Source organism: Arachis hypogaea, chromosome 13, assembly GCF_003086295.3.
Source record: "Arachis hypogaea cultivar Tifrunner chromosome 13, arahy.Tifrunner.gnm2.J5K5, whole genome shotgun sequence".
NCBI classification, from domain to species: Eukaryota; Viridiplantae; Streptophyta; class Magnoliopsida; order Fabales; family Fabaceae; genus Arachis; species Arachis hypogaea.
In genome coordinates this window covers 87,280,822-87,352,910 of record NC_092048.1, presented here as the reverse complement: position 1 = coordinate 87,352,910, position 72,089 = coordinate 87,280,822, and the positions used below count along the sequence as shown (strand labels likewise).

Sequence of the window (72,089 nt, the reverse complement as noted above, 5' to 3'; positions counted from 1 at the left end):
TTGTAAGGTTCTAAAACTGTATACGAACATAAGGCTTCTAATGTCTTCTTCGGATCATGATGAAGGTGAAATAAAGAGATTTGCTAATTGGATACTTGATGTTGTCATGTTCAAAAAAGTTTTTAATAATATTTAGATAAAAAAATTAGTATTTTCATTTTAGTAACATGTTATGATTTATAATTTTGTATGAATATTTGTCATAAATTTAACTAATTTATCTATAACTATACTTTTAGACTTAAAATGAAATGTGTAACATAGAGCACAACATCATATGGCAATTGTTTATCTAATGATGTTATTAAAATATTATATTGTCGATAAACTTTTGTTAGGTTTTTTGGTATAAAGTTTAGTACAAAATTGATATGTGACGAGTGGATAAATGTCAATATAGAATTTCTCAAAATAGAATATGTTCGTTGCAAGTATAGCCTAGACCAACAAACAATCCTCTCAATCAAAGTTTAGTATTTTCAATTCAAAACATATAAACCGAGAGTCTTTCAACCTCGGGTCGTTCTCCATAGGATGCAATTGGAAATGTCACGCTTTTGGTTGTTAAGAGGACAAAAGGGGTTTTGCAATCAAAGAACAAAATATTAAAAGAACCAAGAAATAAAAGAACTAAGCAATGAGCGAAATTGTGAATTAATGCAAGTAAAGGGAAAACAAGATCAAAATTAGTGAAAATGCTATAAATGCAAAAAGAGCCTTTACTTGGGAATGAGAATCCAAAGAATCATATCATCGCCATAACCACAACTATGGTAATTATGATGAGTCAATCTCGCCTAGTCAACCCCAACCATCGAGGAGTAAGTCAAGCAAGCATACCTTAATCCATAAGTCCTAGCTAACTTACCAAACTAGTTGATAAAAAGCTAGCGTCAATGGAAACAAGAGTTAACTAACTACCCAAGAATTACCACTAAATGTCGGACATTATGACTCTAGTATCCTAGGAACTCAAACCACAAGATAAGGTGGGAAAATCTACTCAAATTCTAAAGTTGGCATTTTCACAAACACCTTGTGTGCATAAAAGTAAAACATGGAAAATTGCAAAGAAAAATAACAAAATATAACCAACTATCAACAATACCAATAATAAACATCCAAACAAACATAAAGAAAGCATGAAACATTAAATTCATCAATCAAAACTTCAAGAAACTCAAAATTGCAATTATAAACAAAGTAACTTGAACCATAAGAAAATAAAGGCAAAAGCAATGTAATTAAAGAGAAGATCAAGAGTACTTACAATAAAAGAAGCAAAAATTCAAGGAAAAGCTTGCTATAAAATGCTACGATGAAAATAAAAATTAAACCCTAAGAGAGCATTTTCTACTCTACTCCTACTCCTACTCCTAAAGCATTTTCTACCTAATCTACCCTAAAAAGCTTCTTTTTTGATATGTGTTGAATCCCCCTTATATAGCACTCCAAAATTAGCATCCAAGCCTTCCAAAATGGGCAAAAAGCCCTCAAAAAATGCACAGCATGTGTTTCATTAATGAAATCACGTGCAGGAACCTGTGCGAATGCACAGGTGTGTGCGTCCGCACACTTGGCTGTTTTGGCTCCTGTGCGTATGCACGGGTACTTGTGCGCACGCACACATAGAAATTTCCTCTTGTGCGCACGCACACTTGGCTGATGCGGTCTTGTGCGTACGCACGCTTGCTTGTGCGCACGCACACCTTACTGTGTGTGCTTTTCCTTGTTTTCTTCATGTGTTCTCCCTTCTACATGCTTTCTTCCACTTTTGCTTAGCCAATCTTGCCAAAATGACCTGAAATCACTCACAAAATATATCACGGTATCAAATAGCATAACAGTGGAATTAAATTACTCGATTTAATCACAAAAATGCATGTTTTCACATTTAAGTCCAAATTAGGGATCAAACACAAAAGTATGCTACTTTGGTGCTTAAGTGTGAGTTCATGTGCTAGAATCCATCCAAATTGAGTCAAAATATACCATCAAATATAGACTCATTAATTTCTCCATACTTAAATAATAGCATGTCCTCATGCTAAACCAACAAGGAAAACAATCAAGAGAGGTAATCAACTTATTAAATGCAACTACCTATATGCATGCAAGTATATTATATACTATCTGTATATATTTATCTATGTATCATATTGGTTTGGTAAAAACAGACAATAAAATTCCAAGCAAGAGTAATAACATATAGGGATAAGCAAAGAATTAATTCAATGCAATCAAAATCTAGAGAATCGATTTAACTCATCAAAAAGAAGCAACTTGCAAGAATACATGATAAGAGAGGTGGAAACATAGAATTGAGCGATCGAACCCTCACTAGGTGTGTATATACACTCTAATCACTCGGTGTCTAAGGGTCAATTCACTCAGGTATCCTCTAATCATGTTTTCAAGGATTTGCTTTTCATCTAACAATCGACAAGTAATTGATGCATGAATGCAAGTATCATGACGTCTTTAGAAGGTTGTAACGGGGTTAGGGTCAAGGTGGGATAGATATGGCTAAGTGGACTAAAGAATTGGATCTTTGATTAGCTCAAGTATCTCACTCAACCTTTCTCAATCCAATGACAAGAATATGCAACCTAACCTTCCTATTCTCACTTTTTATACACATTCATGTATGCTCTTTCATTTACATCACATATGCATTCCTTATTCATTTTTTTTCTTTTCTTTGGGACAACCTTTGTCCCCTCTTATTATTTTTTTTCCTATGAGAAATGCATATGGTTAAAGCAAATTGACACATGAATGTGCACCCATTTTTCCAAATTTTCAATGAAGTATCCCAAAACAACATTTTCATTCACTATCAATATTTTCCAAAATTTCTCCCACATTTGAATGATACACATTCCTCAACCTAAGCTAATCAAGGATACAATCCAAGGTAAATTCATGGTTTTTCGCTTAAGGTTGTAATGTGGTGATATTACAATCAATGGGGTCAATAAGGCTCAAAGGAGTTAACAATGATAGATGCAAAGGGTAGTCTATATGGGTGAGTGAGTTATGCAAAGATGGCCTTAATCATGCTAAATGCAATTTAAAACATCAAACATTGGAAATAAAGAATCAAGCAAAACCAATATTACAATTATAGAAGGAGCATAGCACACAATGAACAAAAATAGTGGTTAGAATGTGTAACCACTCATTAAAGCTCAAAACTCACAAGGTATTTTGTTCTATCTCTCTTCTATGTTCCATAAAAATCATTCAAGCAAGTTTGAAAATAATTTTCTCGATCAATTCAATAGAATGTCCTTGAACAAAATTCTTGGAAATCTTTGTTGTTTTTCACCAAAACTTATTTCCATATGTATGTATGTATGTTGTGATAGATGTAATTTTTCAAAAATTTCCTAGCTCTTTTCCTATTTTTCAATAATGCAAAAATTAACATGAACAATTTGGACAAAATTGAACTAGATGCTATGCTATTCACAATATCCAATCACAACTTCTATCTATAAAATATATACCATGCAAACAAAGCAAAATACCAAATGCAATAACTAGAAATAAACTCTATATATATACCAAAAGAAAAATGCAATGCAACAGTTAAAAGCACTCTAAATATCTACAAGAAACATAATAAAAAGAAACAAAAATAAGGTGCAAAGTGTTCGGGAAAGAGAATTTACGCCCCCAAAATGACGAATCATCCCCCACACTTAAGCATTGCACGGTCCTCCGTGCACGAACATAATCCGGGGAGAATGTCTCTCAAGAGCTCCACCTTCAGTTGGTGGATGCGGGGGCTTGGGTTGTGGGAAAATCGCCAAGTCTAATGTATGCTCGGCATCTCCATTCTCGGTGTCCTCCTCCTCTCCCGGCTCCTTGCCTTGACGTCTCATCCTCAAAAAGAATAGAGAAAGTACAATTAGAATCATAGAGCAAGTAACACAAAAGGGTAAAGGAGGGAGCAAATAAGCATCTAATTGAGGAAGTTTGCATAGTGGTGTAGAATACACACAACGGCCGGTTAAAGTGGCATCTACACAGTCAAAAAGTAAGAATGAATTCCTCAACTAAATGGCCTAAGATGCAAGCAATGAATGAGCATCAACTAAGCACATGCAAACTTAGGCGATTTCAACAATAGTGAATTGAATGTTGGATTATTGGATATTAAAGTTGTACAAGTGAAAGCATAAGATTAAGAGCAACAACAAACAATAACCAATTCAACGATGAAGAGAAACTACCTATTCATCCTTAAGAATAAGGCAATAATCACATGGGAAGCTGCTTGCTACAAAAAGTGACAAGTCTTGATAAGAATCAAGTCGAGTCAACTCAGACAAATGCAAAGCAATAACAAGGAGCAAATACCTTGTGATGTGATTATATTGACTTAAAGATCATGATGAACAAGCAATTCAATTCAATTCACTAGATTCAATATGTACTTGTTAAAAAAATTTTGCACCAAATAAGAGACAAAAAGTCAATTTCTAAATCAATTTGGTGCTTAGTAACTCAAGACAATGATCAAGTACATGATTGAAATTCCAATCAAAAACAACATCATAATCATTCAAAAGTACACAATTCTTGATTAGAATGCCAAACAAGAATATGGTCTAACACATATGGTAGCTACAACACATGCATTAAACAAAAAGTTCATTCAGGCATTTAAACAAACACATGGTATGCGGTGCACATATTCAACAAATTCGAGCCAAAATTCAAGCATGAACAACCCTTAAGTCAAAATTGGAACACTTGCAATGCTGCAAACAAACAAATGATTAAGCCAACTTAAACTAAATAACCAAAGTTAAATAAAAAAAACCAAGAATTAAGCAAACAACTAAACATAACAAAGAAGATTAAAACAAGAAAATTGAAGAGATGAAGAATAGGAAATAAAAAGATAGGTAACAATGGTACTTGTGATAGCCACTGCGAGGCTCACGGCGACGGAGTTTCGCCAGAGAAGAGAAGATAGAAAGAAGAAAAAGAAGAAAGAAAGAAGAAGAAAAGAGAAGAGAGAGAGAGAGAGACGATGGTGGTGGTGGCTCCGGTGGTGGTCGGCGGTCGTCCCGCGACGTGGTGATCGCCGGTCGTCCCGCGACGTGGTGGTCGCCGGAAGAAGGGGGTGGTTGGCTTGGGGGAGGTGGTAGAAGAAGAGAGAAGGAAAGAAGAGAGGGGTGAGGTGTGGCGCAACAAGGCACTCTTCCTCATTATTGCCCAGACCGCGACCCGTGCGTACGCACAGAGACGTGTGCGTACGCACACCAGCAAAAATTTGGAGGTGTTCACGCGCACAAGGCGTGCGAGCGCTGCTGGCAGAGAGGGTCTCAAGACGTGTGCGTGCGCACACAGCTGTGCGCACGCACAGAACTCTCTCTCTTTTTTTGAGAAAAGTGACCATGTGTGCGTACGCACAAGGAGGTGTGCGCACGCACAGAATGAAAATGTGGTAGGGTGCACGTGCACAGGGGGTGCAAGCGTTGCGAACAGAGCGTGTGAAAACAAGTGTGTGTACGCACACTGCTGTGCGCCTGCACAGGTGGTGAAAAACAGGGAAAGTGTGCGTACGAACGATGCTGTGCGCACGCACAGAACTCTGTTTCTGCAGCATTTTTAAAGCCTCTAAGGTACCAACCATGATATCAATCAAGGTTTTTTCAAGCCCAAAACACATCATTCATCAAAAACACATGATCATACATAAAATTCAACTAAATTCAACTTAGAATGCAATCAAACTAAGCTAATTGAAGAGACAAAATTAAATAAATAAAACTAAAAGAAAGAAGGGTTGAAATGATATTACCATGGTAGGGTATCTCCCACCTAGCACTTTGGTTTTAAGTCCTCAAGTTGGACTTTTGGTTGGAGCTCACATCAAGGCGGCTTGTGCTTCTATCTATCCTTGAGTTGCCAACCATGCTTGCTTTTCACAAATCCTCCGGAATCCCACACAAAGTACATCAAGCTCTCAAGCAACCTCAAGAAAACGATTGGGATCTGATAAAGAGAATTTGTCGTTGATCTAGATTTTCACAAAATAGAATTTCGTCATTGAAAGTATAGTCTAGACCAACAATTAATTCCCAAATCAAATGTTAAATTCAATTCAAACCAAATATATTAACCGAGAGTATTTAGCTCCCGGGTCGTTCTTCCTTAGGAGTTGCAGTGAAATATACAATCATTGGCTATGAGAGAGAGAGCATGGGGGGATTTGGAATGAAAGCAAGAGAGCAAGCAACAAATATAAATAGCAAGGAATTGAAACAAGCATGCAAGGAATTGAAAAGAAAGCAATTAAAAGACTCTTGGCAAGAAGAAGGTAATCTAGGATTCCTATCCTAGTTATGCACCACAAACATAGCAATTGTGTGGAATCAATACAAACTAGTCAATCCTCCTTGAGAATTAGTCAAAGGGTGTAATTGATCTCAATTTATAAGTCCTAGTCAACTTACTAATTACTTAGTGAAAGACTAGCATCAATGGAAACCAAACGAATTAACTATTCTCACACAATGCAGAATGGACATCCACAACTCAATTCCACCCAAACACCCAATTTCTCAACCAAGAGTGTGAAAACTAAACATGTAAGAAATTAAACATCAAAGCAATAAAAGTTAAAGCAATTAAATGCAAGGAAAAGAAATTGCAAGAAAGTAACTTAACATGCAAGAAGGTAAATGAAAGCAAGTAAAAGTTAAAGCAATAAAACTTCAAAAGCAAGAAACCTCTTGGCAAGTAATTGAGGACTAAGGCTACCTATCATAGCCATTGATCACAAACACATGATGATTATAAAGAGTAAATCCTACTTAGTCAACCTTACATCGAAGATAAGTCAAATAGGCATAGTTAATTTCAATCCCTAAGTCCTATGTCAACACTAAGGGGTCACATAGAGTCAAGGGAAACTAAATCAACTAACTACTCTAATATATCAAACAAGAATAGACATCAATGACTCAAGGAACACCAAAGTCAACAATTTCATGCCATGAGTAGAGAAAAACTAAGTAAAAACTAAGCCAAACATTTTATCAGACACTTGGTGTGCATGAAAATCATAACAACAACTAAGAAAAGCAATAAATGAACATAAACATAAAGTGCATTAATTGAAAGTAAAGAAATACAAGAGCGTTCATAAAATAAAAAATGACTGATAAACCACTATTTTATGGTTTATCTTGTGCTCAATTGAGTGAATTTTATCAACTCTTTACCCACTTATTCATACTATTTGCATGGTTTTACATTTGCCTTCCTAATTATGTGCTATGATTGAAAATATGCTTCTTCGGCCTTTAAATTGCTAATTATTAAATTCTCTCTTATTACCATTAGATGTCTTGATATGTGTGTTAAGTGATTTCAGAGATTACAGGGCAGGAATGGCTCAGAGGATGGAAAGGAAGCATGCAAAAGTGAAAGGAATACAATAAGTTGGACAAATTGCTAAGCTGTCCAGCCTGACCTCTTCGCACTCAAACAGCTATAACTTTAGCTACAGAAGTCCAAACGACGCGGTTCCAGTTGCATTGGAAAGCTAATGTCCGGGACTTCGATTTAATATATAATATGCCATAGTTGCCCTGATGCTAGGTGATGCAAACGCGTGCTCCACGCGGATGCGTCGCAGTGACGAAAAATCAGCGTGTTTGAATTCGCAACCAGCGAATTCTGGGCTATTTCTGACCCAGTTTGCGGCCCAGAAAACACATATTAGAGGCTATAAAGTGGGAGAATTCATCCATTCATGAGGAAGCTCACAATTTACAATTTTAGGAGTAGATGTAGTTTTTAGAGAGAGAGGTTCTCTCCTCTCTCTTAGGATTAGGATTTAGGATTTCTCTTAGTTTTAGGAGTACTTCTCAATCCTAGGTTCAATGTTCTTTTTATTTCTTTTCTCAATTTAATTTATGAACTCTTTATGTTTATATTGATTTTCTATTATTAATGCAATTCGAGGTATTTTCAGATTCAATTTCTCTTTGCTTTATTTATATGAATGCTTTTAATTTAATTTAGATTTTCCCCTTTTGGCTTTGGTTGAGTCATTGGAGACACTTGAGTTATCAAACTCATTGTTGATTGAAAATTGGAATTCTTCAAGAATTAATTCGGGTTCCAATAACTCTAACTTTTCCCAAGGAAAGACTAGGACTTGAGGAATCAGAATTAATTCATCCACTTAACTTACCTTCATAGTTAGAGGTTAACAAAGTGGGGGAAAAATCCAATTCTCATTACAATTGATAAGGATAACCAGGATAGAATTTTCAGTTTTCATACCTTGCCAAGAGTCTATTTTATAGTTATTTATTTTATTCTTATTGTTCAACATACTGCTTCCTTACTTTCAAAACCCCCAATTTACAAACTCATAACCAATAATAAGAACATACTTCCCTGGAGTTCCTTGAGAAGACGACCCGAGGTTTGAATACTTCGGTTATCAATTTATTTAGGGGTTTGTTACTTGTGACAACCAAAACGTTTGTACGAAGGGATTTCTATTGGTTTAGAGACTATATCTACAATGCGACTGTTTTTATAAAATTCTTTACTGGAAAAAATCCTAACGTCAATGACATAAAAGAGAAATTAAGAAGAAGAACTAAGAGAAGTAAGACAATAAAGTAAAGAAACATAAATGAAACTACATTAAAATAATAATTAAAGACATAAATTAAAGAGAAATTAACTAAACCTAACCTAATTCTAGAGAGAGGGGGAGCTTCTCTCTCTAGAAACTAAGAGAAAAGCATGTAAAAGCTAAACCTAATTGCCCCTCCCCCTTGTTTCCACTTGAATTGGGGTTGAAATAGCTTCATAAATGAGTTGGATTGGGTTTTGGAGGCCCAGAATTCGCTCCCAGCGATTTGCAATTAATGAGCTGACGTAATTCGGGTCACGCGTACGCGTGGGTCACGCGTATGTGTCCCTGCGCAAAAATCCATCCACGCATATGCGTGCGTCACGCGTACGCGTCACTCACAAATCCTCGTTGTGCGTACGCATGCACACTTGTGTGTACGCACGCGTGCTGAAACTTCCAAACTCCATTTCTTCATGGTTTCTTCCCTCTTTTTCTCACTTCTTCAACCCATACTTGCCTTGGAAACCTGAAATCACTTAACAAACACATCAAGGTATCATATGGAATTAAAGTGGATAAAATTTAGCAATTATAAGACCTAAAAAGCATGTTGTCACTTTCAAGCACAATTTAGGAAGAAATCATGAAACTGTGCTATTTCAATGGATAAGTGTATGAAAAGTTGATGAAATCCACCCAAGTAGAGCAAATAAATACCATGAAATATGGATTCATCACATCCCCACACTTAAACAATAGCATGTCCTCATGCTATACTCAAGAAAGAAACAAGGGGTTTTACATTTATTCAAAGCAAGTAAACTACCTACATGCAATCTATCTACATGAATGCAACTACTTAGTCAAAATAAATTAATTTCCAAGAAAGCATATATGAACATTAGGGCTAAAGCAATCTCAACCAAGTCAAATCTATAATTGATTAGAGTTATTGAAAAGCATAAACAACTTGCAAGATAAGCAATTAAGCATTGGTGAAAACATTTAATTGAGCAATTGAACCCTCACCGGATGTGTATCCACTCTAATCACTCAAGTGTATAGGGTCAATCCACTCATTTCTCTTCTAATCATGCTTTCTAAGATTTGTCTTTGATGAGAGAACTTTTGCGTGGTCTAGAAATTCGCAAATAGATCTTCGTTGCAAGTATAGTTTCTAAACCAACAAAAGTCCTTTCATACAAACATTTTGGTTGTCACAAGTAACAAACCTCTTTAAAATTTATAACCGAAGTATTCAAACCTCGGGTCGTCTTCTCAAGGAATTGCAGGGAGGTATGTTCTTATTATTGGTTATGAGTTTTGTAAATTGGGGGTTTTTGAAATAAGAAGCAAGTGATTTAAATGACAAGAAAAATAAATTAATAATAATAAAATCTCTTGGCAAGGTATTAGAACTGGAAATCCTGTCCTTGTTATCCTTATCAGATGTAATGAGAATTGGATTTTTCTCCCACTTTGTTAACCTCTAACTATGAAGGTAAGTTAAGTGGATGAATTAATTTGAATCCTCAAGTCCTAGTCTTTCCTTGGAAAAGGCTAGAGTTATTGGAACTCGAATTAATTCTTGAAAAATTCCAATTTTCAGTCAACACCTTGAGTTTGATAACTCAAGCGTCACTAATTATTTAACCAAAGCCAAAAGGGAAAATTCTAAATTAAACTGAAGACATTAAAAATAGAATAAAGCAATCATAGATCTGAAACACATCAAACTACGTTTAAACATAAATTCAAATCTAACATGGAAAGGTTTATAAGCTAAATTGAAAAGATAAATATCAATTAAAGTAATAAAATAAAAGTAGAAAAATAAATTAACAGAACATTGAACCTGTGATGAAGAAGAAATAATCCTAAATCCTAAAACTAAATCCTAAAACTACATCTAAATTAAAAATTATGAATTATGAGCTGATGATTATGAATGAATGGATTCTCCCACTTTATAGCCTTTAATCTGTATTTTCTGAGCCGCAAACTGGGTCAAAAACAGCCCAGAAATCGCTGGAGAAGAAATCTGCCACGCTGATTTTTGGCACTGCGACGCGTCCGCGTGGAGCGCATGTTTGCGTCGCCTAGCTTCAGAGCAACTATGGCATATTATATATCAAATCGAAGCTCCGAACATTAGCTTTCCAATGCAACTAAAATCGCATCATTTGGACCTCTATAGCTAAAGTTATAGCCATTTGAGTGCGAAGAGGTCAGGCTGAGAGCTTTGCAGTTCTTTCAACTTCTTGTATTCCTTCCATTTTTGCATGCTTCCTTTCCATCCTCTAAGCCATTCCTGCCCTATAAACTCTGAAATCATTTAACACACATATCAAGGCATCTAATGGTAATAAGAGAGGATTAATATTAGCAAATATAAGGCCAAAGAAACATGTTCTCAATCATAGCACAAAATCAGGAAGGAAAATGTAAAACATGCAAATAGTATGAATAAATGAGTAAAGAGTTGATAAAAACCACTCAATTGAGCACAAGATAAACCATAAAATAGGGGTTTATCAGTCTTTCATCTAACAATCAACACTTATTCAATGTATGCATACAAGTATCATGACGACTTTTCCATGGTTGTAATGGGGTTAGGGTAATGGTAGGGTTGTATGTGGTCAAGTGAGCTTGATATTTGCATCTTTGGTTAGCCTAAGCTCTCACCGAACCTACATAACAATCTATACAACTCAAAGCAAACCTAACTACCCATTTCTCACGTTTCTTACACACTCATGCATTTTCTCTTTAATTACAACTCATATTCATTTTTATTTCTCAAACTTTGGGGCATTTTGTCCCCTTTCTTTCTCTTCTCTTTTTTTTTTCAAACTAAAAATATATATACAAAAGTGACAATGCATATGGTTTAAGTATTTGATGCATGAGTATGTACCCAATTTCCAATATTTTCAACAAAGTACAAAGATCCACTTTTACCTCAACCAAAGTTTCCAAACTTCCCCACACTTAGATGATACACTCTCACTAGCTTAAGCTAATCAAAGATTCAAATAAAGGACATTTATTGTTTTTCACTTTAAGGCTAGTAATGTGCTAACTTTAAGAACAAAAGGGGATTGAAATAGGCTCAAAGTTGGTTAACAAAGGGAGATAAAAGGGTAGGCTATTTGGAACAAGTGAGCTTAATGAAAAGATGGCCTCAATCATGTAAATATATATATACATCAAAAAATGGACATAAAGAATCAAACAAATCAAAGATTGCAATCATAAAAAGAGAATAACACACACAAGGATAAAAATAGTGGTTATATGATATAACCACACAATGAGGCTCAAAACTCACAAGGTTGTGTGTTCATAACTCAAAAACATGTTCCACAATATATTTCAAGCAAGTTTCAATCAAAGGTACCAACTCAAATCAATTAGGATATGAATGCCCTATCAAGAATGTTTTTCTTGGAAAATTTTCATTAAATTAACTAAACTTATTATATGTATGCAAAGAAACGCAATAAACTAAGAGACATGCAATTAAAGCTCTAAAATATGTACAAACTAGGAGAAATACAACCAAGTATTCAAAAAGAATGTGTAAGTGTTAGGATTAGAGTATGTCACCCAAGATTGCCGATCGGAGACGACCTCCCCACACTTAAGGATTTGCACCGTCCGCAGTGCAACTAAAGGTGAGCAACGGGGGTATGGTGACTTTGGATTGCCACCTTCAGCTGGTGTATCAATCGGCTGCTGCATGCTCGTCCTCCTGCTTTTCTTGTCACTTATGGTGACTCATCCATGAAAAATAGAAAAAAAAAAAGATGGAAAGACAAGTAAATACAAGAACAAGGAAGCATGGAGTGTTAGAATGAGGTGATAAGCACTAGAATGAGTGAGTGAAGTAGTTTGTGACATGAAAAACAAGTGTGTGAATTCTAATTTGTGCACAATTTAGAACACACACACACACACTAGCATGGATAACTAGGTCACAAGTATACAAAATAGCATGCACTTAACTCATCCTAGTGTGCTTGAAATACTTTAAAGAAACTTGTATGCTAAGATAAACAAACAAGTAATAAAGAAGCATGAAAGTGTTCAAGCAAGAATCAAAGAATTGTGAATTAGGTAATGAAGCAACACCTAATTAACATGAAGTAGAAAACATGACAAGCATAGTCCATAAAGCTTAAAAAGCTCAAAAAGTGTCATTAAGTAAGCTCATGATCCAATTTCACAATTCTCAATGTTAATGCATCAAATAGTGACTTCAATAAGAATCAGTTATAAACAAGCATCACCTAACAAAAAATGCATCAACTAAGAATAAATTGCCTATCTAAAGATAATGAAATCAAATTACATAGTGATCAAACATGCAATTTAGAAGTCCAGAGAAGTTCATGGAGGCAATGTTATAAGTGGTTGGTGTATGCAAAATTAAACATGAAGAACTCAACACCAAGCAACAATTTACAACCTCAATAAATAGTAACAAAAATAATATTCAGCAGCAATATCTCAACACAATCAATAAATCAACTCAATTATCCAACACTTAGCATCAAGATAGAAAATTAAACTAACTAAGCTAAATAACTAACTACTTACTACCTAAATAACTAACTAAAGGAGAGTGTCGTGGATGACGAAGTATAGTGATGAGTGGTCGTTCAAGAGGGGAAAGAAAAGAGGAGAAGAGAAAAGAAGAGAGGAAGTTGAGAGAAGAGAAGAAAAGAAGTATATGGAGTGAAAACAGGGGTGTGTGTACGCACAAAGGGCTGTGCACATGCACAGGGTGTAACACATACGCGTCAGGGGCGCGCGCGCGTGGTGTGGCGAAAGGAGGAGATCGACGCGTACTGATGAGCGGATAATTTATACGCTTTTTGGCATTATTTTTACTTAGTTTTTAGTATGATTTAGTTGGTTTTTAGTATATTTTTATTAGTTTTTAATTAAAAATCACATTTCTGGACTTTACTATGAGTTTGTGTATTTTTCTGTGATTTCAGGTATTTTCTGGCTAAAATTGAGGGAGCTGAGCAAAAATCTGATTCAGGCTGAAAAAGGACTGCTGATGTTGTGGGATTCTGACCTCCCTGCACTCAAAGTGAATTTTCTGGAGCTACAGAACTCCAAATGGCGCGCTCTCAATTGCGTTGGAAAGTAGACATCCAGGGCTTTCCAGCAATATATAATAGTCCATACTTTGCTCAAGGATAGACGATGTAAACTGGTATTCAACGCCAGTTCCATGTTGCAGTCTGGCGTCCAGCGCCAGAAACAAGTTACAAGTTGGAGTTCAATGCCAGAAACAGGTTACAACCTGGCGTTGAACGCCCAAAACAGCCCAGGCACGTGAGAAGCTTAAGTCTCAGCCCCAGCACACACCAAGTGGGCCCCAGAAGTGGATTTCTGTGCTATCTATCATAGTTTACTCATTTTCTGTAAACCTAGGTTACTAGATTAGTATTTAAACAACTTTTAGAGATTTATTTTGTATCTCATGACATTTTAGATCTGAACTTTGTACTCTTTGATGGCATGAGTCTCTAAACTCCATTGTTGGGGGTGAGGAGCTCTGCAGCGTCTTGATGAATTAATGCAATTATCTCTGTTTTCCATTCAAACACGCTTGTTCCTATCTAAGATGTTCATTCGCGCTTCACTATGAAGAAGGTGATGATCCGTGACACTCATCACCTTCCTCAATCCATGAACGTGTGCCTGACAACCACCTCCGTTCTACATCAGATTGAATGAGTATCTCTTAGATTTCTTAATCAGAATCTTCGTGGTATAAGCTAGAATTGATGGCGGCATTCATGAGAATCCAGAAAGTCTAAACCTTGTCTGTGGTATTCCGAGTAGGATTCAAGGATTGAATGGCTGTGACGAGCTTCAAACTCGCGATTGTTGGGTGTAGTGACAGACACAAAAGAATCAAGGGATTCTATTCCGACATGATCGAGAACCAACAGATGATTAGCCGTGCTGTGACAGAGCATTTGGACCATTTTCACTGAGAGGACGGGAAGTAGCCATTGTCAACGGTGATACCTTACATACAGGTTGCCATGGAAGGAGCCTTGCGTGTGTGAAGAGGAGTACAAGAGAAAAATTGAAATAAAGAAGACAAAGCATCTCCAAAACCCCAACAGATTCTCCATTATTGAGTAACAAGTATTTGTTTTATGCCCTTTGACTTTTTACAATTAAAACTAAGAATTATTATTGATATTATATCCTGACTAAGAAGTACAAGATAACCATAGCTTGCTTCAAACCAACAATCTCCGTGGGATTCGACCCTTACTCACGTAAGGTATTACTTGGACGACCCAGTGCACTTGCTGGTTAGTGGTACGAGTTGTGAAACATGTGATTCACAATTCGTGTACCAAGTTTTTGGCGCCGTTGCCGGGGATTGTTCGTGTTTGGACAACTGACGGTTTATTTTGTTGCTTAGATTAGGAAAAATTTTTCTTTTTGGTTTAGAGTCTCTTATTATTGTTTTTGGTTAAAATTATAGAATCCTTATTTTCTCTTTCAAAAAAAAAAATTTTTTTCGAAAATTATTTTTTTTATTGAATTTTTCTTGTTTGATCTTTAGTTTTTCTTGTTTTGTGATTTTTCTTGTTTTTCTTGTGCCTTTTCAAAACATTAGTTTTCAAAAAAAAATATTTTTTCATTCTTAGTTATTTAAAAAAATATATATACTTCTTCAAAACAAGTGTTACATTCATAACTCAGTTGGCTAGAGCGTTAGTCTGTGTTCTTGGTAATTGGGTTAGAATCTTTTATATTCTTTTCAAAATCTTCTTTTTCATAAATAATTTTTCTATTAAATCTTGTGCCAAACTTTAAGTTTGGTGTTTTCTTGTTGATTTTTTTTTGTTTTTCGAAAATTTTAGTTTGGTTTTCTAAAAATTTTAAGTTTGGTGTTCTTTCTTCATGTTCTTGTGTTCTTGTGAATCTTCAAAGTGTTCTTGAGTTTTCCTTGTGTCTTGATCTTAAAATTTTTAAGTTTGGTGTTCCTTGGTGTTTTCCCTCCAAAATTTTCGAAAACAAGGAGCATTAGATCTAAAAATTTTAAATCTTGTGCTATCTTATTATTTTTCTCTCTCTTCTTTAAATTCAAAAATATCTTTTCTCTCTATTTTAAAGCAAATTTTCGAAATTTACCTTTAAAATTCAGATTTTTATTTCAAAATTTAAAACCTTTTTCAAAAATCATCATCCTTTTCAAAACTTCCTAACCACTTTCTCTCTCCTCATTTTTTTCGAAAATCTTCACCCATTTTTATTTATTTTATTTTAATTTATTTTATTTTCGAAATAAATAAATAAATAAATAAATAAATAAATAAAAATAATTTCTTTTTTTATTATTACATCATCTCCCTTTCTCCATCATGGATCTAAGTGGAAATGAACAGTCCAGAAGGACTCTGGGGTCATATGCTAACCCCTCTACTGCTTCATATGGGAGTAGTATCTGCATACCCTCCATTGGAGTCAGTAGCTTTGAGTTGAATCCTCAGCTCATTATCATGGTGCAGCAAAGCTGCCAGTATTCCGGTCTTCCACAGGAAGAACCTACAGAGTTTCTGGCACAGTTTTTACAAATTACTGACACAGTACATGATAAAGAAGTAGATCAGGATGTCTACAGATTATTACTGTTTCTATTTGCTGTAAAAGACCAAGCCAAGAGGTGGTTAAATAACCAACCTAAGGCTAGCATAAGGACATGGAAACAGCTGACAGAAAAATTTCTGAATCAATACTTTCCTCCAAAACGGATGACACAGCTAAGGCTGGACATCCAAGGCTTTAAACAAGGAGATAATGAATCTCTTTATGATGCCTGGGAGAGATACAGAGAGATGCTACAAAAATTCCCCTCTGAAATGTTTTCAGAGTGGGTTCAGTTAGACATCTTCTATTATGGGCTTACAGAAAGAGCTCAGATCTCTCTAGATTACTCAGCTGGTGGATCTATCCACATGAGAAAAACAATTGAAGAAGCTCAAGAGCTCATTGATACAGTTGCCAGAAATCAGCATCTGTACCTAAGCAGTGACCCTTCCATGAAAGAAGAGGTTAAAACAATAACTGCTGAACTCAGTCCTATAGAACAAGCTACTGAATTCAATCAGCAATTGGATTTTCTAACAAAATAGTTAGCTGAATTCAAGGAGAGACTACAAGAGACAAGGATGGCTAATATAAATATGGAAGAACAATTAAAGCAAACAAAGCAGCAGCTGTCAAAACAAATAACAGAAGAATGCCAAGCAGTTCAATTAAGAAGTGGAAAAACATTAAATACCCCACCTCAAGGCAGCAGGAAGCCAAGAAATGAGCAAACTACCCAAATTCCATCTGAGGACAGTAAGAGCCCAGGGAAAAATAATTCTGACACTAAAACGCCAGAAATTGGGTGGAAGGCTGGCGCTGAACGCCCAAACCATGCTCAGGACTGGCGTTCAACGCCAAAAACAAGCAAGGAACTGGCGTTGAACGCCCAAAGGAAGCACAGTTCTGGCGTTCAGACGCCAGGAACAGATGAGGAGTTGGCGTCTAACGCCACTCCAGCTTCCAACCCTGGCTTTCAAATGCTAGTGAGGGATCAGACACCTGCAAGTGCTAATAATAAATCCCTCAAGAAGGCTTCTCAACCTACCTCTGTAGGAAATAAACCTGCAGCAACTAAGGTTGAGGAATACAAAGCCAAGATGCCTTGTCCTCAAAACTCCGCAAAGAGGAGAAGGATAAGCAATTTGCCCGCTTTGCAGACTATCTCAGGTCTCTTGAAATAAAGATTCCGTTTGCAGAGGCACTTGAGCAAATACCCTCTTATGTCAAGTTCATGAAAGATATCTTGAGTCTTAAGAAGGATTGGAGAGAAACTGAAAGGGTTCTCCTCACTGAAGAATGCAGTGCAGTCATTCTGAAAAGCTTCCCAGAAAAGCTTAAAGATCCCGGGAGCTTTATGATACCATGCATATTAGAGGGTAACTGCACCAAGACAGCTCTATGTGATCTTGGGACAAGCATCAACCTAATCCCTGCATCCACTATCAGAAAGCTTGGCTTGACTGAAGAGGTCAAACCAACCCAGATCTGTCTTCAACTTGCTGATGGCTCCATTAAATATCCATCAGGCATAATTGAGGACATGAATGTCAAGGTTGGGCCATTTGCCTTCCCTACTGACTTTGTAGTGCTGGAAATGGAGGAGCACAAGAGTACAACTCTCATTCTAGGAAGACCATTCCTAGCAACTGGACGAACCCTCATTGACGTCCAAAAAGGGGAGATAACCCTGAGAGTCAATGAGGATGAGTTTAAGTTGAATGTTGTCAAAGCTATGCAACATCCAGACACATCAGACGACTGCCTGGGCGTTGATATTATTGACTCCCTGGTGGAAGAGGTCCATATGACTGAGAGTCTTGAATCAGAGCTAGAGGACATTTTTAAAGATGTTCAGCCTGATCTGGAGGAACCAGAGGAAATAAAAGAACCTCTGAAACTCCTCAGGAAGAGGAGAAACCTCATAAACCCAAGCTCAAACCACTACCACCATCCCTGAAATATGCATTTCTGGGAGAAGGTAACACTTTTCCTGTAATCATGAGATCTGCTTTAGGGCCACAGGAAGAGAAAGCACTAATTCAGGTGCTAAGGACACACAAGACAGCTCTTGGGTGGTCCATAAGTGATCTTAAGGGCATTAGCCCAGCTAGATGCATGCACAAGATCCTATTGGAGGATGATGCTAAGCCAGTGGTTCAACGACAGAGGCGGCTAAATCCCGCCATGAAGGAGGTGGTGCAGAAAGAGGTCACTAAGTTACTAGAGGCTGGGATTATCTATCCTATTTCTGATAGCCCCTGGGTGAGCCTTGTCCATGTTGTCCCTAAGAAGGGAGGAATGATAGTGGTTCATAATGAAAAGAATGAACTGGTTCCTACAAGAACAGTTACAGGGTGGCGTATGTGTATTGACTATAGAAGGCTCAATACAGCCACCAGGAAGGATCATTTTCCTTTACCATTCATAGACCAGATGCTAGAGAGACTAGCAGGTCATGAATATTACTGCTTTTTGGATGGCTATTCCGGTTACAACCAAATTGCAGTAGATCCTCAGGACCAAGAGAAAACAGCATTCACATGTCCTTCTGAAGTGTTTGCCTACAGAAGGATGCCTTTTGGTCTGTGTAATGCACCTGCAACCTTTCAGAGGTGCATGCTCTCTATCTTCTCTGATATGGTAGAGAAGTTTCTGGAAGTCTTCATGGATGACTTTTCAGTATTTGGAGACTCATTCAGCTCCTGCCTTAACCATTTAGCACTTGTTCTGAAAAGATGCCAAGAGACCAACCTAGTTTTAAACTGGGAAAAATGTCACTTTATGGTGACTGAAGGGATTGTCCTTGGGCATAAAATTTCAAACAAGGGAATAGAGGTGGATCAAGCTAAAGTTGAAGTAATTGAAAAATTACCACCACCTGCCAATGTTAAGGCAATCAGAAGCTTTCTGGGGCATGCAGGATTCTATAGGAGGTTTATAAAGGATTTTTCAAAAATTGCAAAACCTCTGAGCAATCTGCTAGCTGCTGACACGTCATTTGTGTTTGACACAAAGTGTCTGCAGGCGTTTGAGACCCTGAAAGCTAAGCTGGTCACAGCACCAGTTATTTCTGCACCAGACTGGACATTACCATTCGAATTAATGTGTGATGCCAGTGACCATACCATTGGTGCAGTATTGGGACAGAGGCATAACAAGCTTCTGCATGTCATTTATTATGCTAGCAGTGTTTTAAATGATGCCCAGAAAAATTACACAACCACAGAAAAAGAATTACTTGCAGTGGTTTATGCCATTGATAAGTTTAGATCCTACTTAGTAGGATCAAAAGTGATTGTGTACACTGACCATGCTGCTCTTAAATATCTACTCACAAAGCAGGATTCAAAGCCCAGGCTCATAAGATGGGTGTTGCTTCTGCAAGAGTTTGATATAGAAATAAGAGACAGAAAAGGGACAGAGAATCAAGTAGCTGATCACCTGTCCCGGATAGAACCAGTAGCAGGAGCATCCCTCCCTCCTACTGAGATCTCTGAAACCTTTCCGGATGAGCAATTGTTTGCTATTCAGGAAGCTTTGTGGTTTGAAGACATTTCAAACTATAAGACACAAGGTTCTCCTTCTGTAACCATGGAGAGGAAGCATGAAAAGCTTCTCTCACTGCAGAGTCAACCAAAGCCCCCACAATCAAACGCTAAGTTTGGTGTTGGGAGGCCACAACCAAACTCTAAGTTTGGTGTTGGGAGGTCCCAACCTTGCTCTGATTATCTGTGAGGCTCCATGAGAGCTCACTGTCAAGCTATTGACATTAAAGAAGCGCTTGTTGGGAGGCAACCCAATGTTATTTAATTATATCTATTTATTTTCCATTGCTATTTTATGTTTTCTTTAGGTTGATGATCATGTGAAGTCACAAAAACAAATGGAAAATCAAAAACAGAATGAAAAACAGCATGAAAAATAGCACACCCTGGAGGAAGATCATTCTGGCGTTTAAACGCCAGAAACAAGCATCTGTCTGGCGTTTAACGCCAGAAACAAGCATCAGTCTGGCGTTAAACGCCAGAAACAGGCTACATTTGGGCGTTTAACGCCAGAAACAGGCAGCAGTCTGGCGTTAAATGCCAGGATTGCACAGTAAGGGAATTTTTTACGCCTAATTGGAGCAGGGATGCTAAATCCTTGACCCCACAGGATCCCAACCTACCTCACCATTCAAATTCAAACCATTTTCCTCCCAAACCCACCCATTCACACACTTCCATCTCCTCCATCTTCTCCACTTCTTTCTTCTTTTGCTCGAGGACGAGCAAACCTTTTAAGTTTGGTGTGGTAAAAGCATTGCTTTTGTTTTTCCATAATTTAGTGGTAGAGCAATTGACTGCAGATCAAAGAGCTATGAGGAAAGAGCAACAAAGGCAAGGAAGAGACATAGAGGATCTCAAAAGCACCGTTGGTCCTTCAAGAAGAGGAAGACGCCACCCTCATTAAGGTGGACCCGTTCCTTAATCTCCTTGTTCTTATTTTCCTGTTTTTCGTTTACTATGCTTCATGTTTAATTATGTTTGTGTTTTTACTATATGATCACTAGTATCTAAGTGTCTATGTCTTAAAGATGTAAATGTCCTATGAATCCATCACCTTTCTTAAATGAAAATTGTTTTCTGAAAAAGAAAAAGAAGTACATGAATTTTGAATTTTAAAATATTTTAATTATTTTGATGTGGTGGCAATACTTTTCATTTTCTGAATGAATGCTTGAACAGTGCATATGTCTTTTGAATTTGTTGCTTATGAATGTTAAAATTGTTGGCTCTTGAAAGAATGATGAAAAAGGAGAAATGTTATTTGATAATCTGAAAAATTATAAAAATGATTCTTGAAGCAAGAAAAAGCAGTGAAGAACAAAGCTTGCAGAAAAAAATGCGAAAAAAAAAGAGCAAGAAAAAGAAAAAGCAAGCAGAAAAAGCCAAAAGCTCTTTAAACCAAAAGGCAAGAGCAAAAAGCCAATAGCCCTTAAAACCAAAAGGCAAGGGTAATAAAAAGGATCCAAGGCTTTGAGCATCAGTGGATAGGAGGGCCTAAAGGAATAAAATCCTGGCCTTAGCGGCTAAACCAAGCTGTCCCTAACCATGTGCTTGTGGCGTGAAGGTGTCAAGTGAAAACTTGAGACTGAGCGGTTAAAGTCGAGGTCCAAAGCAAAAAAACAGAGTGTGCTTAAGAACCCTGGACACCTCTAATTGGGGACTTTAGCAAAGCTGAGTCACAATCTGAAAAGGTTCACCCAGTTATGTGTCTGTGGCATGTATGTATCCGGTGGTAATACTGGAAAACAGAGTGCTTAAGGCCACGGCCAAGACTCATAAAGTAGCTGTGTTCAAGAATCAACATACTGAACTAGGAGAATCAATAATACTATCTGAATTCAGAGTTCCTATAGATACCAATCATTCTGAACTTCAAAGGATAAAGTGAGATGCCAAAACTGTTCAGAAGCAAAAAGCTAATAGCCCCGCTCATCTAATTAAGACTGATCTTCATAGATTTTTTGGAATTCATTGTATATTCTCTTCTTTTTATCCTACTTTATTTTTAGTTTCTTGGGGACAAGCAACAATTTAAGTTTGGTGTTGTGATGAGCGGATAATTTATACGCTTTTTGGCATTATTTTTACTTAGTTTTTAGTATGATTTAGTTGGTTTTTAGTATATTTTTATTATTTTTTAATTAAAAATCACATTTCTGGACTTTACTATGAGTTTGTGTGTTTTTCTGTGATTTCAGGTATTTTCTGGCTGAAATTGAGGGAGCTGAGCAAAAATCTGATTCAGGCTGAAAAAGGACTGCTGATGCTGTGGGATTCTGACCTCCCTTCACTCAAAGTAGATTTTCTGGAGCTACAGAACTTCAAATTGCGCGCTCTCAATTGCGTTGGAAAGTAGACATCCAGGGCTTTCCAGAAATATATAATAGTCCATACTTTGCTCAAGGATAGACGATGTAAACTGGCGTTCAACACCAGTTTCATGTTGCAGTCTGGCGTCCAGCGCCAGAAACAAGTTACAAGTTGGAGTTCAACGCCAGAAATAGGTTATAACCTGGCGTTGAACACCCAAAACAGCCCAGGCACGTGAGAAGCTTAAGTCTCAGCCCCAGCACACACCAAGTGGGCCCCAGAAGTGGATTTATGTGCTATCTATCATAGTTTACTCATTTTCTGTAAACCTAGGTTACTAGATTAGTATTTAAACAACTTTTAGAGATTTATTTTGTATCTCATGATATTTTAGATCTGAATTTTGTACTCTTTGACGGCATGAGTCTCTAAACTCCATTGTTGGGGGTGAGGAGCTCTACAGCCTCTTGATGAATTAATGCAATTATCTCTGTTTTCCATTCAAACACGCTTGTTCCTATCTAAGATGTTCATTCGCGCTTCACTATGAAGAAGGTGATGATCCGTGACACTCATCACCTTCCTCAATCCATGAACGTGTGCCTGACAACCACCTCCGTTCTACATCAGATTGAATGAGTATCTCTTAGATTTCTTAATCAGAATCTTCGTGGTATAAGCTAGAATTGATGGCGGCATTCATGAGAATCCGAAAAGTCTAAACCTTGTCTGTGGTATTCCGAGTAGTATTCAAGGATTGAATGGCTGTGACGAGCTTCAAACTCGCGATTCTTGGGCGTAGTGACAGACGCAAAAGAATAAAGGGATTCTATTCCGACATGATCGAGAACCAACAGATGATTAGCCGTGCTGTGACAGAGCATTTGGACCATTTTCACTGAGAGGATGGGAAGTAGCCATTGACAATGGTGACACCTTACATACAGCTTGCCATGGAAGGAGCCTTGCGTGTGTGAAGAGGAGTACAAGAGAAAAACTGAAATAAAGAAGACAAAGCATCTCCAAAACCCCAACAGATTCTCCATTATTGAGTAACAAGTATTTGTTTTATGCCCTTTGACTTTTTACAATTAAAACTAAGAATTATTATTGATATTATATCCTGACTAAGAAGTACAAGATAACCATAGTTTGCTTCAAAGCAACAATCTCCGTGGGATTCGACCCTTACTCACGTAAGGTATTACTTGGACGACTCAGTGCACTTGCTGGTTAGTGGTACGAGTTGTGAAACGTGTGATTCACAATTCGTGCACCACGTACGCGTAAGGAAAAAAGCAAGGTGATGCGTGCGCATGAGGGACGCGTATGCGTCGCTGAGAAAACTCAAATGGGTTGTGCGTTCGCATCATACGTTCTAACGCCCCCACCAGAGGCCATATTTTGAGGTGTGCATGGGCACAGGGCTGTGCCCACGCATAGAAGGCCGAAATTTTTTTTTCAGGAAGGATCATGTGTGCGCGTGCACACAGATTCGTGCACGTGCTCAAGAGCACAAGGGGCAGGGGTTCACACACACAGGCTGTGCCAACGCTCACACCAGAGTGGTTGCAAGTTGGCGTGCGGATGCACACGTCTGTGCGACCGCACAGAGGGTGCGAAAAAGGCATGTGTGCGTACGCACAGGTACGTGCGCATGCATAGGTCGCAGAAAATAGGGAAACACGCGCGCACAAGGTGTGCTAGCGCTGCGAACAGAAGGCATAAAGCCTTCTGTGCGTACGCACAGCTGGGTGCGTCTGCACAGAAGGTGAATTTTCGTTGTTGTGTGCGTGCGCACAAGGGTGTGCGCATGCACATGCCCTGTTTTTTCCAAAAAAAAAATTCTTCAAAATTCTAACGTACCAAGCCTTAGTTCAATCAAAACCAAACACCAAAACATGCAAGAACCTATAAATTCATTATCCAAACCAAAATTAACATACAAATCTCAAAATTAAACTAATCCTAAGCTAGAATGTCCAATGTCCTCTAGGATCCCAATTCTAACCATCAACAAAGACAACCAAAAAGCAAGCTATTTACAATATTCACATATATACAATAGCCACTGACTTTACACCATTGCAACTCCCCGGCAACGGCCCCAAATTTGAAAAAGAGAATTTATCGTTGATCTAGATTTTCACAAAATAGAATTCCGTCATTGAAAGTATAGTCTAGACCAACAATTAATTCCCAAATCAAATGTTAAATTCAATTCAAACCAAATATATTAACCGAGAGTATTTAGCTCCCGAGTCGTTCTTCCCTAGGAGTTGCAATGAAATGTACAATCATTGGCTATGAGAGAGAGCATGGGGGGATTGGGAATGAAATCAAGAGAGCAAGCAAGAAATGTAAATAGCAAGAAATTGAAACAAGCATGCAAGGAATTGAAAAGAAAGAAATTAAAGGACTCTTGGCAAGAAGAGGGTAATCTAGGATTCCTATCCTAGTTGTGGACTACAAACATAGCAATTGTGTGGAATCAATACAAACTAGTCAATCCTCCTTGAGAATTAGTCAAAGGGTGTAATTGATCTCAATCCATAAGTCCTAGTCAACTCACTAATTACTTAGTGAAAGACTAGCGTCAATGGAAACCAAACCAATTAACTATTGTCACACAATGCGGAATGGACATCCACAACTCAATTCCACCCAAACACCCAATTTCTCAACCAAGAGTGTGAAAACTAAACATGCAAGAAATTAAACATTAAAGCAATAAAAGTTAAAGCAATTAAATGTAAGGAAAAGAAATGGCAAGAAAGTAACTTAACATGCAAGAAGGTAAATGAAAGCAAGTAAAAGTTAAAGCAATAAAACTTCAAAAGCAAGAAACCTCTTAGCAAGTAATTGAGGACTAAGGCTACCTATCCTAGCCATTGACCGCAAACACATGATGATTATGAAGAGTAAATCCTACTTAGTCAACCTTACATCGAAGATAAGTCAGATAGGCATAGTTAATTTCAATCCCTAAGTCCTATGTCAACACTAAGGGGTCACATAGAGTCAAGAAAAACCAAATCAACTAACTACTCTAATATATCAAACAAGAATGGACATCAATGACTCAAGAAATACCAAAGTCAACAATTTCAAGCCAAGAGTGGAGAAAAACTATGTAAAAACTAAGCCAAGCATTTTATCAAACACTTGGTGTGCATGAAAATAAAATAATATTAAAATGCATTAAAAATAAATTCTAACTTCCACAAGCAAGAAAATCATAACAACAACTAAGAAAAGCAATAAATGAACATAAAACATAAAGTGCATTAATTGAAAGTAAAGAAATACAAGAGTGTTCATAAAATGGAAAATGACATAAAAGAGAAATTAAGAAGAAGAACTAAGAGAAGTAAGACAATAAAGTAAAGAAACATAAATGAAACTACATTAAAACAATAATTAAAGACAGAAATTAAAGAGAAATTAACTAAACCTAACCTAATTCTAGAGAGAGGGGGAGCTTCTCTCTCTAGAAACTAAGAGAAAAGCATGTAAAAGCTAAACCTAATTCCCCCCCCCCCTTGTTTCCACTTGAATTGGGGTTGAAATAGCTTCAGAAATGAGTTGGGCTGGGTTTTGGAGGCCCAGAATTTGCCCCCTGCAATTTGCAATTAATGAGCTGACATAATTCGGGTCACGCGTACGCGTGGGTCACGCATACGCGTCCCTGTGCAAAAATACATCCACGCGTACGCATGGGTCACGCGTACGAGTCGCTCGCAAATCCTCGTTGTGCGTACGCACGCACACTTGTGCGTACACATGGGTGCTGAAACTTCCAAACTCCATTTCTTCATGGTTTCTTCCCTTTTGCATGCTCTTTTTCTCACTTCTTCAACCCATACTTGCCTTGGAAATCTGAAATCACTTAACAAACACATCAAGGCATCATATGGAATTAAAGTGGATAAAATTTAGCAATTATAAGACCTAAAAAGTATGTTTTCACTTTCAAGCACAATTTAGGAAGAAATCATGAAACTATGCTATTTCAATGGATAAGTGTAGGAAAAGTTGATGAAATCCACCCAAGTGGAGCAAATAAATACCATGAAATGTGGATTCATCAGGATCCAAAATTGTTGGTTGTGGAGTTGTATGCCCGGATCCCACACTTTGGTTTCTCTATCATCCTCTTGTTGACTTTCACTTGTACCCTTGGATGAACAATCTTGGACTCCTCCTAGTTGAACCTTGTACCACTTATGATTTGAACTCCTTTGACAACCAACACGCATTTCTTCATCATTTAACACCCCAAGAAGCACCTTAAGTTGGTGATCCGTTTCTAAAAGAGCATATTGGCATGGGCCTACGAAGCTCAATGAAGTTATTGTTACCCATTCAACTTGTCCTTGGGTTGGAGTCACTCTTGTAAGCTCTTGTATGGATGCTTCCACTTCTTGGGTGATCACCTCTTCCTCACCACTCTTTTCTAGTTCTTCACTATGTCTTTCAAACTCAAAAGTGGAAGGCTCCTCAAGATCATTGAGGGGGTTGACCAAGGTGGACAAAAAATCATTGATGATGCAATCCACTTCTTAATCAAATTCCCTCAACTCTCCACTTACCTCTTCTGGTTCACTAGCTTTACCTTCCTCCTTATGAGATTCAAGCCTTGACTCCTCTTCTTCTCCTTGAGGCTCCATGTTATCCTCTTCTCTACACTCCTTCATTGCTCCTCCACATTCCTCAAGGGGAATGTCTTGATTGTTCGAGCATAGTGAGGCTAAGCGGTTCACTGCTTCGGCTATGGTAGCCATAAATTCTCCTTACTTCTTTCGGAACCCTTCTTGCTCTTGGAAGAATGCTTGAAGGTCTTGTTGTTCTTGGGGCAAGGGTTAGAAAACTTCATATTGAGGTGGAAAAGAAGATTCAAAGGTTGGGAGAAAGGTTGTATGGGCGAGTTGTGTATCATGTGGGTGAGGGTATTGAGGTGGTATATAAGGTGGTGATGGTTCATATGGTTGGTAACAAGGTGTATAGACATTTTGATTCCATGGAGGTGGAGGGTGTGGTACTTGAAAGTTTAGTGGTTGAGGGTTGTGTATGGGGTATCTCTCATATCCTTGGACTTGATATTCATATAGGGGAGGGCTTGGGGAAGGATTTAGCTTGTTGTAGCATGGGGAAGATTCCTCTTCCCTCCATTGCTTCTCCCATTCCTTGATACAATCCCAATTTGAATTCATCATACCCTACAAAACAATCTCAACCAAGCTCCAAGCAACAAAGGTGATAGCTCATAGAGAAAGTAGAAAATAAAAGCAAAAGACATAAGTAAACAAGAAAAGCAAACACCTAAATATTAACAAAAACAACCAAATAACCAAAAAGTAAGATATTTACACTATGGACATATTTACAACAACCAAAAGATAGCACTCAATTGCATCCCCGGCAACGGCGCCAAAAACTTAACGAGTGGATAAATGTCGATCTAGAATTTCTCAAAATAGAATATGTTCGTTGCAAGTATAGCCTAGACCAACAAACAATCCTCTCAATCAAAGTTTAGTATTTTCAATTCAAAACATATAAACCGAGAGTCTTTCAACCTCGGTTCGTTCTCCATAGGATGCAATTGGAAATGTCACGCTTTTGGTTGTTAAGAGGACAAAAGGGGTTTTGCAATCAAAGAACAAAATATTAAAAGAACCAAGAAATAAAAGAACTAAGCAATGAGCGAAATTGTGAATTAATGCAAGTAAAGGGAAAACAAGATCAAAACTAGTGAAAATGCTATAAATGCAAAAAAAAGCCTTTACTTGGGAATGAGAATCCAAGGAATCCTATCATCGCCATAACCACAACTATGATAATTACGATGAGTCAATCTCGCCTAGTCAACCCAACCATCGAGGAGTAAGTCAAACAAGCATAATTGACCTTAATCCATAAGTCCTAGTTAACTTACCAAACTAGTTGATAAAAAGCTAACGTCAATGGAAACAAGAGTCAACTAACTACCCAAGAATTACCACTAAATGTCGGACATTATGACTCTAGTATCCTAGGAACTCAAACCACAAGCTAAGGTGGGAAAATCTACTCAAATTCTAAAGTTGACATTTTCACAAACACCTTGTGTGCATAAAAGTAAAACATGAAAAATTGCAAGGAAAAATAACAAACTATAACCAACTATCAACAATACCAACAATAAACATCCAAACAAATATAAAGAAAGCATGAAACATTAAATTCATCAATCAAAACTTCAAGAAACTCAAAATTGTAATTATAAACAAAGTAATTTGAACCATAAGAAAATAAAGGCAAAAGCAATGTAATTAAAGAGAAGATCAAGAGTACTTACAATAAAAGAAGCAAAAATCCAAGGAAAAGCTTGCTATAAAATGCTACGATGAAAATAAAAATTAAACCCTAAGAAAGCATTTTCTACTCTACTCCTACTCCTAATGCATTTTCTACCTAATCTACCCTAAAAAGCTTCTTTTTTTATATGTGTTGAATCCCCTTATATAGCACTCCAAAATTAGCATCCAAGCCTTCCAAAATGGGCCAAAAGCCCACAGAAAATGCACAACACGCGTTTCATTAATGAAATCACGTGCAGGGACCTGTGCGGACGCACAGGTGTGTGCATCCGCACACTTGGCTATTTTGGCTCCTGTGCGTATGCACGGGTACTTGTGTGCACACATGCATAGAAATTTCCTCTTGTGCGTACGCACGCTAGCTTGTGCGCACGCACACTTGGCTGATGTGGTCTTATGCGTACGCATGCTTGCTTGTGCGCACGCACACCTTGCTATGTGTGCTTTTCCATATTTTCTTCATGTGTTCTCCCTTCTACATGCTTTCTTCCACTTTTGCTTAGCCAATCTTGCCAAAATGACCTGAAATCACTCACAAAACATATCACGGCATCGAATGACATAACAGTGGAATTAAATTACTCGATTTAAGCACAAAAATGCATGTTTTCACATTTAATTCTAAATTAGGGATCAAACACAAAAGTATGCTATTTTGGTGCTTAAGTGAGTTCATGTGCTAGAATCCATCCAAATTGAGTCAAAATATACCATCAAATATAGACTCATCAATATACTACCAATACAGTTATATATATTCTTATCTTTTTAGGTCTATTTTCTTATTGTTCAAGAATATTATAAATTTTAAACTGTTTTATTTAGATTTTATTTTAAATAAATATAAAATAACATTTAATACACTTATTATATAATAACGATGATAGTATTATACTAAAGTTAAAAAAATTATAGTTATAAAATACTATTTTTAATTTATCATGTCAAATTAAAATATAAACCCGTGCATCGCACGGATTTAACACTAGTAGCAAAATAAAAATAAAACCAATTATTAGAATAAAACTAAAAACAACTAATCAGAGGAATAAAAAACCAATTATTAGAACAAATAATTTACCTAAGAAGCATCCCAATTCTAGATGCAGAAGAATGCTACTGTGCTGACTGCAGCGCAAATGACAACAATGGCTGCGAACTCGCAGAGGACGACGAACAACAGTTTTGGTGCGTGCTGTTGCTATGCGTGGAGGACAACGGCGGCTGCTAATAAGTGGAAGAGACGACGTGCTGCTGGAAGAGATGGTGTGTGGAGTCGTGGAGGACAATGTAGAGAGAGAAGCGCTATGAGAAATGGGGAGGGAGAGAAAAGGGTCGCGCCGCCACGCTTTGATGATTCTGTCTAGCAGCATCGATAGCGAAGAAGAGGGAGGAGTTTTGGCAGTGAGATTTGGCGCTGTGGGAGGAGTTTTTGGCGCTGAGAGGTAGTGAGAGTTTAAAGGATTAGAGATTGGAGAGAGGGCTAGAAGTAGTTAGGATTTCTGATAGTCATGGGTGGGTTAAGTCATTTAGAGTGGGTCTTTTATATATATAGGGTTTTTGTAAAAAATTGGTCCGGTTCGATTCGATTAAGATTTTTAGTATCAGAATCAAAAATCAAATTAAATAAAAAAAAAAACTGCGTGCAAACTACTTTTTTTTTTTTTCAATTCGATTTTCAATTTATTTGATTATCAGTCTTTTTAGTTGGATTGATCGATTTTGTTCTATTTAAATCGGTTTTAAACACTCCTAGTACCTTGTGATAAAAGTGTATGAACCATCTACTCCCCCGACAATAAATCTTGCAATTGAATACAAACCCATAAAATAACTTTTTACCCTGTTGACAGTTACCTCATACTTCATCGATCATATGGATCTGTAAAAAAATAGTTAAATGAAATACAATCAATTTAATTAATTATTTCGGGAAAAATGTTAAGAAAAAGAAGGGGAAGATTAGATTTGTTATGACTCCTCAACATGCTTCTCAATCCCAAGTCTTAGAACTTTGGCTTTATCACATTTTTCTTGGTTCACACTGAAAACTCATTCTTCACCTTCTCCCAAAAGAAACGAGTCACTAGATTTGGCTTTTAAGTTCCGACAGAAATCTCACTTCTCATTCTCAACTTGCTGCCACCAAATCTATTTTTCTTTTTCTTTTTTCTTTTCTTTTTATGTCCGATTTCTCCCCAAAAATCAACAAGCGTGAAAGTAAAAAATGGTACACTTTCTTCTTTTTTGGTAATAAAACTTATTTAAAAAATAAACTAATACTAAAAAACACAAATTTTCAATACCAGAGAGTGAGAGACGTCCCATCCTATGTATAATTTGATTAATTTCTTATTATCAAAAAAATGAATAAGAAAATATTTTCACATGACTTTGTCTTGTTTTATTGATGAGTATATAAATAGAAGGAGAGAGATAGGATATACAAATACAAAGGTGTGAGAAGCAAAGATCTAGGAGGAATACGAAATAGCCGGCGACAACCTCGCCGGAAGGGAGTTAATTTATATTTCTTCTCCGGCGACCTTTTGGCGGAGGATGAACGGCAGCGTCCAATACCGGAGAGGCAAGAAGAGCGGCGGCAAACACAACGGAACGACTATGATGATGATGAAGGCGAAGACGAAAACGAAGGCAGAAGCGAGATTCGAACCTCGATTGCTCAGGTTCGAGGAGTTGCCGGAGTACATGAAAGATAACGAGTTCATCTTGGACCATTACCGTTCGGAATGGCCCGTCAAGGATGCATTATGGAGCATCTTCGCCTGGCATAACGAGACCTTAAACGTTTGGACGTAAGCCAATTTCATTTTTTGTGCTCTAAAAAATTCATTCAGGATACAATTAATTTGTATTTTGCTGTTGTGTAATTATTTTTTAATTGCTACTTCTTCTAATTATTACCATGTTTTCATTTTATTATGTTGGTATGGAGCAGGCATTTGGTTGGTTTTCTGATATTTGGGGCGATGACGGTCATGAGCTTGTTGCCCGTGGGAACCACTGGAACCGGCGGTCTTGGAGGCTTTACCTCAAATTTCTACAGGTATATATGTCGTCGTTGTTGAAGACAATATGGTTGAATACTTTTAATTTGGGTATATCTTTGGTGTTTTATATTAATGAAATCAGATAAGAAAAGCCTTTCCTAAAGAGAAATTCTTCTCGTACTTTTTATTTATACCAAATCATTAGCTAGACCTATAAAACAAAATGTCACGTTCTGATGTTGTATGCATCTTGTATGTGGTGGAGCCAGTAGGGCAGACGGAATGGGGTCGCTGACGACGGAGAAAGAGATCAATGGTTCTCCACACGACACAAATATGTTCCCGGTTAGTTATTTATTTACTCTACGTAATTAATTTGTTAGCATGTGGGTTTTTTTTTTATTTAGGTATGACTTAACTTGAAAACTCAGGTTAAGTCGACTTCACGTAAAGTTGATACCTGAGCCGTTGGATGCTATTAGATGAAAATTTAGTCAAATTAGTCAAATCATCTGATGGTTTTCAGGTATCAACTTCATGTGAAGTCGACTTCACCCGAATTTCCACCAACACTAATTATAACAACATTATCACCTAAATTTTAATCTATTTGTTAGAAAATAGATTTTCGTGTTAACCAAAAAACCTTCCCACAAAATAATAAACAAATAAAAGATTAAGAAAGGTAAAAAAAAGGTAAAGAAAAAATATTAGTTAATATTAGTTATGTTGTAAAATAAATAAATAAAAAAAAGAAAATAAATATAAAATAAATAAATATAAATAAAAAATTTTATATTAATATTTACTAATATTATTATCTCAATATAACTGAGATAATTTATATATATTTACTACTATTATATGTTGCAATATATATCTATAGAGAAAAAAAAATGTTTTTATATTAGTATTGTGTGTATCTTCTTTGTCTCAACCCATGCTTATTTACATACATACAAAAGTCAAATATTCAAATTTTATTAATTTTAGTCTTCCTTCATAAATTAAATTCTTACTATTAAAAAAGTGAGCTTCTATTAAATGGCCATTCATTTTTATCATAACACTCTTCTTTAGATGTTCATTTAAAATTATGTCTCATTAAAATTTTACTAAAAAAAATTTAATAGAAAAAAATTTTAGTTAAAAAAAAAAGAGTACAATATTCTTTAAGGACTGCCTCATTAAAAACCTTGTCAAGAAAAACTTAATAGGGATAAAAACCTGATTAAGGAAAAAAGAATATAACCTCCCCCTCTTGTCGACATTATTTAATATCTCGAAATCGATGCATCCCAATATGATATATCAATCTTTTAAAGGAGAATTTTTGGAAATAACTTTATAAATAAATCTGTCAAATTATCATTTGAATAGATCTGTTGGACATCAATTGTTTTTTATTTTGAAAAACATGAGTGAAGAAGAATTTGGGAGAAATGTGTTTTGTTCTATCACATTTAATGTATCCACTCTTCAGTTGAGCAATGCATGTTATATTATTTCAAATAGAATAGTTGAAGCTATTTTATAATTAATCAGTTCACACGACAGATTATATTGGATTAAACTTTTGAACAAAAAACACTCGCGACTTACTTCGTATATCGCTAGTATTTCAGCATGATTAGAGGATGTTGCTACTATCATCTATTTTGTAGACCTCCATGATATAGCTGTATCACCATATGTGAATAGGTATCCTGTTTGAAATCTTCCTTTGTATAGATCAAACATGTATCCTGCATCTGCATAGCCAAGTAATTGTGACTTAGATTCATATGAATAAAACAAACCCATATCAACTGTTCTATGAAGATATCAAAAAAATTTTCGATTCACAACAAATGATATATCAAGTCGTGTATTGTTAGCAAGATATATTAGTGTTTTGAGAGCACTGAGATATGCTATTTCAGAACCAAAGATTTTTTTTTTAGGACAAAATTGATCATTTTTCACATCCAAAGATCTTACAATCATTGGGATACTTAATGGATATGATTTATCCATATAAAATCTTTTTAAGATCTTTTTTGTGTATGTTGTTTGATGAATAAAAATCCCATTTTTTGTATGCTCAATCTACAGGTCAAAACAAAATTTAGTTTTTTCAAAATTTTTCATCTCAAACTCTTCTTTTAGAGCTTTTATAATTGTTAAAATCTATTCAAGAGTTCCAATGATGTTTAAATCATCGACATACACAACAACTATAATGAATCCATATGCAGATTTCTTTATGAAAACACATTGGCAGATATCATTATTCTTGAATCCGTTTTCGGCCAAATACTTAATAAGACGATTATAATGCATTCGTTCATATTACTTCAAATTATATAAAGATCTTAGGAATTTGACTAAGTATAACCCCTTTGAATATTCATTGGATAGTTTAAATATCTTTTTGTCCTTCAGAGATTTTCATATAGATATCACGATCTAATGATCCATATAAATAAGTTGTCACTACATCTATTAGATGCATATGTAGTTTATGGTATGCGGATAAACTGACCAAATAATGCAAAGTTATTGCATCTACTACAGGAGAATATGTTTATTCATAATCTATACTGGGCCTTTGTGAAAAAAACTTGTGCCACAAGTCGAGCTTTGTAGCGTACAACTTCATTTTTCTCATTTTGTTTTCTCACAAATACTCATCTGTATCCAACAAGTTTTACATCTTCTGGTGTACGGACTACAGGTCTAAAAACTTCACGTTTTCTTCCTTCCATAATTTTTCTTCTTACCAAAGCCATACCATTTACCTCTTCTGGGGTTATAATTTGTCACATTTGCTTCAAGAAATGGGGCGACGCCAATTGGGCGCGCTTCATGATTTCTTAAAAGCAATTCATTGTTTCGTTCAGCAACAAGAAGACAAGAAATTAGTTTAGAATATTTTTTAAATTCTTTTTCTCGATATTGTTATTGCAGCAGCACATTCAATACATGGAAGGTCAAAAAAACTTTCTCTAACATATCATTATTAGTTATCTTTTTCCCACATAATTTCATTCGTGAGATAATTGGGAACATTGCTGAATTGTATTCATTTATAAATTTAAAATCTTGTAGACGCAAGTGTGTCCACTCATATCGGATTGATAAAGGTTCTTCCACAAATAATCTACAAAATATTTTAGTGTGAGATATTCATTTTTCAATCCTTCGTCAAGTTGACCGCGAAGGAAGATTGTCATGGCTTTGGCTTTTATCCTTCTGTGATGTTTTATTTTCAACCTTAATAGTATCTCCAAAATTCATTGAATCAAGATGAATTTCGACATCTAATATCTATAATAAGTAGTTATTTTTAGATATATCAAGAGCATTAAATTCAAGATGAAAAAATTTTGACATAATAAAAATTTATTACTTGAATCTTTCTAAATTTTAATCAGAATTTCGTGATAATAACATGTTGTAAAATAAATAAAAAAAATATAAAATAAAAAATATAAATAAAAATCTCTAATATTAATATTCACTAATATTATTATCTCAATATAACTGAAATAATTTATATATATTTACTACTATTATATGTTGTAACATATATCTATAGAACAAAAAAAAAAAGTGTTTTTATATTCATATTCTGTGTATTTTTTTGTCTCCACTTATACTTTATTTTTATACGTACAAAAATCACATATTACATTCACTTCAGTCTTCCTTAATATTATTCTTAAAAAAATGAGGGACCCATTAAATAGACATCTATCTTTATCACAAGTTATAAAAAATTTATTCACAATTGTTTTCTGATAATCTGGTTCGTATCAATAATTATCCAGTCCCTCTGATTTTTGGTTTTTGATCAAATCCAATATATTTAATTTCTCTTGTCAATTGAAGTGGAGTTTAACTTTTAAAAGGCAACAAGCCAACAAGGGAATCCCAGCTTTTATTTTATTTTTAAATAATACTATACATCTAAATTTTTTTATAAATTGAATTTAATTAAATTAATCTAATATAATCAAATTAATTATAATTAATATTATTTTAATTTTTATTATTTCAACGTATAATATTATTCTTTATTTTTTAAATACAAAGAACAGGAATTCTAATATTCTCCGAACTTAGGTGCTAAGTGGGCCAGCATAGCCCATTTTCATGTGATTTCTGCTCTTATCCATGGGTCGGGTACGTGATTTTGTTAAACCCAAATTCAATTATGCTGTTTTTTTAATACACACTAATTATATAAAAATGCGTGATGATTACAAAAGAAAATGTAACGATATAGAAAATTAAATTTGATAATAATAATAATAATAATAATAATAATAATAATAATAATAATAAATAAAGCTTATGATTCTAAATAAAACAGTTTTTAATACATACAACTATATATGTATACACGACATTTACAAAATCAAATATAATGATAATAAAAGTAATGTATTAATTGATTTATTGATATTGAAGGACATTATAATTTTATCTTACAGCATAATATTCTCTAGAATAAACAAATAGAAAACATGAGTCTAATTTTAAAATAGTATTATCTAATTTAGAAATTATTATATATTGTAGGTATTAATAAAATAATTAATAAAAGTACTTGGACAGCTAATTTATTCTTGGGAATCTTTTACTGAGTATTTACATCTTATGAGTAAAATTGGGGAAGGGGCAAGGGAGGCGAAATGCTTGAAATAAACTGAAACCAATCCCAAACAATAAAGACATAAGGGGTGTGCGTATATATATATATATATATATATATATCAACAGAAAATGGCAGGGTTGTTAGGTTTGACGAAGTTGCATATTATGTATAGTATTTAGAATAGTTGTCATTAGTTAAAAAAAAAATTATATGTAACTATTAGATTGTATTAATTAACATTAAAAAATTCTTAATAATTTTTGCACCTCACGGCGGGTGGTATAAATGTAAACATATTTAATCAATAAGAGTTAGCATATTACAAAGATACACATCATACTTAATTTTTAACAAACACTTACTCATGAATATTTTACAACTTTCCAGTGCATTTCATGGATTAAAAATTAGTTATGATATAATAATATGATAGTAGTGGACCAAAGAAATAAATAAATATTTATGATAATAACCTGAGTTGTTGTTATTTGTTCATGGTGGTTCTATCAACTGATAAAATATTTTTTGTGAAACGACCAACCGATGAATTTCTAAGGGGAAATATGACCGCCGTGACTCGCATTATAATTTTGTAAAATCACTTATTATGAAGTTTTAATCTGACAATCAATAATCAAAATCCTATGCTTCAAATTAAATGCCTATGCATTGGATTTTTTAATATTTTTGGCTCTCATTTTGATCAATATAAATATTAAATTATGTTTAACAAATAAATTTTATTAATTTATACGTATAAATTTTAAAAAATATAAATATAAATTATATTAATTTATATATGTAAATTCTGATAAATATAAGTATAAATTATATAATTTTTTGTCTATAATATTTCTATAAATATAAATACAAATTATTATTAATTAAATACTGACTAAAAAGAACATATAACGTTATTTTAAATTTTATTTGGTAACTAATATATGTAATGAAATCATATAACATTTAGAATAAAAAAAATGTAATTGAGCACTCCCCCGAAACTAGGGTACCATGTAAGTTATAAACTGGCTTAATATGCAAGGTTGCGAGAACCGGACCGGTCAATGAACCGGTGAGACGACTGGTTTACTGGTTCAGTGGTTCAACCGGGGTCCAACCGGAGTTCAACCGATTTAATTAAATATTAAATAAAATTATTAAAAATTTAATATATAATTTTATATATTTAAATTCATTAAAATTCATGAATTTTTAAGTAAAAAAATTTTAATAGAATTTAAGATATAATAAAAATTGAAGATGAAAAGTTCATTAATAATATTCAGATCGAGTTAAATTTATTGATAACTTTAAAACAACTAACTGAGGCAGAATTTTCACTCAAGCTGCAAAAAATTAAAGATCTTGCAGGCAACATTGTCAAGCCAAGGCTAATTATTCAACATCAATTCTCTTATACAATCCAATTATCCCTTTTTGGGCTGCCAATATACAATTCAATTGAATAACACATTGATGAAATTTCTTATTATGCAACAAGCTTCTTATAACTAACCAAACCCTAACTAGATTCAACAAATTCAATGCTTTTCAACAACAAAAACTCAGAATACAGAATCAGAAAAACTAAGTGAAACAGAAAATTAAATTAAATTCAGAATCAGAAAACTCAACCTCCAAATCCAGAATCAGAAAAACTAAGTGAAATAATTCAAATTAAATTCAGACTCACATTAAGGAACAACCCAACTTAGAACAACCCAACTCAGAACACAATCCCAATTCAGAATCTAGTACAAAAAATCAACTCAGAAGCCAAAATCTTAGAAATTGAAACTAAAGAAGCAGCGGCTTACTGGAGACACGGCGAGGGAGGAACGACCGTGGTGACAGTGAGCTAGAAGAGGATCATCAGTTTCTTTTTTTTTATTTTAATTAAAGTTTCAAAACCATATCAATTTCAGTACTGCACCATTCAAACAAAACAAATCAAATTCAAAACAACACAATTTACACAAAAATGTATACATATATACACAAAATTGAATCAGAGGAAACAGATCTAGAGAGAAAAATAGAGAAACCGAATGAAGCCATTATAGACGAGGAAGTTGAAGGTGTGGTTGTCGCAGTTGTAGGTGAACTTGTTGTTGGAGGAAGGAAGCTTCTGGAGGCACTGGAACGACGGCGAGGAGAACAAGCACGTTGGCGACGGCGAGGGGAACAAGCACGTTGGCAACGGCGAGGAGAACAAACACGTTGGCGACGGCGAGAAGAACAGGGCTGAGTAGACGTTCGCGATGCCGGAAGCTTCAGAGTTCAGAGTTCAAGATGACGACGCCGCTGGAAGCTGCTTCGATCCGCGACGGTGGCAGTTTCGCTGACAGAAGCTCCGATTCGGCGTCAATTGTGGTAGTGACGGTGGAGTTTGTTGGAGGAAGTTAGAAGAGGAAATTAGGGTTGAGGAGGTGCGGTGAGTGGCTTCGCGACGAGCACAGAGACGTTGAGGAAGAGAAGAGTGGCGGCGGCTGGGGGCTGACGGTAGCGGCGAATGGGGGCTGACGGTAGCGGCGGCTGGGGGCTCTGATAGGGTTAGGGATTTGAATGTGAGAGTGAGAGAGAAGAGAGAGGGGTAGGGACGCACAACGGCTGGGGGCTCTGATAGGGTTAGGGATTTGTTGGGTTTTATTTTTTTCTTTTTTTTTTTTTTTTTAAGAGCAAAACGACGCCGTTTAGGATTATATTTTCAAACCAATAAACCGTAAAAAAACCGGCCGGTTCTCTCGGTTCACCGGTTAACCGCCGGTTCGACCGGTTTTTTCACCGGTTTTTTGTCAGACGGTTTTTGATCTTACCCGGACCGGTTAGGTGATCGGTTTCCGGTTTTTCCGGTTGAACCGGCCGGTCCGGTTCGGTTTTCAGAACCATGTTAATATGTTCATTATGCCCAAAAATCTGAAAATCAAACAATTTACTTGTCCATAATAGCTTGGTTTACGACTTCATCCCTCTTTGGGTTGACAGGAGGAAGTAACTTATTCCGTGACAATAATACCTGTGCGTTGGTTGTAAACTTACATTTCAGCTTTTTGGATTATCGAATTGATGTGTATTCTTACCAACAAAACTGTTCTTTTATTTATTTTTTTCCCCTCAGGTTTCACATTTGAGACGGCTTTTGGAACCCCTAGTTTTTCATGATCTGAGAGACAAGGGTGCAGAAACAATATCACTATGGCCATGGTTAGTTTTCTTGGGCGGAGCAATGGGATGCTTGGCATGCAGTTCTATCTCCCATCTGCTGGCCTGCCACTCGCAGCACTTCAATCTCTTCTTCTGGCGACTCGACTACGCCGGAATCTCTCTAATGATAGTATGCTCCTTCTTTGCTCCAATTCACTATGTCTTCTTCTGCAACCCTCCCGTGAGGTTACTCTACATGACCTCAATATCACTGCTTGGTGTCCTCTCCATCATCACTCTTCTTGCGCCTGCGCTCTCGGCCCCTCGCTTTCGACCATTCCGGGCGTCCATATTCCTTGCCATGGGATTCTCAGGTGTCATCCCGGCCATTCATGCTCTGCTGCTCCATTGGGACCACTCTCCTGTTCTTGTTGCACTCGGATACGAGGTTGTTATGGCCGTTTTATATGCCACAGGAGCAGTCTTTTATGTTACTAGAATACCTGAGAGATGGAAGCCTGGTGCGTTTGATATTGCAGGGCATAGCCACCAGATTTTCCATACTTTTGTTGTTCTTGGAGCTCTTGCACATAGTGTTGCAACTCTATGGATAATGGATTTTCGCCGTGGATCGCCAACCTGTGCATTTTCTGCAATTCACGCATAACTCACCATGAAAATTGCTATATATACAAAACCACCATATCTTCTTGGTTATTTCTCTTTTATGAATTGCGTTATTGTAATATTAGGAAGGAATGGCTAGCTAATACTGATAGCAATGATTATTTAGTAATACTACTATACTAGGTATAAATGCAGCCTTCCGTAGTGTGCCGATACTATTCTGATGCGGCAAAGTAATTACTTTACATGTATATGATATGATCTCATCGTTACAGTAAACCTTGTTAACTACTCAGCTCCACGCTTATACAGATTGAAGATTGAAGATGAGAAACTTTAAATGGGATACAATGAAGAAGAAAAACTTATAATGAAAGATTGATAAGTAGTCATCACAACTAGCATATATATATATATAACATTTTTTCATTTTATAACATCTAGATTTCGTTTAAAAAATATTATTTTAATATTAATCAATTACTCGAAAAAATTGAATTCTTCAACTCAATCTACAAAGAGGAATGCTACGGGGCTAGCAACTTTTGTGATTTGTAGCTATCAAATAGCCATCAATGATGATTTTAATGATGTAAAATTTCATCCAATGACTCACTTTTCTTTGCTGGTTACATGCTGGCCAGAATTTAACAAAGTTGCTGGCCCAGACTTTTCCATCTACAAAAGCATTTTTACCTCTACATCACTTCAGCTTGCTTTCATCCATATCTATTTATACTAAGTACTAACAACAGAGAAACAAATTATAATTACGTGGCATCATCATGTTAATAAAGCTTTATGTTTTAGAAAATATATAGTTTGTAAATATCTTTTTTTTTAAATTGAACAAATTAGTATTAATTTTATTTAACGTAGAATATACTTCTGTAGATAAATTAATATTTATGTTATTAAAAAGTTATATACTTATACATTTCTAAAGAATTTGAAGTATATTATTTAAGAATAAAATTAAAATTTTAAAATTTAAAATAAATAATAAATTTCTAAATTTTTTCTATTACTTTAAAATGTTCCATGCAATAGTACGATATCTTCGACTAGTGAGTCCCGTTTTAAAACATTTCACCAAAATAACATCCAATCATCCATATCTAAATTTTCAGCCCATATTAAGATACAATGTTTGCTTCACATTCTCAAAATAGTAAAATACTTCATCACCTTTGGTGCTGAATATTGTCATTTATCAAATGAAACATACCGTTTCAAACTAGAAATATGAACAAATTCATGAATACAAAGTCTGCTACAAAGATAACCACTTGGAAAAACATACACTGGCCTCAAAAATGACACCACGTCATCAGTTCAGAGTCTTATGACCGCAAAGCAGGCGATATGCCGATATCTCAGGAAAAATATATATTAGGAAAAGATTGAAGACAGTGCCAGATAGTTAATCTACAAATCCTTCCATGGTAACATCCCAAAACAGGCTATAAAACCTGATCCTCTTAATCACAGTAAACGAGTAGTACTAATATGTATATAACATTCACATTGCTTGAAAGAACTTTTAAGTCAATTCCGCCGTGAAAATTCAGGTCAAAGAACTTTAAGTCAAGTCCCTGGCATCACATTCAGGGTAGCTTGATAGGTCAGAAAAAGCATGTCATTATTTAACTTGTGACCTCAATCATCTCCACTTCGCCATCACTATAATCTCCCCAGCACTTGCTTGGCTTTTCCTCATCTAATGTTTCCTTGCTGGTGGTCACTTTATCCTCTTCACTACAACCAGCTGTCAAGCCAAAGCCTGCATGCTTCTCTTCCGTTCTGGGACAACAATTTTCATCAATGGCAGATACATTTCCAGGATTTTGCTCAGCGTGCTGCTGCTCACTCTCACATATGATCACCTCCGCTAAGGAGGCATCCTTGTTTTCCACATCAAGAGCTTGATCCTTGTTTTCAGCATTCGGTTCAACATTTACAACTTGTGCTGAATCTGTAGAACTGGTTGGAGATGTTGCAAGCCCGTTTTGATTCACTGGGATAGCATTTAATGAAGTAGGAAATCCACTGGGTGACACTGGGATATCGTTTGGAGACATGGGTGTGAAACTATTTGGTGAAACTGGAATTCCATTTGGAGGAGCCAGGTATCCGTTAGCAGAAACAGTATAGCAATTTGGAACCCAAGGTTGCCCAGGTACAAACTCAGTTGCATGTGGATTCATTATTCTAGGAGGGCTGTTGGGATTGCCATCAATGGTGTGTTCACCTGAGGAGTGGAATACACTTTTATTCCGTGGAACACGATTCCCATATCTGTTGTAACCACCAGATATTCGCGGACCATATGGAACCCGTGCAGTTGCTGACTGATGAGCTGATCTTCGGGGATTGACTGCAAGCATGGGAGGAATATTTACTGGTGGTGGCAAAATTCCCCCATGATCCTTGAAACCTGGTACAGGAACAGGAACTGGAACTGGAACTGGAACTGGAACTGGAACTGAACCAAAAACTGGAATTGTGGATGGATTAAATGGTGGTGCAGCTGCAGACAGTTTCTTGGTTGGTTCTTTTCCTGTTTCTAATGCATCTTGCTTTTCTCCTTCGGCTGGTAGTGACTTAATAACTTGTTGCTTCTCATCTTCCTTGACCTTCTCTTTTGAGACAGAGTCATCGTTGTCAAATAAATGTTTTGAATCTTCAACTAACCTTGGTAGGGGATTTGGATCAGAGGAAGTTGCTTGGCAAATTTCTATCACTTCTATCACTGATGCATCTTCATAGGCATTGTTGCTTATATGCCAAAAGGAACCAGAATTCTCTACCTCCATGGCTGTGATATTAACTTCTTCAACTTTTTTATCTACCAAATCATCATTGGCTATTCTCTGCTCCTGGGATTCAACTTCCACAACCTCATGTTGGACCTCATTACCTTTTACCATATCAATCACCAATTGTTTTTCTTTGTGTTCATGTACTAAGCTTTGCTGATTATCATCCATTGGTTTCTGACCATAATCTTCCTCTGCAACCTTTGTACTTGGCACATCACTATCAATCTCCTTTGTTGCAACTATCTCATGACTCACATCAGGGTTTCCTTTTGGTGACTGTTCAGCCACAGCCTTGACAATTGTACCAGGTGGGGCTAAGGCAACTTCTTTATAAGAGAAAAGTTTACCTGCTGACTTAATACTGATGGCACTGCTAGGAGCAGCAGCTTTAATGTTATCAGCTGGACTTGCCGGAGCTGACTTTGAATTTGAATCCCCTGATTTATCTGCTCCAACAGCTTGCGAGTTGGGGCTATTTATTTTAGAACTGAAGCTTGCACTCTTGAGGAACTTTTTTGATACAGGAGAGGATGGACCAATGGAAGAAGTCTCATTTATGTTTGTTCTTGGAGAAGAAAAATTTGTAGGCTTGCCCCGATATTTTGACGACTGAGAAACATTCATGAAATTTGTATTCAGTTTTGCTAGGGTAGGCCTCCGCGACGAAGCAGTTTTGCGCCCTGTAAGTGAACGACCTTTAGGTACAGCCTCTTGCCATCCTTCATCTGAGCTGTCATCTTGAGCCATATTATTGCTCTCGTTCAGTACTGTTTGTGCTTCATCTAAGTGAGTGGTCTCAACTTTATGAATCCTGTGTTCTTCCAAATGAGCTTCTGTTTTATTTTCTTTGTCACTTGTAGTCTCAGCAAGTGAATAACCTTGAGACACATCTTCAACCTTGTGATTTTCATCTGATGTAGTTTCCCAGTTTTGGCCTGGTTTTCCCTTTAACTGTAAGATTCATGAAAAATGGTTTCATTCAATGAAATAGAGAAAAGAAAGAAGTACCCAGGAAAGGACAAGTGTATTCATAGACGAAAGGAGTTATGTGATACCTTCGCACGGGCCTTTTTCTGTGCTTCTCTTGCTTTCAGATCAGCATCAGGTGTTATGTAATCCAAAAGGTCTGACACACTGATAAAATCATTTTTATAGGCATAAAATTTCAGAGAATATTTTTTCTTTCTAAAATGGAAATTTAATTTAAATTTCAAGTCTTGCAGGCCATTCAGAGACAGTGAAAATGTCGTGAACTGAAACAGGGGTACTCAAATAAGAAGGACTTGTGCTAATTGTAATGAGTACCTTAAATGACCTTTGCTGGAAATTGAGGCATCTGGCTTAGGTGTGCCATTGCGTGCAGCCTCCTGTTGCTCCAGAGCCTTTGATTCGAAGTATTCTAGCCAAGCAGCAGCATCCTGTAATAGATTCATGTAGGCTTGAAGAACAAGAAAAACAATTGGAATGTATTTCATCTACCATCGAATAGCAACCTACCTGTGTCCTTAGATCATCAGGGCCAAGTTTAGCCTGCAATATCTGGAGGGTTGTTTGTTCATGCTGAACACTTAGCGAGTATGCTTCCATCAAAGAAAGAGCAATCGCTATTGCATGATAGCTTGCAGCTGTCTGAATAAGCCATGAATTCATAAAACAAGTTAAAGATGCCAGTTACCCTAATCTAATTAATATGAACCAAGAACTCAAGCGTATAATGTGCCAACAAAAACAATGGCATGCGACCACATAAACCAGTACAAGATTTGATTGCATTTCTAAGAATTTGTTAGAAATCAAGATATGATATGATATAATATTTTCTGTACTCGATTGGTTTTTCAACTATAATTGTGACTTATACATTGTGTAGAACAAATAGTGTCTATTAAAAGATTTATCGGTTTTTAACTTGCAAGATCAATTGAATTGAACTTCCACTATAAGAACGATCTAAGCTTTATGTTCAAGGCATCAAAGTCCAACCAAACAATTTTTTAATTTTTATTTCTTTTGCAAATAACAGAAAATCATATTATGTCAGCTCGTTTAAGTTTGAAAAGCAAATGTCACATAAAAGAGAACGATGGCCTCTCATGAGTAATGCTAGAGAACCAACTTTTTGCAGCCAACATTAATAAACTTTTTTAAAATTACTTTTTGCTCATCTTAAATTTTAGACACTAAATTATAAGTCATTCTAGTATGACTATGATACGGTGGCTATTGTGTTTCAAAAAGTGTTGCTAAAATTAAAGTAATGTTTTTTTATTGTCAAACAACACTTTAAAAAGTATTGCTTAAAAAAAGTGTTACCAAAATGTAAAAGAAAATGTAACTTTAATTTTAACAACACTTGCATAATCACCGTAGTCACCATAGTATACTCATACTAGAATCCACCAAATTATATACCCTTAACCCTAAACTTTAAATTATAAACCCCAAAGTTGGCTAACTAAATGTTGGTTCCCTCATCTTCTTTAAAATCTTTTGTACTTAAATATCATGTTGAGTTATCTATTTATTTTAATTTTTAGCAAGAATTTCATTTTACTTGATTCAGCTAATTAATGGCCACCCAGGTGTGCCCAAATCTCCAACTTTTAGGTTTTGTAAACCCACCACTTTGGAACCAAGTTGTCTTTGAGCTTTTAGTATTGACAATAAAATAGTGGCTCAAAAGGTTCAAACCCAGAAACCATGGTGGTTCAAGTCAAGCTAGATTTTGAAAACCTATTTGTTTCCAACAATTATAAGTCAGTCTGTTACAAATTTTAATCTTCATGAATCATGAAGAAAAGGTTGAATAAAAGTGGTTAGCTTAGAATCCCTATTTTTGTCACCAAATAAACTATGTCGTGTCCCACTTCTTTACTATCCATTTGAACGTAGTCCGACATTAATTAGTGCACATACATGAGCATGCTTCTAAGTTTCAAAAGTTCTAGAAACATGTCAAGCCATTCTAAAATAAGATGACTCATGCAACACATGGAAAATTCCTCATGCTTTGGAATGAGAGAGAACCTGAATATGATCAGCTCCAAGTAACCTTTTATTACACTTTAAAGCTTCATGAAGATATCTGAGAGCAACATGGACGTTTCCCAATCCTTCTTCCATCATGGCTACATTAATGTAGGTGGCAGCAGTATTTGGATGTGAAGGTCCACAAGTAAGGTGCAAAAGATATAGTGCTCGATTGACATACCTAGCATATAAGGAAAAACATAAAATTGGTCAAAATCAATTTCAGCAGCAGAACAAGAATAACTCACAGGAGTTTCCCATTTGATACCATGACCAATTTTATATACATTAGCCAGCATATATCATCTCTTACTGCCAGATCCCTATAATTTGAACAACAACTACTAAAGCAATTAGGTTAATGAATTCATGGGATGACACTCCTATCTGTGATTTTAATCAATGGTCCCCACAATGATATAAAACAAACCATCAAAGATTACTAGTTTATAATTGCGAATCATACTTTAAGGTAATTATAGACAAAGGAATGGCCGAATTCTGAGGACTTGAACCACTTTTAGAATTTTGTTCCAATGACAGTATTATTACTTTACCATAATGTTAGTTTTATGAAGAAAGAATAGAGATAGAAAGGATCCCAGAAGATTGGAACAATAGATTCTCATACATTGAACCACAAACGTTATTGCTATGGTATAATAATTCAACAATTTAATAGGATAGGAAATACACTTTAAAGCCAACTCTGTATGTCGGAGTCGATAGTCAATGAACCACAAACGTTATTGCTATGGTATAATAATTCGACAATTTAATAGGATAGGGAAATATACTTTAAAGCCAACTCTGTATGTTGGAGTCGATAGTAGAAAACAGCAAGGTCTCCATAACTTTTCATGGTATCAGGATGGTCCAGTCCAAGCTCTCTCTCATTAATATCAAGTGCCTTTTGCTGATAGATAGTTGCCTAACAAAATCATTGCTACAATGATTACGATGATACTGACTAGAATCACTTTAGCTTAGCAAGTAGATATTTTATTGATCTGTGTCTATGTTTCCAAATGAGTTAAGAAAATGTCAACCTTATATTCTTAATTGAAATGTCATTTGCAATAATCAAAATTTACGTAAGAAAAATGTCATCATCATGGAATTCTCTGCTGCAACCTGAGCATTACTATCACATGTTCAGGCTATAATACATTTATTAGGAAATGATATTTCCATCAAAACTTAGCATAGAGAAGAAAATGTAAGTTACAGAACCTAGTGTATTATATGTTTTCCACCACTAACAAATTTATAAAAAAAATATTTATCAGTTGAAGACTTTGCAATGAATAAATGTTGATAGCGGTCTCTATTTGATATCAAGTATCGACTGGGATGAACAAGATAATGCTGCAACTTGTAAAATCTCTCTACCACATTTTAAGAGTAAATATTTATATCAGAAAAGATGTAATTCACGTCCAGAAAAAAAAAATGCTCTTTCCCCCCAATATTTGGAAAATTTAGTGAATTATAAAATCAACAAGTTTTGTATATTAGAAATAGTTTGACCCTGACATAGCGCACATCAATTGCCATTCATTTTCACAGCAAATGTCACCATTTCTGATGAATAAACAAAGAGCACTTAAAATATATAAAACACATACCTGATTGAAATCTCCAGTATGGTAAAGCACAACGGCCAAAAGACTATATGCTCCTGCTGTCATTCTATGGTAAGGCCCACATACTGACACTAATTTTGAAAGCGCCTTCAACATTGAATGTGGAATGTTAATTCATTTAACTATTGGTCTTGTGAACAAACTATATTGTAAGATGATTGAATTTAAACATACCTTAGTGCCATAATTGACAGCATCTTCCAATTTACCTTTATCCAATGACGTCTTCGACGATTCCAACAGTGTGCGACCATCAGCAGATGAGCATGCCACATGCTGCAGAAACAATCACAATTACAATTCAACAACAACAACAACAACAACAGTAATAACAATAATAATAATGATAGTGATGAAATTTTCCTTGCAACCAACTCACTTTGTACTATATTTTACCTTGTATATGGGAACCATGCTTACAACATCAAACTTTCTGAAAGGAGAGGCTCTATCCATATCATAGTCCCTCGGAACCAGCTCAACCCCAACCTGTCAAAAGATTCTCATATTGGATAACGGAATATATCACTGTATTACAAAATCAACCTAGTGTGTGTGTTTTTTCAAACCTTATGGCACAGTCCACGAAGAATTGCAAACTTTCTTAAATCTTGACAACTTTCACGCTTAAATTGCCACCCAAACCTCTTCAAAAGAAATAATTCTACCCATTTCCATTTCAATTCATAACAACTAATGATCTTGGCATCATTAGTATCAGAATCAGAAGATGGTGTTCCAAATAAAATATTTAAGCATGCGGCTATCGATGAAGCCAAATCAGAAAAATCATCAACTGCTGGAACAACAGCTTGCAAGATGTGCTTGTAGGCTCGAACAATCATTTCATGAATACATAGTGATTGTACATGTGGAAGCTTATCTGCAAGCTCAACCTGGCAATTGAAAACAGAATTAAGATAACATATTATTGTTAAAGTTGTGTGTGTGCACGCATGTGTGTGCCCCGTGTGAGAACAGTGTCTTTGAGACATATTGCAAACCTACAGGAGAGCAAGAGCAAGTATGTTGTAGTAGAATTCAATGTCAGGAAACAGTAGATTAAGATGCTATGATGACATATAAATTGAGAAATGTGCAGACTACTAAGCATCCTCTGCTCCGTTCCAAAAGTAGAGAATTGTGATTCTATCTCATACCTCATTACATAATTAAGAATGAAGATTCTCAAATGGAAGTTGGGTCTGAGTTAACATACTATTTGGAATGAGATTTGATTTTCTATTCCTATCATCCTATTTTGCTTGAACACATATGTTAAAATTGAAATTTGCTAAACTTAGTTGTTTATACCATGACAGACATTCAAATAATTTGAACCAACTTTGATTCTATGTACAAACATGGGAGTGCTAATCCTAAAGCTACCAAACTGTAACCTGGGAGAGGACATTCCATTCCATTCTCAATCCATGGAATCTATAAAAGCCAGTTCATTATATTTCTTCTGCTGCAATACTGTAATAGTATATGGTTTTCATTTATCAATTGTTTCATAAAAAACAGCCATAGTTAGCAGCATCACCGAATTTTCATTTGATCTATTTTGCACAATGTCAAAGAGAAACACTGCAAAACAGTTGGTTAAAGGGTGCAAAAGAAGATGAATGATTAAATATATTACCACTGTTCCCAAGGAAGACATTTGCAATCCCCTAGTATGCATGAAATCAGTCAATGTCCTTCCATCAACTGGTGAGAGCTCAAGGGAGCCAAAATCTGCCACCTAGGAATTTGAAGTCACAATAATCAAATATATTTCACAGTAACAGATAAACATGTTAATAAGTAAGAAACTAACCAGCTTTGGAAGGGCAGTATCAATATAATATTTGTAGGCCATTTCCCTCAATTCATCAGGTGACTGTAAAGATAAAGAACCAATAAAGTATTGAATCAAAGTATATCCTTAATTTTTAGTACTATTATGATAATACCATTAGATATTACAAATTTCATGTAATCTTTGGGAGAATCACATTACAATTTATGCACAGAGAAAAAGGAAGATACAGATGTTTTAAACAACCTTCAGATGAAGACCAGTTTTCGATTCCTTGAGTCTTGTATATGCAGCATCAGAAAGCAGTTTTCTCCATTTTGTTTCCTTTTCTTCATCTTGTTTCTCTAAATACTGTTGACTGGCATCTAGCTTGTTTGTATCAACACCATTACAGGTGGAAATATCATTCCCATGTTCAACTTTAGAGTGCCTGTTGTCAATTTTTTTCTTCAATTCCTTCAGCAACCCACCTTGCTTCCCAAGACCCTTCACAGCAGGGTCAAGTTTAGCTTCTTCCGTCTTTTTTGTCTCTGTCTTTCCCGTAGCTTGATTTTGCAAATGTTGCACCCAACATGCCCCTAGCTCCCATCTGATAGACTTATTATATCTTGTGGGTTCTTCCATTAGTTTATGTAAACTTTGCTCTAGAACTTTCTTAACCAAGGACACCGCAGAACGTGAATTTTCATTATCTGTGCTCTGAACTCGTTGAGTTGTATTTGACAATTGGGATGCAGATGACTTATGCAACAGCATCCTCAAGCTAATTTTGTTTTAAAAATTAAAATAAAAAATAAAGGAAAGAAAATATTATCATAATAATAATAATATCCAAGAAAACTAACTAAAAACATCCTCACGCTGAAGCTAATATGTTAATAGGGTCATATCAAAAACTTATAAAAGCAGATGTACCAAAACAGATTGTCACTATTGCACTATCATTTGCCAAGCCAGCATTTTTCCTCATTATTGGTGTATGATTTCACAGGTTAAAGTTTACAAGAATGCAACCCAAGAATTAAATTTGTGTAGGTACACATGATGGTACCCAATAACCAAAGTAGATCAAGGCAGTGATTAAAATTACCTGTTAACATTTAAGGCATTTGCACCTCCTTCAGGCTGGTCTTCAATAGAAACTTCCAAGGAATCAGGACTCCCCTCCCAATCCATTTCAGCTGAAACTTTCACAACAGCTGTGTAGCCACAATGTCGTATAATTACTGCACCTAAAGTAGGAGTATCCTACAAGAGCAAAAGAATGATTTATCAAAAAGGAACTTAGGGGAATTCTAATAGGTTCACAACACTTATTATATCACTTACATGGACAGTTGCACTCTCATCAGCAGTTATGCCTTTAAGCAAGTTTCTCTGAGCAAGTTCTTCCTCCGACAATCCAAGAACCTGATTCCCATCATTTTTGCAGTCCAATTTCAAACTTGCATCACATACATCTCTTGTTACCTTTATAGTCAAATCTCCAATTCTTTCTTCATAGGAAGTTGGAATAGTTGTATCACTGAAAGGGCTTTGCTTACTATCTTTAAGATGCTGTATTGCTGAAACAGCTTCAAAGACCGACACGTCGACAAATAAACTGTGAAGAAGAAACGCTTTCCTATCTCTAATTTGCCTCTCTTCTGTTGTTTGACAAGGCATTGCAGCTAGTATTGCAAAATCTCTGGCCCACCGTCTCTTTTTATGTTTACCATCTCTGCGCTGCCCACCACCATTTCCACCCCACATTTCATCTTCCACGGGAAGTGGAGGAAATGTAGATAGATTGTCAGCAACAACTGGAGGAACAACCCAAGTGTTTGCACGAAAACCATAAGGAAGGTTGCCGAACTGAAAAGATGCCACTATGATATTAAGAACGTCTAGTATAGGTAGCAGAGTAGTGTGAAAATTTATGCTGAGAAGTATATACCTTATTGTGTTCCGTGAAAGCTTTCATCAAAGCTTTGTAGGCCTGCATGAAAGATTGCAATACATTATTATTAATTCTTAAAAGGAAATAGATATTGTTTAGAGCAATGCACCATCAATTTCGTGGGGTAACTTTAAAGATACAATGTAATGTTTATGAAATTAGATCTCTCATGTATTTGCTTCCAGTGCTATCATTTATTTACACTGTTTCGAATTCATTAGATATGATGATAGGTTTTTGTACAGAAAAGAAACACAAGATAGGAGTCCACGTTTAAAAGATTTTAATTTTAAGGGGGAGGGGGGAAAGAGAGAGAGATGGATATGGGTTATGAGTATAATTTTCATGCTATGTTGCTATTTTCAAGGACGACTTCTACATTTATACCTGTCAAACACAGGCAAATTCAAAGCTTACAAATGAAATTCACTAAGCATCCTTTGGACCTTCACATTCTACTAACATAAACATATACTTTGAGAAGAAAGTAAAAAATTTTATAATAATCCAACGACTCTTCTATTCCTTCAAATAGTCAAACAGTAATCAAATTAAGTGATCCGGAAGGGCCAGAAATAATTTATAGCATCAACCGTAAGCAAACACTAAACTTACAGCATCAAACACCCTGCTTATCTGCTGAAGAAGACCAACCAAAGTATAACAGACAAGAAGACGTTTTCCAGCAGGATAGAATCCTGTTCTTGAAGCAACAATAGTAGTTGGTTTACCACTGCAAACCCTGACCTGCACATGCCATATCCATAGCAATCCCACGTCAAAGATGAGTTAGTCTACCAAAGCTCAATCAAAAAGGCTCGCGCGCACACACACACCCCAACAACAACAAAACCGGCTGCTAAACTGTTAACAACATGATCCTCACATCAATCTGAAAGAAATCATTTTCTGTCTTATCCTCAAGGAATGGACGGTTTGATCTCCGTATGTCTGCAAGAAAACAAAAAGTATGTCAAAAAAGAACATAGCTTTGGATTCAATCTAGTATCAACCAAAGTCTTCTTGGTTTCCCGTGCCTGAATAGTTTGATTACTTATTCAACCAAGCTAAAATCCACAGGCATAACCCATTTGCCTGTAAACTACATTGTAACAAATTTATTAAAGAGGAAACTGAATTAGAAGTTGTAAAGAAAAGAAAACAATCGAATAAAAATTAAATACCGTTTGCCTTAAAGAATTTTATCTAAAATATTTCCACAAACATATATAGATTCATCTAAGTAAAAGAAAATAACATTTTTTTTCTACAATGCCAGAAGCTACGTGGTTTTTATATTGCAAAATGCATGCAGTTTCAAAAATAGAGTTTAATTTTGATGCGCTGACAGTGTAACAGTCGTGCTTATTTTTACTGATGTGGCGTTACGTAATTGGATGCACGTGTAAAACTATTTTTTTTTTTTTACCAAAGATATGAGACTTAAACCCGCAACCTCTTAATTGAGTATGGGATTGAGTATGGGGAGACTATGCCATTTGAACTATAACTCATTGGCACGTGTAAAACTACTTTACACGAACAATGCATCAAAATTAAATTCTTCAAGAATAAATAAATAAACAAATAAATAATGCGTTGGCTCAAGATAAGTTTTAAGAATTTAATTTTGATACACTATCATGTAAAACCATTTTCCACGTGTATCCAATCACATAATACTATCTTTTAGATTTACCGCATGAATGGTCATCTAAGAAAAACGTTGTGATTGCACGTTTTTTACACTTTTAAGTGCATGAAAATTAAACTCAAGTTTTAAAAACATAAACTTTTGAGTAAATACTCAAGTTAGTCTCTCAAATTTCATGCTTGAATCAAGTTGGTTCTAGAGTATACTTAGTACCTAACATTTAAGGGGGAAAATAAACAAAAAATAGAAATTGAGGACCAACTTCATTCAAAGAAATTCCAGGGAGTAAATTGAGCATTTACTAGTTTTAAGTCTTTTATGTTACAATTCTTCTTCAACGATATGAACTTTCTCACTTCTGCTTAGTAAAACAACATGATGCTGCGATGAAAATGAAAACGACACTTCGAAAGGACGGGACGGGCTTGGTGGGCCGGGTTACCCGCTTTGACTCCCCTAGAAAACACATTTGCAGACATAGCAATTATAGAAACGGGGAAGAGAAGAAAAGCTTACATTGAAACGGCGGCGTAAGATGCGAAAATGAAAAAAAATCATAAAACTGTCCGAGTCTGGGTGGGGGGCACATGGATATGTCTCCCTCCAATTTCTCTGCCTTCTCGCTCTTGGCATTTCCAGAATCCGAATTCGGGTCGCTGGGCTTGGGCTTTGGACTCGTTTCGGACCCATTTTCTGGGCCAAAGCTCTGTTGCGACTGTTCGTTGTCCACGGAAACAGAGTCTTTGGCGGCGGCGAGTTCTTTGACAGTGGGCCTGCTGGCGGTGGACTTGCCCAAGGAGGTGGTGCATGCGACGATGTCAAGGAGTCGTCTAATGTGAGCGACGGCGAGATCTTCGCTGTAGTCCTCTAGAAAATAGTAATTACATAAATAAATTGAAAACTTCAATAAAAAAATTGGAGAAAAGAAAAGGAGAGGAGTGTCGAGAGAGTTGGTCAGTTAAATTTCAGTTATCAAAACCGGACAAAAACAGCTTATTTAGTCTGGATAAATAGTTTAATTAAATTTTAAAAAAAAATAATTTAAATAATAAATAATTATATTAAAAATAGTTTATAAATAAATTATTTTAGTTTTTAGTTTTTAGTTTTTAATTTTTAAATATTTATTTTATAAAAATATGATAAAAAAATAATATTATAAAAGAAGTTATTTTTTTTAATTTTTTTTATAAATTTTTAAATAGTTTTTTAGAGAATTGTAATTACACCAAATATTAATACTCCTACTTTTTATAAGTCAAAAATCCAAAAAAACAATTTTTAAAGCTTTTCAAACACCCTCAATTGACAAATTGGTGAACCACAGTTTTAATGGGTGTAGTTTGATACTAGAATCTTTCATACAATTAAATTGGCAATTATATTATATGTATACAAAAATTAACTACAAAAATTAATTACTAATATAGAATATATATTAAAATATAAATATATATTAAAAATAAATTAAATTATATATATATTTATATACAAATATATTAATAATTAATTTTAGTATATGAATAGTATTTTTGTTAAATTGATAAAAGTAAAACTAGGTAAGTCAATCTAATCCAATCTTAAATTCAATCAAAATAAATTAGAGTAAATTCAATCAAAATAAATTAGAGTAACTCAGATTCAGCTGATATATAATTAATGTATATAATTTTATAAATTTTATATAATAAAATAATAAAATCTTATATTTGAAGTTAAATTTAATAAATATTATATACATTTTAACTATATATATATATATATATTAAAAAGACACCAAAAATATATGTATATTAAAAATTAAGTATTTATTTATAATATATATTAAAAAAAGTAAAGAGATAATATTGGAAGTAGAGAGAGAATTAATTTTTTCTCCATTTTCTCTTTATGGTTGTAGGGAAAGAAAATTGGTGGGTCCCACCAGTATTTTTCTATCCCATTTTCTTTCTTCTCCCATTTTTTCCCTCAACCAAACAAGAGAAAATAACTATTTTTCTTCTAATTTCTTTTCCTTCCTTTTCCTTCCTCCCATTTTCACCTCAAACAAACACAGTGTTAGTGAAGAGACAGAAACGAAAAGATTGAGACTGAGAAACAGAAACTAAAAGTCAGAGATTGAAATAAATTTCAGTATTTTGTTTGGTACAAAATGAAAGAAAATAAGAATGAAACTCTAATTTAGTTTGCACAAAGGATAAAATTGAAATTAATTAATTGAAATGAATGTATTTTAGATATAAAATATTATTAAAATTTTAGTTTCCATCTCTAAAAAATTTAGTCTTCTGTGTCTCTATTTTTTAAAAATACTGAAATACTAAAATTTTAGAAATAGAGACAGTAGGCACAGGATTCGGTGGTCGAGAAACCTTTGGACCACTTAGTAGTCTAAGTAGGAAACATGTTTTTGAAGTTTTTTATCAATTACTACGTAGTCTTTGAACTAATTTTAATTACAAATTAACCCCATATATTTTATTTAATTATAAAAATAATTTTTTATTTTATAAATTATTATTTTATCAATTATCTATTATATTTATTAACAATCAAATACAAAAATAACAACCAATTATATCCTCCATTCATCCTAATAATTTCAATTGATTAAAAAATTAACTTTGATCTCGTTACGTTCGTCCATGGCTTTAATTTCGTCATGTAGTATCACAGATTTAATTAATACTAGTAGAAATACATTTTCTTCGTCCAAATTAGACCAAACTACAGGATCAATGATTTAAGTTAAGTGATAAAAATTGTTCTTATGTTAATACATTGATATTAGTGCAAGAAGATAATAAGATCCTGATCATGGTGATTGAAAAAAAAAATTGGATTAATGAGGATTTGTACAACCTATTTGTGATTTATGAGAGTAGAATAGAATAAATTGTGCAAAATTTTACAGAATTCTGAAAAATGAGAACATTACCAATTGATTGAGTAGATGGATATTCCATTACCAATCGATTGGATTACATTACCAATCGATTGAATTTGGCTAAAACTTCAATGTCATCACTTTTCAATCGATTGTATTTGGCAAATCCATGTTGTTTTCGTGAATTCAATCAATTGAGTAACAACAACAATCGATTACTTTGAGACATTCATTCGATTGGAAAGTATAAACAATCGATTGGTTTAAGCTTTTTACCATTCTACCTTACAACTTTCAAACAATCGATTGAATTTTAAGGAAACACGATTTGGAAGCCATGGACGAACGTAACGAGATCAAAGTTAATTTTTTAATCAATTGGAATTATTAGGATGAATAGAGGATATAATTGGTTGTTATTTTTGTATTTGATTGTTAATAAATATAATAGATAATTGATAAAATAATAATTTATAAAATAAAAAACTATTTTTATAATTAAATAAAATATATGGGATTGATTTGTAATTAAAATTAGTTCAAGGACTACGTAGCAATCGATAAAAAAACTCCAAAAACATATTTTCTACTTGGACCACTAAGTAGTCCAAAGGTTCTTGGACCACCGAATCTTGAGCCGAGACAGTACCATTCTCTAAACCAATAAGGGCCGTTTGGGAAACTTTAGAAGTAACTTTTTTTAACTTTTGACTTATGAAAAGTAGTAGTATTAATGTCTGGTGCAATTTTCAAAACTAAATTGTAACTTTCTAAGAAGCTATTTAGGAGCTTATAGAGAAGTTAAAAAAAATGACTTCTCTCATAATACTTCTATTTTTCATCACATTTCTATAAAATAAGTACTTTTAGAGTTAAAAATCCAAACACAAAATAACTTATTTATAAATTACTTTTAATAGAATTATTTATTATTTAAGTTATTTTATCAAAAAGAGCTTAATTAAGTTGGTTAAATATGTTGTTTTTACTATGAATATATGATACGAAGAATGAAGAATTTACCTCGGATGATGGCAAGGTGGCAGGGTTTGAGGGACACGATTTCCACTGAATCCTTCAGCCTAGCACCTCGCACCTGTGCAACCAATAACGAACTTCGTTAACGCCAGTCGCCAGGCGGGATCTTTTTGGTTAACTCCATTAATCCATTGCATCACTTTAAAAAAATTTCAAAAAATTTGGTAAAATGGTTTGAAAAGTAAAAAACAAATGAGGATTAATCTTGATCCATCACACCAAAAAATGATAATAATAATAATAATTTTAGCGTTTTTCTGTGACAATAATTTTAGGGATTAATCACTTTTGTAGATAATTACTATCTGTCTTTGTAATGTTTATTTATTTGTCGAGATTAATTCACAAAAGTGATTAATGACATTAATCTGTTTATATTTTCTCACTTTATCATTCTTTTACTTAGAAGATAGAAAAAGTCAAAAAACTGATGTTACAAAGAAGGATAGACCAAAAGGCTTAAATGGTTGAAAATTGTATTAGCCAACGCCCAACGGTGCTAACTTGTTTTAGAAAAGCTTCCCAGTGCATCACTTTTTCTCCTTCCTCTAATCCCAAAGACAATTTGTTAGGGTGGATGTTTTATTTAAAACTTATAAACTTATTTTTGAGGATATATTATCTTCATATTATAAATTTAAATTAAAATAAAATATTATTTTAATTTCTAACATTTGAACCAAATTTTAATTTGATTTTTAACGTTTTATATGTTATATTTTAATTCTGAAAATTTTTAAATGTCCTATTTCAATTTCAAAAAAATTTTAAGTGGATACAATATTGTCTTACTATTATTTAATTATGATTAAATTATCATTCTTTTAATTTAATACCTATGTTATAATCAAATATTTAATTTGATTTATTTATTTATTAAATTTCATCTTACACTTTGATCACATTAAAAAGAATAAAATATAAAAATAAATTTTTATTGTTTCTATATATATAAGTGTATATATTGAAAATGTCAAATTTTATTTGATAATTTTATAAAACTAACCGTTAGTCTATTAAAATCAAATTTTGATTTGATTAATATGTTTTGAATACTATAATTTTAAAAATTTAATTTTATATTTTATCTAGATAATTTGGGAGTATAAAATTTAATCTATGGGTACTGACACAAATTCTTTGACAAAGATAAGTCCTAAAAGGTAGGAGCTTGTCAAAAATAAATCTATCTCTTATTTACCATGAGCGACCTGACAACAAAAAAACTTGTACTCACTTATTATTATCTTGAAAATAAAACTCCTAGTTGTCATAATCAAATCAAAATTTGATTTTTATTAGATTAATATTTAACTTTATAAAACTATAAAATTAAATTTTACATTCTCAATATATATATATAAAAGAAACAAGCAAAAAGTTAATTTTGTATTTTACTCCTTTTAATGTGACCAAAGTTACTGAAATTTAATAAATAAATAAATAAATCAAATATTTGATTATAACATAGGTATTAAATTAAAAGAATGAGAATTTAATCCTAATTAAATAATTAAAATTAAAATAAATTAACTATTAATTTATTAAAAAATCTCAATAGAAATAACTAAATTACATGCTTAAATATTTAAAACATGAATTAATTATATTAATTCACAAATTTTTAGAAAATAAGAATGAAATTTAAGCATAAAATAGATCTTCAGGATTACTTTCATTTCTTTTCCTACGTATTATGAACATATGGTAATCCTTCACCAATAGCAATCGATTTCAGTATGTAAGTAAAATCAATCTATCAACGATCATTAATATAAAAATTTTTTCTTTAATTTTGAAGTATTGATAATTGAGTGTTAGGATTTAGAGTTTTGTACAAAAAGAAAATTGAAAAAAAGAAGTTATAGGACGATTTTGATTATGTTTTTTTAATACATGAAAAAAATATATCTCAAATAATAATATTATTAATGTACACGTTAATTATGTTGTTAATTATTAGTGTCAAATTTAATTATATGATAATATTAAACCTGTCTAAAATTTTTTAGAACAAAAACATAACATTTAAAATATTTAAAACCAAATTAAAATTTTATCTAAATATTAGAAATCAAAATAATACTTTATTTTTTAAATTATTAAGAGTAGTGATTAGAGTTATATCCAAATCTAATAGCGCAATTTTTCACATATTTTTAACAAATAAATAAACTAGAACTTTTTGGACATGGGCGCAGGCGAGTATATCTGTATTTATACTCCTTAAAAAATGGTATACTTTTTAAGTTTTTGTAAAGAATAAAATTTCATATTAGTTTTTAATATTTAGACTAAATTTTAATTTTATTCTTAATATTTTGAATATTTTTTTATTTTAAATATTATTTATTTTATTTTAATTTTCTGGTTAATATTAACATTTTTTCTTTAAAAAATACTCTTTTTTCATTATAATTTTTTTTAGATAACAAAAAATATTGTAATTGTAATGATCATAGTAATTATTGTGGTCATTTGAATGCGTAAGTGATAGATTAATAAGAAAAAATAATAATAGAGAAAAATGTTTATTTTTGAAAAAAAAAATTTAATTTTGATCCGAAGATTAAAATAGGATAAAATAAAATGCTTAACATAAAAATAAAATATTTTAAACATTAGAAACGAAATTAGAATATAGTCTAAATATTAGGAATTAAAATAATATTTTATTCTTTTATAAATAATTATTTCTTTAGAAAACTTTGGTAATGTTATCTAAATTAAAAAAAATCAAAACAATTATTTAATAAGAAATGGTAGGATATAATTATTCATACTAATATGAATAACCCAATAGATTCAAATAAAAAAATAAAGAAATATGAAAAAAGGGAGAGAGAACATGAAAGAAGTAGATTTAAAAAGAGTAAACTTTTTTTTCAGTTTTTATTCTTTAATTTTTTAATTTAGACAACTCGTATTTTAACGATTAAAAAATAACAATTTATTCTTTATTATTCCTTTTTGTTAGACACATGAATCTTTCAATAAAAATTTTTGACAAAAAATGGCAAAAAAATTTAGGTGTGATGTTAGCTTATATTATTTGTCCTTTACCTTTCTATATGCATGATAACCATTGGTTATGACTATTTATTGCCTATACATTTATCAAAATAACATTACAAAAGGATGATAAAGTGCATGTTGTCGAAAAAGAGTTTTATTAATTTAAAAAAAATGGTAAATTGTGTGTTTTTATTTTTTATTTTTAATATTTTATTTCTTCATTTTATTAAGAAAAAAGAAAATATAGTAAAATTAATAATTTTTTATTTTATCTTTTATTTTCATTTTTTAAAAATTTTAAAAACAAAAATGTTAAAAATAAAAACACAAACAAAGTAGTTCTAAGTTTCTCTCTTCTTATTTAATTATAAGAAAAGTAGGTTTTAAGTCATCCGATTAAGAAGATGATAATATTATTTTCATATTGATAACTTTACTCTTTTTTAGTTATATATATTTTTTTAAATTATCCATAATTTTTATGGATATAAAGAAAAATATCATAAAATATTAATATGATAAATAAAAATTATAAATAGTTAGAAGAACATAAAAAAATATAATTAAAAAAATAATTTATAAATTTAAAAGTGAGATTATTGTTTTCCAATTTTCTGGAAATCTAGAAGTACAAAGAGAAGCATACCTCGTGTGATAAGGAGTAATTAGTCAAATGACAAGTTTCAACGTGTACCGCTAAAAGCTTTCTCACATCCAGGATCCTGTCCGTAGAAATACCCTGTGACCAGAGAACATAAATACAAAATAGTACTAAACAATCGCGTGCTAAAAATAAAAAACAAAATTTTTATTCATATTTTATTTTTGAGTTTGTTTTAAAGATACATGTTATTAATTAAAAGATATTTTATAAAAAATATAAAAATTCAATTTTTTAATATATTTGTTTTACTTTTATTATAATAAAAAGTTTAAAAACTTTTTTAATGATAATTTTAACATTTAATTTTAAGATATATATTAGTTAAACTTTTAATTTATTTGTCACATTGCATGAATACAAAAAATCAACTAATAATACAGAATAACTCTATTTTCATATTTATAATCAAATTTTATAAATAATATAATAAACAAATTTATTTATAATAAAACTCTATATATAATATAATTAAACTTTATTCAAATTTATAATTAAAATATGAGTGAAAGTAAAACAAATAAAAATTATCAATAATTTTATTGTTAGTGAAAAGTGCGAAATTGATTACTCCATTACTGAAAGTTTGATAAAGATTTGATTTTTTTTTGGGTGATTAATTATTATATTAAAATAATATGGAGAATATTTATAAATATACATAAATGTATTGAATGATTCGTGATATTGATTCAATTTTTGTTTATATAAATAGTGTAACATTTTCTCTAATAAAAGTAAAATAAACAATATTATATAAATATGAAATTTGGAATGACCACATATTTATATTTATAATCAAATTTTATAAATAATATAATTAAGATATTCAAATTTATGTTAGATTTTATAAATAATATAATTAAACTAGATTTATATTCAAAATTAAAATACAATAATGACTGATTTTTTATTTCACAAATAAAAGATTTGATTATTCTATAGCAAAGAGATTTGACTCTATATATATATAAGAGTTGATTTCACTCGGAGCATTTTTAGATATAAATACGCCTTTATGTTGATTGAAGAAGAGAAGAAAGAATTAAAAGGAAAAGAAGATAAATTAATATATTTTTTTTTTTTTTGGTTTCCCACGGTATCCCCCAACCCGGCAGGTCAAGGACTAATCCGTCGCGGTACTGAGCTCCATTTAAGGGTTTGCCGCTGGCCAATGGGTTGCTGCATGCACAAGGCGGGATTCGAACCCCCGACACTTGCTTAAGCGGACTAGTGAGAGATAAATTAATATTTAATTTGAGTGTTAATAAACGAATATGAACGAAATTCAAGTATCGTAATTTGTGAAAGAAGACAAAGAAACTGGAAATGCCGATCCGTAGTCCATACCTTAAGTGTAACTTGCGAGTCGTCCGGTGTCTCCACAGAAATCTCAACGACCGTTGGCAAAACTGCAAATGGATATAATGTGATTCTGATTAAAATTCTCATAGGATAAGGTGGAGAATTCTCAGAGCCAATGAAATTTGAGATAAGTAACACCGCTTTAATGTTTGGTTACCACATACAAAGGATGATAAAATCTCTTTATGTTATATAAAGTTGATAACAATTATTATAGAATGAGTATAAAGATTTTTCTTAATTAGTTGTTTTATATCAGCAATTTTTAATAAATGTCAATAATCAATTTAAAGAGAAAAAAAAATATTCTCATGTTCTTGTTGGACCTGTTTCAAATTTTTAATATACAAGTTTTTGTGTCTCTGTATGTGATATATTTTTTTTAACAAAAAAATAAGGACATTCGAATCTGCGATTTCTTGTGATATTGCACCTTTTTCACATTATTAATTAATTCAATTATATCTTTAATTTTTGCTATATATTTTACATTAGTTACAATAAATTGAGGTTATTAATATAATAAAATATTCTTTACATAAAAATAATTATTATAATTAAATAATAGATTTTATAAATAGAAAAAAACTACATACTTATGGCAAATATCAATTTAATATTTCTTGATTAATCTCTGAATAAGATAATATTTTTAAAATATTAGACATTGATTATTATATAATTTATTTGATTTGTTTAGTTTTCTCCGGCCGTTAGTCTAGCAAGAGGAAACATGAAAGAACATGAACATCACATACTCCTAAAACTGGTAAAAAAAAACTTTTCAATAACAATGCAAGAACCAAAAGAGCACAATAATATTGAAGTTGAGTCACGTTAGCAAGTTCATAACCGAGAATTTGAAGCACTGAATAGAATAGAATGAATAATTAAAAGAAGGAGATGAGAGACATATTGCGTCTATCTTTCTATTTTTACGGCCAAAGGAATTATTGCTACTTCTTGTATATATGTTTCATAAACAGAAGGCATTGTATTCAAAGACAACACATAAACAGAAAGGGAAAATGAAACAGGCATCGAATGCAGGATGGACTATTATTATGTGAACCGTACCTTTCTCTTCTTTTTTCTTCTTCTCTCCCTTAGCTTTGTGAGGTTTGGTTTTCCCAGTTTTGGGAGCCATTATTGTACTTCAAAATAAACTAAACCGGCAGTTCAATTATAAAGCTTCCTCTCCGACGGAAATAACTATGACACAATGGTTGAATTCATCGAATAATTAAATGAAATCCTTCTGCACGTGAACTGGGAAGAATCTATTCTCCGTCCTTAAACTATGTCAAGTTTCTTTGTGAACAAACAGATAGAACAGCAACTATCTAACCAACCAGTGCCTCAAAAATCAACACATTTCATCAGTTGATATGTGGCTCAACAAGCCAAAAAAGAATATATATTAATCATAATATACACGATATTTAATAGGAGTTTGAATCTCAAGAAACCTGCTTGTAATTAACTTCAAACACGGAAGCTAAGCAAAAAAATAGATGTTATCTTGTTTGTGGAAATAAAAAATATATTGAACGGAATAAATGGAGCCGAAGAAGTGCGGGAAGCTAATAAGAGCTTTAATTTTGAGTACTGAACAGAAATGGGTGTGGAAGAATCTTGAGCTTAATTAAGGATCAAGTGAAAGTGTAGGTGGGGGTACTCAGCGCAAAAAAGGGTACGTAAAATAGAGATTAGTTCATGAGAAGATATTGAGAGAGAGAGAAATAAAACATGAAAACAAAAGAGAAAAGAGAGTGTGGATAGGATAAGGTAAGCCAAGGGGAAAACTAAAGCCAGGGTAGCCTCTTCTTCTTGTACACATACACGCACGGAGAGAATTTAAGGCTATAGCGATTTCAGGCCTCTCATTTTTATTTATTTTTTTCTTTTCTATTTTTTCTATGTCTCTTCTACTATGACACCTCATCTTCTGTCTCTCTTTCTCAATCTTTGGTTGTGCTATATAAACCTTAATTATTGGATCAGGCATAAACAACTTATTAGAGGCTTTCTTGTCGTCTTCACCCTCTTTGGATTGGGCCGACCGGCCGTGACATACACAAAAATCAGAAATTAGCTTTTATTTATTTTTTTCATTGTAGTTGTACTAAGACTTTTCGTTATTCCTTTATGCAGCTGACACAGTTTTGCAACACTTCTCACTAGGCTGCAATTGAGTCAAGTCAACTCATAAATCAGTTCGAGTTCGACTTATTAATAGTTCGATAAACTAAATTCGCGAGCTAGCGAACTGAGTTTGAGTTTGAAATTGAGCTCATATATTAAATGAGGCGAGCTTAAACTTTGATCAGCTCAAACCCATTAACTCGTGAGCTGGCTCGATTATATATATATATATATATATATATATTAAAATTTTATAGTCATTTTTTATATATAATTTTGATGTAGGACATGAGTAAAAAATTTATAATTGATAGATAGTCAATATATAAAATTGATCTTTTAAAATATTTTTAATATATATAAATTATGATTTATTGATATAAAATTATATATTATATATTATATATTCTCTTATTTAAGCCAGTTCGTGAGTTTGAGCAAATTCGTGAGCTTTCTGTGAGTCGAGTTTGAGCTTGGTCTAACTCGACTCACTTCCAGCCCTACTTCTCACAAGAATTATTAATACGTATGCCACATATAATTATGAGAATAAGATATAAAAATATATAAAGAATAGAAACATAAAAAAAATATTTTTGTATTTTACTTGATGATAAATTGAAGATAAGATAGAATAAATAATAAAAAATATAATTTATTTTTTTCTTTCACACAAAATTTAGAAATTAAAATTGAATAGTAAAAATTAGGGTTAAGTACTTTTTTCGTCCCAAAGGTCTGGGATGAAAATCAAATTCGTCCCTGACCTTTTTTTGTTATTAAAATCTTCCTCAACGTTTATGAACACTTTAAAATCATCCTCCCCCTCCATTAACGAATTTTTTCTGACACTTTTACTCTTTAGGTTATTACCGATAGTTGATACCTTTAATTGATTAAAAAAATTAAGTTATTTTTATATAATTGGTTGGAGAGATAGAGATTAAATAAAAAATCTCACCACCAACTAAAATAATAGAACGTCTGTTAGGGTTCCAGAGGTTGCAGTGCAGCCATGACTTCGGAGAGCTCAAGGTCGTCTCGAAGTCGCTTGCCTGCGCAGAAGAGAGAGCTTCTTTGTGGGCATGGTGAGACCTGTGTTGTAAATTTCGAGAACGAAAAACAACCCTAGTCGACGATTTTGGGGCTGCGTCTACTATGAGGTGCGTTTTTTTTTATTTTTGTTCTTAATTGATGATAATGTTTTGTTTTTGGGGACTGAACTATGGTGAAATTTTGTAGATTAAAAAAGAGTGTCAGTTGTTTTGTTGGGCAGACCCATAAGCTGAAACTGAAGATTTGCAAGTTGCAAGGTTGAAAATTGTAGGCCTAAAAGCAAAAGTGAAGGACTTTGAATAGAAGTTGAAGGTTGTTGCATTGCAATCTTGGGCATGGTTGGTTGAGTTGGTTATTTTTTTTTTCTGGTTGCAGATTTCATTGAATTATAAGCAGGGGCTACCTTGTGTAATGCTTCTGAAAATAGCTTGATGAAATTAGGGGATAAAATAGGGCTCTTTTAGTTAGGATGTATTTAGGCTTTAATGAGATTGTGTTATTACTTGAGCTTTTTTGTTTGAATGAAATTGAGTTTTGTAGCTTGACATGTATTGTGTTAATGAAAATCTGCTTTTGTGGCCGAACAGAGTTTGTGTTAATGAGTTTGGTTTTTATAGGTTGGTCAAGAATTGTGTAAGTGAAATTGTGTAGCTGTAATTAAACAAGAAATTGTTAATGAAATTGAATCTGGTAGCCTGGAATTGTTACTCAAGAATTGTGTCAACGAGATTGGTATACCATGACCCGCTTTAATAATGTATAATATGCAATATGCAATATGAATTAACATAAGAGAGCACCACAAGCAGATACATTAAAACACAACTATATCAAATTCATTAATAAGCATATGTCCCATTGTTGTCTTAGTTGACAGTTGGACCCAAAACAAAATATTATCCCTAAAGAAAACAACAACAAAGATGAAAACTTCAGTCACCACAAACCTAGAGCAACTTTGTTGCTATCTAAACAACAATAAGCATAAAGAGTATGTAATAAGTTTCAGCCAATATAAAGTCTAAGCAAACTTAGAGTATAATCAACTTATAGCCTACATTTTGCACATAACAACATAATCAGGATCTCAAATTTTTAAAGTTTTTCCCAAGCTCTTGGAGGCAGTTTTGCCATCAGCCTCAACTTTCTTGGAGAAACATATTGTGACTGATGGAGACATTCTTGATAACTTGTTGGCTTGATCTGGATGTATCCTTCTCCTTGGGCATTGGTGGTGGTTGTGTTGAGCTTCTGATGGGCTTCATCTTGGGCCTTCGGTGGAGAGGAGCTACTGCTGGTGTGTTGGGCCTAGATGATGGTAGTGTGGGCTTGGACTTGGGTTGGGATGACTTGGACCTGATTGTGGGTGTTGTGCTGGTGGCTGGTTGGGGGCTGTGATGATAATTTTTGTTGCAGATTGGACCTCTTCTTCCCTCTAGTAGCAGATTGGATAGCAGGTTGTGAAGATGATCTCTTCCTTCCTCTATTGGTTTTCTTGACAGCAAAGTACTTAGGTAGTTGGACCTGAAATACAATAAAAATAAGGCAAATTACATTTAACCAACCATTGCAATAAAACCCTAATATACATATTGTAAATACACTTACAGGGAAGGATGGCTTGCTGCATCCTTCCCTCTTGTGACCTGATTCATCATATTTTGAGCACTTCTAAATCTGCCCCTTCCTAGACAAGTGAGTCTGGCTTCTATCCTCAGCTTCATTAGGTCCTCTCTTTCTCTTTTTCACTGGTCTGTGGCTAGACTTCCGATAGGGTGGTGGCATCACATCATCTAACTCAATCTTCTCCCACAAATCTGGGCTATTTAGAGGGTTGATTACCGAGTCATAGCACCTGACATAGGCCTCTTTCTTATAGCAGTCATCAACAAATGCATCCATACCAAAACCTTTAAAGTTGATGTAGCTGATGGCATGTGTGCATGGAATGCCACTGAGCTGCCACTTCCTACAAGAGCACTCATGAGCAGACAAGTCAACAACATATTTGTTCAACGCATTTACAACCTCATATGTCTGTGCAGCAGACCAATAAGGCCTCCACTCACCAGCTGACCTGCCCCTTCTCTCTACTTTCTTCCTAATTCGAGGTAAAATTGTACCACTAAACCTTTGAATTCTTTCTCTATTAATAGCCCATCTACTCATCAAATAAACCCTAATTTCTTCTAGCATAGTAATAATAGGCTTTTTTCTAGACTCTACTATTGCACCATTAAAGCTCACGCATGTTGTTTACAAGAGTGTCGCATTTAGAATGATAGTTAAACCTGGACCTGCTTCAAAATCTAGGAGGAATAGTGATGAGCGGATAATTTATACCCTTTTTGGCATTATTTTTACATAGTTTTTAGTATGTTTTAGTTACTTTTTATTATATTTTTATTAGTTTTTATGCAAAAATCACATTTCTGGACTTTACTATGAGTTTGTGTATTTTTCTGTAATTTTAGGTATTTTCTGGCTGAAATTGAGGGACATGAGCAAAAATCTGATTCAGAGGCTGAAAAAGGACTGCAGATGCTGTTGGATTCTGACCCTCCTGCACTCGAAGTGGATTTTCTGGAGCTACAGAAGCCAATTGGCGCACTCTTAATTGTGTTGGAAAGTAGACATCATGGGCTTTCCAGCAATATATAATAGTCCATACTTTGCTCAAGATTTGATGGCCCAAACTGGCGTCTAAAGCCAGCCTAAAACTTCTTGGCGTAAAACGCCCAAACTGGCACCAGAATTGGAGTTAAACGCCCAAACTGGCACCCAAGCTGGCGTTTAACTCTAGAAATAGCCTATGCACATGAAAGCTTCAATGCTCAGCCCAAGCACACACCAAGTGGGCCCCGGAAGTGGATTTCTGCACTATCTGCACTTAGTTACTCATTTTCTATAAACCTAAGTTACTAGTTTAGTATAAATAGCACTTTTTACTATTGTATTCAGATACTTTATCTATCTTTTGATCATACTTTAGAGACCATTGTTCATGTTTGGAGGCTGGCCTCACGGCCATGCCTAGACCTCTTTTCACTTATGTATTTTCTACGGTGGAGTTTCTACACCTGATAGATTAAGGTGTGGAGCTCTGCTGTTCTTCATGAATTAATGCAATTACTATTGTTTTCCTTTCAATTCACGCCTACTTCTTCTCCAAGATATACTCTCATACTTAATTCAGTTAAGTCAGAATGAAGGGGTAACCCGTGACAATCACCCAATCTTCGTTACTCGCTTAGCCAAGATCCGCGTGCCTGACAACCACAAAGCGGTCTACATGATGTTCAACGTAGTCATTGGACGACAGCTGGAGTATATTCTCTTGGATATCTAATACACGGACCGAGTCCGTGAGATTAGTATCTTCGTGGTATAGGCTAGAAGCATTGACAGTCATTCTTGAGATCCGGAAAGTCTAAACCTTGTCTGTGGTATTCTGAGTAGGATCTGGGAAGGGATGACTGTGACGAACTTCGAACCTGCAAATGTTGGGTGCAGTGACAGTATGCAAAAGGATCAATGGATCCTAGTCTGACACTAGCGGAAACCGACAGATGATTAGCCATGCGGTAGCTGTGCCTGGTATTTTTCATCCGAGACGAGAAATTCGACAGTTGATTAGCCGTGCAGAATCCGTAGAGGACCATTTTCACTGAGAGGATCCTACAGCTTGCCATGGAAGGGAGCACGCATGGTTGGAAAAAAGCAATAGGAAAGCAGAGGTTCAGAAGCAACAAAGCATCTCCAAACGCTTGTCTGAAATTCCCACTAATGAATCACATAAGTATCTATATCTTATTTTATGTTTTATTTATATTTTAATTATCAAAACCCCATAATCATTTGAATCTGCCTGACTGAGATTTACAAGATGACCATAGCTTGCTTCAAGCCGACAATCTCTGTGGGATCGACCCTTACTCACGTAAGGTTTATTACTTGGACGACTCAATGCACTTGCTGGTTAGTTGTGCGAAGTTGTGAAAAGTGTGAATCACGATTTCCCACACCAAGTTTTTGGCGCCGTTGCCGAGGATTGTTCGAGTTTGGATAACTGACGGTTCATCTTGTTGCTTGATTGGGTAATTTTATGTTATGTTTAAGCTTTTTATTTTTATTTTAAAAAAAAAAACAAAGAAATTATATAGTTCTCGAAAAATTCAAAAAAATTTTCTTCAGAATTTTTAAGAATGAATTCTAGAGATTACTGAGATATGTTGAAGCCTGGCTGGCTGTTAAGCCATATCTAATCTTTTGGACTGAGGCTTCCACTTATCATTGCAAGAGCCTTTGGATTCCCATCTATTTGGCTGTTGTATGTCATGATCTGCAAAAGCTTGGCTGACCATTTGGCATTGTCTAATCTTTTGGACCGAAGCTTTCACTTAGAGCTTGGTTGGCTATTAAGCCATGCATAATCTTTTGGACCGGAGCTTTAGACTAACAATGCATGAATCCTGGAATTCTTATTAAAAATTTTGAAATTCCTATTTTTCTTTTTCCAAATTAATTTTCAAAAAATACAAAAAAATTTTATGTTTCTTGTTTGAGTCTTGTGTCAAATTTTAAGTTTGGTGTCAATTGCAGGTTTTTAATATTTCTTGAATTTTCGAAATATATGCATTGTGTTCTTCTTTGATCTTCAAGTTGTTCTTGATGATTCTCTTTATTTAATCTTGTGATTTTCTTGTTTCGTGTTTTTTCTTGTTTTTCATATGCATTTTCGAATTCATAGTGTCTAAACATTAAAAAAATTTTAAGTTTGGTGTCTTGCATGTGTTTATTTTCTTAAAAATTTTCAAAAATATGTTCTTGATGTTCATCACGATCTTCAAAGTGTTCTTGGTGTTCATCTTGACATTCAAAGTGTTCTTGCATGTATTATTTGTTTTAATCTTGAATTCCTATGTCTTGTATCATTTTGTGGTTTTTCTCTTTCTTCATCAATTCAAAAAAAAAAAAAATCTTTCCCTTATTTTGCTCATAAATTTCGAAATTTTGAATTGATTTGGTCAAAAATTTTTAAAATTTAGTTGTTTCTTGTTAGTCAAGTCAAAATTTCAATTTAAAAATTCTATCTTTTCAAATATTTTTCAAAAATCAAATATTTTTCAAAAATCAAATATTTTTCATTTTCTTTCATGGTTTTCAAAAATTCTTCAAAATAAAATTTTCAAATTCTTTTTCTTAATTTTATTTCATAATTTTTGAAATTATTGCTAACAATTAATGTTTTGATTCAAAAATTTCAAGTTTGTTACTTTCTTGTTAAGAAAGGTTCAATCTTTAAATTCTAGAATCATATTTTTAGTTTCTTGTTAGTCAAGTCATCAATTTTAATTTTCAAAATCAAATCTTTTTAAATTTATTTTTCAAATCTTTTTCAAAATAAATTGCAATCATATCTTTTCAAAATTTAATTTCAAAATCTTTTTCTAACTTCTTATCTTTTCAAAATTTATTTTCAAATCTTTTTCAATTAACTACTTGACTTTTTGTTTGTTTTACTATTTCTTATCTTTTTCAAAACTACCTAATTACTTTCCTCTCTCTAATTTTCGAAAATCACCAACCACTTTTTCAAAATTCTTTTTAATTAACTAATTATTTTAAATTTTAATTTTACTTTATTTCTTTTAATAATTTCAAATTCTAACTAATAATTAAAATAAAAACAAAAATATTTTTCTTTTTTTTTTAATAAAAAATTCGAATACTTTCTCTCTCTCATCTCTCTCTATTTATTTTATTTAATTACTAACACTTCTCTTCTTCTTAAAAATTCGAACCTTCTCCCTCTCTCTGTGTTCGAATTCTTCTTCTTCTCCCTTCTTTCTTCTATTCTTCCATTCTTCTACTCACATAAAGGAATCTCTATACTGTGACATAGAGGATTCCTCTTCTTTTCTGTTCTCTTCTTTTTCATATGAGCAGGAACAAGGATAAGAACATTCTTGTTGAAGCTGATCCTGAACCTAAAAGGACTCTGAAGAGGAAGCTAAGAGAATCTAAAGCACAACACTCTGGAGAGGACCTTACAAAAATTTTCGAAAAAGAAGTAGAGATGGCAGCCGAAAATAACAACAATGGTGGAGATGCAAGGAAGGTGCTTGGTGACTTTACTACAGCAACTTCTGACTTCTATGGAAGAAGCATCTCAATTCCTGCAATTGGAGCAAATAACTTTGAGCTAAAGCCTCAATTAGTTTCTCTAATGCAGCAGAATTGCAAGTTTCATGGACTTCCATTGGAAGATCCTCATCACTTCTTTGCTGAATTCTTGCAAATCTGTGACACTGTTAAGACCAATGGGGTTAATTCTGAGGTCTACAGACTTATGCTTTTCCTTTTTGCTGTAAGAGACAGAGCTAGGATATGGTTGGACTCACAACCTAAAGAAAGCCTGAACTCTTGGGAAAAGTTGGTCAATGCCTTCTTGGCTAAGTTCTTTCCACCTCAAAGTTGAGCAAGCTTAGAGTGGAAGTCCAAACTTTCAGACAGAAGGAAGGTGAATCCCTCTATGAAGCTTGGAAAAGATACAAGCAATTGATCAGAAGGTGTCCTTCTGACATGCTTTCAGAATGGAGCATCCTATGTATATTCTATGATGGTCTATCTGAATTGTCCAAGATGTCATTGGATCACTCTGCTGGTGGATCTCTTCATCTGTAGAAGACACCTGCAGAAGCCCAGGAACTCATTGAGATGGTTGCAAATAACCAGTTCATGTACACTTCTGAAAGAAATCCTGTGAATAATGGGATGACTCAGAAGAAAGGAGTTCTTGAGATTGATACTCTGAATGCAATATTGGCTCAGAATAAAATATTGACTCAACAAGTCAATATAATTTCTCAGAGTCTGACTGGAATGCAAGCTGCATCCGGCAGTACTAAAGAAGCCTCCTCTGAAGAAGAAGCTTATGACCCTGAGAATCCTGCAATGGAAGAGGCGAATTACATGGGAGAATCCTATGGAAACACCTATAATCCTTCATGGAGGAATCATCCTAATTTCTCATGGAAGGATCAGCAGAAGCCTAATCAAGGCTTCAATAATAATAATGGTGGGAGAAATAGGTTTGGCAATAGCAAGCCTTTT

The 72,089-nt window shown here is 34.1% G+C and overlaps 2 protein-coding genes and 1 non-coding gene across 4 annotated transcripts; 1 reads left to right on the top strand and 2 right to left on the bottom strand.

Annotated features, from left to right (window-relative positions):
• The first annotated feature begins 30,931 nt into the window (after window positions 1–30,931).
• LOC112732337 (heptahelical transmembrane protein 2) lies at window positions 30,932–40,190 on the top strand. Its single transcript, XM_025781030.3, has 4 exons — window positions 30,932–31,300; window positions 31,444–31,551; window positions 31,765–31,840; window positions 39,259–40,190. Exons 1-4 carry the CDS (start codon window positions 31,044–31,046, stop codon window positions 39,949–39,951), a joined length of 1,134 nt encoding a protein of 377 aa, XP_025636815.1. The 5' UTR covers window positions 30,932–31,043; the 3' UTR covers window positions 39,952–40,190.
• Window positions 40,191–41,047: 857 nt separating this feature from the next.
• LOC112732336 (protein REDUCED CHLOROPLAST COVERAGE 2) lies at window positions 41,048–63,762 on the bottom strand. Of its 2 annotated transcripts, XM_025781028.3 has the most exons (23): window positions 62,850–63,762; window positions 61,758–61,819; window positions 60,393–60,485; window positions 56,717–56,789; window positions 53,323–53,673; window positions 52,039–52,103; window positions 51,768–51,899; window positions 51,150–51,191; window positions 50,543–51,067; window positions 50,304–50,461; window positions 49,460–49,976; window positions 49,232–49,294; window positions 49,055–49,156; window positions 47,979–48,305; window positions 47,806–47,898; window positions 47,584–47,685; window positions 47,392–47,496; window positions 46,561–46,694; window positions 45,761–45,944; window positions 44,231–44,362; window positions 44,039–44,151; window positions 43,789–43,867; window positions 41,048–43,684 (listed from the first exon to the last, which is right to left on the bottom strand). In XM_025781028.3, the coding sequence occupies exons 1-23, from the start codon at window positions 62,917–62,919 to the stop codon at window positions 41,558–41,560; spliced, it is 5,649 nt and encodes a 1,882-aa protein (XP_025636813.1). In that variant the 5' UTR covers window positions 62,920–63,762; the 3' UTR covers window positions 41,048–41,557. The 2 variants fall into 2 exon arrangements, with proteins under 2 accessions (XP_025636813.1, XP_072068200.1); XM_072212099.1 differs by lacking the exon at window positions 51,150–51,191 and having other exon boundaries at window positions 50,543–51,081; window positions 51,759–51,899; window positions 62,850–63,571.
• Window positions 63,763–71,456: 7,694 nt separating this feature from the next.
• Window positions 71,457–71,564, bottom strand: LOC112739487 (small nucleolar RNA R71). Its single transcript, XR_003170423.1, has one exon. It is a non-coding gene; the product is annotated as a small nucleolar RNA R71 (small nucleolar RNA).
• Window positions 71,565–72,089: the final 525 nt, after the last annotated feature.

Bases quoted from the DNA above. Each gene is read 5' to 3' on its own strand.
- LOC112732336 (XM_025781028.3), bottom strand. From the start codon at position 62,919: ATGGCTCCCAAAACTGGGAAAACCAAACCTCACAAAGCTAAGGGAGAG. The intron at 60,486-61,757 runs GTATGGACTACG...CTCTGGTCACAG, and splicing joins ACTCGCAAGTTACACTTAAG to GGTATTTCTACGGACAGGAT. The intron at 47,497-47,583 runs GTATGTTTAAAT...TCAATGTTGAAG, and splicing joins CTGTCAATTATGGCACTAAG to GCGCTTTCAAAATTAGTGTC.
- LOC112732337 (XM_025781030.3), top strand. From the start codon at position 31,044: ATGAACGGCAGCGTCCAATACCGGAGAGGCAAGAAGAGCGGCGGCAAA. The intron at 31,552-31,764 runs GTATATATGTCG...TGGTGGAGCCAG, and splicing joins TTTACCTCAAATTTCTACAG to TAGGGCAGACGGAATGGGGT. The intron at 31,841-39,258 runs GTTAGTTATTTA...TTTTCCCCTCAG, and splicing joins ACGACACAAATATGTTCCCG to GTTTCACATTTGAGACGGCT.